This window comes from Camellia sinensis, chromosome 4, assembly GCF_055761805.1.
Source record: "Camellia sinensis isolate YWXY chromosome 4, ASM5576180v1, whole genome shotgun sequence".
Taxonomy (NCBI): domain Eukaryota; kingdom Viridiplantae; phylum Streptophyta; class Magnoliopsida; order Ericales; family Theaceae; genus Camellia; species Camellia sinensis.
The window spans coordinates 63,035,476-63,107,564 of NC_138964.1; the positions used below are offsets into that span (position 1 = coordinate 63,035,476).

A 72,089-nucleotide genomic window follows, 5' to 3' on the forward strand; every position below is an offset into this window, starting at 1 on the left:
AGCTTGGACGGCTCGGAAAAGCTGAATTTCTGGGGCTTTAACATAAATACACTATTCACTCTGAGTCGCACCCCGCTGCACTTTTCGTTTCTTCACGCCGCGGCGAAGTTTTGGAATCCAGTGACGCATGTCTTTAGCTTTAACAGGCAAGAGGTATGTCCTACCTTCGAAGATTTCCAAGCTTTAATGGAATCTGAGCGCAACGAGGAGATCTTACCCCAGATTCACTTTGGCCATGCTCAAACCTTAGGGCGAATGTGTGGACTCACTATGTACGACGCTCGGTCTCTGATTTGTGACGGAATGCTGGATATTCCGAGTTTGATTTGCCTGTTTTCCGACACCGATGACCGCGGCGACCATCATTGGCAAGGCTTCTGGCGGCATGCCCTCTGTTTGTGCATGCTATCTCATTTTTTGTTTGTCTCAGGCTCCAGAGCATCTAGCGTCCGGTTGATCGAGGTTGCCCAAGGCTTTAAAGAGGGCAAGAGCTGCGTTGCCATGACTCTGGCTGAGACATTGATGGGTTTAGACGCCTTTTATCGCTGAGAGACGGCTAGATTTGTGGGGAGTCCACTACTGCTGCAGGTAATGTTTTCCACCCGATTTCCCATGTGTATTGCTTACATCACTCGGCCCTTCGGCTCGATTTTTCTCACAAAACCCTTTTCTCACATTTCTCTCCTCGTACGTCTCTCTATTCTTTATTCTCTCATTTTTCATCCCTTCCCAGGTATGGTTGATGGTTAAGCTGCAGGTCGTGGACTCTTGCCCAGCATATTCAGCTTACGGTTACTTCTTCTGATAACGTCTAGTTGATGCCCTTGATGAGGGCTGGTGGTTTGATTGGATGTGTAGCTTGCTCGCAGACCACATTGCTTGGCAGTGCCCTTGGCTCAACCTACCGGCAATGGGTTATAGCATGTCCCGGCAGACTGGGATTCAGTTGATTGGCTTTACTCACTGTGTTCTATTTTCCATTCTAGTTCCAGTGCCAGTTCGGCCATGATCAGACTTGCCCGGCAAAAGGAACAGAGTATCCAGCTGCATTCCCAGCCTGAGGTGCGCAGCTTGCTCGGCAGGCCGCAACGTGGAGGACTAGAGAGCTCCTGGCCCCCGCTCCTACTTTCAGCTGCACTTTGTCTGACGAGTGCATAGATTGGCTCAATGCAGAGGTGCAGATTGGGCCCAGCTTGGCATCAGAGACTTCGACCAGCTCTGGGAGAGGGCGCAAAAACACCAGACCTATCTATGCCCCGGATTTATTGCTTTATTAGTACTTTCAAGTTTTCTTTATGAATGTAATAAAAAGCAATTTCAATTTGTATGCAAGAGCAGGAGAACTCTGTATTGAAATCAATGAAATTGAAGGTTGTGGGTACTGAAAATTTTCCACTTTGGTCCAAAAATGGTCTTAGTTGTAAAAAGATTAATTTGAACAAAGTCGACTTTTATTAAAACTTTTCAAAACCATTTTCGATATGGATTAGAACTGGACATGCCTGAAATCTGTCATTGGGATGCACAACCCCGGATTCTAGCAACTGGAAAGTTGCCCCTAGTCTGAGTAGCACTGTACCGGAGATTACAACCAAAGCTCTTGAATGCTGAATAGACAAAGATGACCAAGATGATCAAATGGACAAAGTTGATCGAGGAAAAAGTTTATGGCTGAACTTCAGGATGAAGTTGCCTACGTATCCCAAAGATGGGAATCAAGCCTTACGTAGTTCAGGCTTGGGTTCACTCGAGTATTTTCACCCTCCTTTTACGCTCTAACTTTTGCCAAGGCCACCCTTTGTGGGTTTTCAACCATGCGAGCTCAGTTTTTATATTTTCCAATTTTCTATGCTCTAACTTTTGCCTAGGTCGCCGTTTCGGGTTTTCGGCCTAGCGAGCCTCTCAGGGGTAATATTTCTTCAACTTGTCCATGTTGATCGGTTGTGAGAACTCTAGGCCATCTAGGTCCATCAGAACCACAGCTCCACCTGACCAGATAGACTTGATGATGTAGGGACCAGTCCAATTGGGTCTGAACTTGCCCCTATGGTCGTGGATGGGAGCTCGGTTATCCTTGAGCACCAAATCTCCTTCTTTTAGATTCCTGGACTTAACTTTCTTGTTGAAAGCCTAGCAATTCTGCGCTGATAACCTTGAACATGGTACAGTGCTTTCAGTCTTCTCTCATCAAAGAGCATGAGTTCTTCAAATCTGCTCTGCTGCCAATCTGCTTCGGCTATCTGACACTCGGCCAGTACTCACAATGACGAAACCTCAATTTTGATAGGTAGAACGGCCTCCATCCCATAGACTAATGAATACGGAGTCGCCCCAGTAGAAGTTCTAATTGAAGTCCTGTAGCCCCACAGAGCAAACTGCAGCTTATCTGCCCAGTCCCGGTAGGTTTCCACCATCTTCTACAGTATGTGTTTGATGTTCTTGTTGGCGGCCTCAACTGCTCCATTGGTTTGTGGCTGGTATGTGGACGACTTATGAAAAGCCACGTTGTATTTCTCCAACAAGTCAATCACTTCCTTGTTGAAGTGGGAACCATTATCTGAAATGATCTCGTTCGGGACCCCGTAACGGCAGATGATATTGTTTCGGATGAACTTTGCAACATGCGACGCCTTTAACACCGTATAACATTGGGCCTCAACCCACTTTGTGAAATAATCTATCGCGACCAAGATGAACTCATGTCCATTCGACCCCTTCGGAGTAACAGCCCCGATCACATTGATTCCCCAAATTGAAAATGGCCATGGCGAAGTCATGTTGTACAGCCTCGACGGCGGGATATTCATGCGGTTTGCATGGATTTGACACTTGTGGCATCGCCAAACAAAGCTGATACAATCCTCCTCCAAGGTGGACCAATAGTAACCTTGTCTGAGGATCTTCCTGGCTAGCATTACCCCGTTCATATGTGCTCCACATTCTCCTCCATGGATGGCCTCCATTAGGCGCTTCGATTCTTCGACTTCAACGCACAGCTTGTGCATCCCTAGATGACCTCTCTTATACAGCTTACCCCCACAGATGATGAACTGAACGGCCATTCTCCTGACTGCCCTCTTATCCTTGGCATTTGCCCCTGGTGGATACGCCTCTTTCTCAAAGAAATTCCAAATATCGTAATACCAGGGGTTTCCGTCCTGAACCTCATCTATGGCGACAATTGACTCATAGGCCAGTGCAAACTTCTGGTCAATGATGACTGGACGCATTCGGACTCCAAAAGGGATGTCTATCATGGAAGATAGAGTTGCTAGTGAATCTGCGAACCTGTTGTTCTCTCTTAGTAGATGAGCAAAGTTTAGCTTCTCAAATCGAGGAATTAACAAGTCCAAGGTCTGGTGATACATTACCATCTTTTCCTCTTTAACTTTCCAGTCTCCTTTTGCTTGAGACACAACAAGGTTTGAGTCCCCAATGACGTCCAATCGTTTTGCCCCTAGTTCCAGGGCTGCTTCTAGACCGGCAATGTATGCCTCATATTCTGCTTCGTTGTTCGAGACTTTGAACCAGAGTTTGAAGGCTAGGGGGATACGAAAATTGTCGGGTGCTATTAGCAACACCCCTATCCCAAGTTTGACGCTCCGTCAAAGTACATCGTCCAAGTTTCATCGTCGATTTGCAAAATGGCCTCATCTGGGAATAAGTACTCGACTGCTTCACCCCCTTTCACTGGATGATCGGCTAAGAATTCTGCTACTGCTCTTCCCTTGACGGACTTGCGCGTCACATATTTCAAATCAAATTTGGAAAGCAACAGAAACCAACGAGCTAGCCTACCCGTAAGTGCCGGTTTCTCGAAAAGATATTTGATGGGATCCAGTCATGAAACCAACATTACGGAGTGAGCTAACAGGTAGTGTCGCAACTTCCTGGTAGCCCATACCAAGGCTAAGCAAGCCTTCTCCAACGGTGTGTAGCGAGTCTCATATTCTAGCATCTTCTCGATCAGATAATAGATGGCTCTCTCCACCTTGTCTTCAGATTCTTGCGCGAGCATACAACCCATTGTAGTCTCAGTCACTGATAGGTACAATATCAATGGTTTCCCTGCTTCCGGCGGTAACAACACGGGCGGGTTCTGTAAATATCGTTTGATTTTTTCGAAAGCAGCTTGGCATTGGCCCTCCCATTGGAATTTCTTTCCTTTCTTCAGGAGACCAAAAAGTGGTTCATAAGTCAAGGTTAATTTTGAGATAAACCGTCTTATGAATTGCACTTTACCTAGAAAGCCTCGCACCTCCTTCTCAGTCATCGGTGGTGGCATTTCTAAGATGGCCTTAATTTTGGAAGGGTCAACTTCGATACCTCTCTGTGTAATTAGAAACCCTAGCATTTTTGCCGCTATAACGCCAAACGTACACTTCTGAGGATTCAGCCGCTACCAAAATTCTCTGATCCTTTAGAAGAACTTTTACAAGGCGGTGTAGTGGCCGTCTCTTTCTTTGGATTTGACAATCAGGTCGTCTATGTGCACCTCAACCTCTTTGTGGTTCATGTCGTGTAATATTGTGGTCGCGGCCCGTTGATATGTATCTCCAGCATTCTTCAACCCAAACGGCATTACTCTGTAGCAGTATGTCCCGCACGGGGTAGTGAAAGCAGTCTTCTCCAGATCTTCAGGTGCCATCACTATCTGATTGTAGCCTAAGAAGCCATCCATGAACGAAAGCAAAGCATGCCCCGCTGTGAAGTCTACCAACTCATCGATATGCGGTAAGGGAAAGTCGTCATTTGGACTGGCTCTGTTCAAATCCCGGAAATCCACGCACATCCTAATCTTGCCATCCTTCTTCGGCACTGGAACGATATTGGCCAACCAAGTCAGGTATTCGGATACTAGCAGGAAGCCTGCATCGATTTGCTTGGTGACCTCTTCCTTAATCTTGAGGGTCCAGTCTGGGCGGATTCTTCCGAGTTTCTACTTGATGGGTCGGGCCTCGGGGTCAAGAGGGATCTTATGCTATACAATCTCAGGATGGATCCCAGGCATGTCATCGTAGGACCACACGAAAACATCTTTGAAATCTTTTAATAAAGCGACTAAGCGCTCGCGTTCCTCTGAAGACCACGTGGACTCGATCTGGACCAACCGCGGGTCCTTCTCAGTACCAATATTTACAGTAATGATTTCATCAACTAAAGGTTTAACAAATCTTTCCTGCTCTTGATCAATTAATCGTTGCAAAGCCGGAGGAATTTCTTCCTCGTCGTTTTTGTCAAAATTTTGAAAGTCCTGATTCAAGCAATAAATCAAAGGCGCAGAAAAGTACTCAGAAACCACATCCACATCATTCTCATTAAGTACTTCCAAACCGTCCGATTCTTCTGTTACAACAGACTCGAAAGAGAAAGAAAAAGACGACCTAGACAAGACTGCAGCATCCGAGTTATCACCCCCAGGAATACCGGACTCAGACTCAGTTGAGCTGGAACCTGATTCCGACTCACAAGACTCGGTGGAATTAGATTCTGGCTCACTACCTGACCCGGTGCTGCTTGACAAAAATCCCTCCTCATATTGACAAATGAGAGAGGGTGCGATTGATGCATCCAAAATGTTTGTTGCTAGGCCCGCAGCCGTTTCATTCCCGATCATGGACAATGAGAAGTTATCCCCCAAGCACTTCTGTTCGATCGGAGGATCTGAAAGTAGACAAGTCAGCGCTACCCTCATTTCACTTTCGACGTCCTTAGACTCCACTTTCTTGCTCTGCTTAACCTCAACTGTTGGGTCAGTCTGCTCTTCAGCAACATCATCCCCGGATAATTGCAGGTCAAAGAAGATCTCAAAACCTGGCATGCGCTTCCTCTCCACATTCAGCCACGGCTCTGGGAAGCCACAGAATGGAAAGTCTTCCCCCTCCCGGACGAAGCGTCCGCTTAGGGTACCCTGGATGGGCCTGTGCATTAGATCGAAAGGCTTCCCCGCCTGCTTCGCTCTGGTTCTCCAAGCCATCTCCTTACCTTTCCTTACCCAATCCTCTTTGGTGGCCAGATAACCCAAGCCAAAGGTGTGTGGGTTGTGTGGCACTTCGGCCAATGCTGCAACGCCCTTCCGGTCGCTCTTTCCGAATCCCATCCTGGGGATGTGTCGAAGCTTGTTCTTGAGGTATACTGATTGAGCACTAACATACACCCCCTCATTAATAGCTATGATGTTCCGAACCACCCGAGCCTCGGCCAAGGTAAAACTCGACATGAACACATCCTCCATACCATGCCCAATTTCCAAAAACTGGCGTAGATACTTCTGGTGGCGGATGGATCAACGAATTTTCGAAAACAGTGGCTAATCCCTTCCCAAAAGGGTATTTCACCATCTGATGCAAAATAGACAAAACTGCCCTCACTTGATGCAGCCACGGTCACCCCAAAAGTAGATTGAAAGTGGCGGGAACTTCCAGGACGTGAAAGTCTATCTCATGCTGTCCCGGCCCAACCTTAGTCTGAATTTTCACTGTTCCCATTACTTCTCTGCTCGTGTTGTCATATGCCCGAATCACCTGGGCTGTAGGCACAAAGTTCGCGGTCTTTAAACCGATTGCATATGCAGTTCTTGCCGGACACACATTGATGGCAGATCCTGTGTCGACAAGTACCACAGGTATCCATTTGTTTCTACACTCCACAGAGATGTAGAGTGACTTGTTATGGTTCGTACCCTCAGGTGGCAGTTCTTTGGTGGAAAAAGTCAACATTGGGGTAGCTCCTCCCGGGAAAACTAGGCCCAATAGCTGCTCTGGCGTGGTTTCTATTGAGAGCTTGGCCTTGTCCATGCCGATAAGATAGCTTGCCTATGCACCTGCGATGCCATAAGCAGTCCCCAGATGGAGATGTCTGCTTGTATCTTTTTCAATTGTTTGAGCACAGCCTCATCTTCAAGTTGCTTCTCTTTTTGCTTTTCTGCCTCCCTAGCTTTCCCAAACGCCTCAGGTTGATCTAGGTGTGGAGGCTTGAAATACCGTCCACTTCAAGTCATATAATCGACTTCGCCAATGTACCAGGTATCGTCTGGTTGGTTATTCCCCCAATCCTCATCCGTGTGGGCAAGACATAAATCATCGTCCTCCCACCACATTCCATCGGCAGCCTTCAGACACCTGTCCGGCTCCAGCATGACTGTTCTCGTACTCGCAGTACCCTCCATCTGTATGCTCGCAACATTCTCTGTCCCTACGCACACAGCAGTTTCAGTCCCCACGTGGGCTTTAGCTTTCCTGATTCTCTCAGAATCCCCAAACCTTTCCTGTTCCAACTGCGTCAGTAAAGCTGTTTGTTCAACAATTCCTGTATTCAAAATGCTCCAATCCTGAGCGAAATTCTTGACACCGGCGCTCTCTGGCGATGTACTTTGATTTCCGGTCCTTCCGGCCATCACTGTTATTCTTGCCCCTACCCGACCCTGTTCTAACTGAGATTCTTCGACAACGTCTGGTAGGTCATCAAGCCACCCGATAACTTCTACTAATTCCTCAAAATCTGACCAGTTGACGGCCATGTCAGCTGGGCCTTGTTCGTTGAAAAATTGGAAGTCAGCAAACTCCCTTTCCACAGCCGCTAAGTCCTCTGATCTCTGATCAAATCTATCCCCCTATATCACACAAAGCTCTGCCTCTGTCAGCAATTCCACATTTGGTCCAACCTGGCCTACTGACAGAATGTAGTCGCTCGGACTGTATACCTCCTTAGTAAAATCCCCAGATTCCTCAGATTCTGACTCAGCAATACCATTCTCCACTGAAGTCTCCCCTGTTCTGTCTTCAGCAGTCACCACCGTTGGCTCAGGTTAGGTTCCAGAGATGTCCAACATACACGAGTCAGTGCAGTCAGGAAGGAGCACCTCTGGCTTAGGTAGGTGGGACGGAGTGATATAGATGCTGGGGTCATATGACGTGACCTCGGTTTGGATAAAGTTGATTCGTTTTGGAGGTGGAGCTTGGTTGTGTGGTGGGAGAGGGTTGTTTGTGACGTTGGGCTTTTCCGAAGGCACAATCACCCCATTATCAATGAGATCTTAAATCTCATGACGTAATAGGAAGCATTGGTCGGTGTCATGACCATGCTGTTGATGAAATGCGCAATACTTGGCTGGGTTGTGGGTAGGCGGAAGTTTTTCTGGTAATGCCCGCGGCTCTAGGGGCTTCAAATGCCCTTTTTTTTATTAAAACCCCCAGAGCTTTAGACAGGGGCATATATAGTGAGGTGAAGGTTCTTTTGTTTTTGGGTGGGTATCTAGCTGTTTGCGAACTACTACCGGGTGCACCGGTGAATGGCGTAGCCACAAGGTTTCTTGGGGTATTGGTGGTGACCATGCTTACTTCCTGAGATCTGGCGACTGCAGCACTGCTTGTGCTTGCATTCGTACTGCGGTTGTTGAAGGTTCTCCTGAGTTATTCTCTGTCATTATCAATCAAGCCCTGCTTCAAGGCATCCTCAATCTGTACTCCTATCTTATGCAGATTTGAAAAGGTAGGGAAGGGGAGCACGATCATTTTCTATATCAGCTTAGGCTGGAGATTGCGTACAATTCTCCGAATTTGATCTTTATCGGTGGGCCTTACGGTCATCATGGAGGCCTTGGCCCTCCATCTGGTTACGAACTCTGAAAAGCTCTCCTTAGGCTCCTGCCTTGTTGTCTCAAGATCACGAGTCGTAATCTCAATTTGCGTGTTATATGAGTATTGCGCAATGAAGGCCTCAGCCATCTCATCCCAGTTTCTCTTAACATCATCTTCTAATTTGGCGTACCAAATGGCCGCTACACCCGACAGGGTCTGGCCCCGTCGGAAGGTCTGTATCCATAACTTCAACGTTGTTGGGTCCATTTCGAACTCGAAGGGAGTGTCTGGCACATTGATAGGTGTGGGCGCCTTGGATAGTTGCGGTAGAATCGGGGGCGGAGCCGGCCCCGTCAGAAGGTCTGTATACTCTTGGATGTTCTGGACATTTGGTGTCTCCTCGGGTATCGGAAACCCTGGTAGGGGAGGAGTTTGATGCGAAGCAGATGCCCCGGCTTGCTGTTGTAGCCTTATGATTAACTCTGCTTGTTCAGTCATAACCGTGGCCTGTTGCTTGGCAAACTTCGCCTGTCGGACAACATCTTGCTACATAGTTTTCTTGCTTTCTTAGAGCTGGCGCACCGTCTCCTCTAAGCTTTCCATACTGCTCTGTTCTGGTTGAATTACCGGTATATATTCCCTCTTTGTGGTGAAAATTGAGGCCTCGGCCTGATTGTCCACCAGTAGGGTTGACCACTGCTCCGGCAACCTCTGCTCAGATATGCTGCGTCTTCTCGGCCTTCGTCTGATAACCGGGGGTAGAGAATAAAACAGTGGTTGTCCGTCAACTAGATCCTCAGATCGATTAAGTCGGCGACCTCTAGTCCAGAGTGCTTGGGGAATATCTACTGGGTCTGATGCAATCGTGCTAAACTACCTAGCAAAAAGATAAATAAAGCAATAAAGAAATAAACAACCAGACAAACGGACAACACAACAACTTAAATAAACATAACACACGGTTGCAACACCCTGTCAATAAGCTGAGTACACTGTTCTCAAACACTGATCATTTTTCCCCAAATCACTGTCCCCGAAGCCAAATTTGATACCTGCAGATAACTGATTTTCAAAATACTGGTGCCCGCTGGCCTGATGCCCAAACTTGCAAACTGATACGTGCAATCCTGTAGAGGCCAACTCTAAAGCACATAGCAGATAAGTGAGAGCCAAAACACCCCTATGTTGGGGTAGGGCTTCCCTGTCCTATTTTGTCAGGAGCTAGGGTTTCACTATGCACACAGTGGTTTCAAACAACCTATGATCGGGTAAGCAACCTGTCCTAGCTTGGAATTGTCACTATGGATTTCGGTATGCACTAGGTCGAATGGTCAAAAAGGGTGCCCCGGTAAAACCGGGGTTTGTGTTCCCATACAGTCAGAGCCCATAACCGGTCAGCCTTATGGTCATGCCTTGACAAGACAAGCCTCCGGCAAACCGTTCAGGAATGGCAGATGGCAAACACGGTGTCCTAGGCGCACTAAAGCACATGCAATGCAAAGAAACACATAAGTGAAATCAAAACAAGATATCACGAGTTCGAGTCAAGCTCACCAAATCCCCAGCAGAGTCGTCAGAAACTGTAGATGTCCCCGAACGTCCCGGGGGGGATCCCCGTTCTGTTCATTTTGGGCTCACTACAGTTCTGAACTCAATGTCACGGTCCTGTATCTAATCTCGCAGAGTACAATGCAAGACTGATGAATAATCAAAGAGTCCAAATCTGGAAAATCGTTTTTAAAAACAGATTTTTTTGAAAGAAGTGCCAAACATGGACTGCTTTGCCAGATACAGAGTCGCCACCTAAATATTTATTTTTGGGAGAATTTAGAAAACCCTGACTCGTTGCCTAAGGCCACGTGTCCGTCATCATCAAAGTTGCCTCAGCTCGAGAACTTGGGTACGATTGGGGAAGGTCAGCTATGAGCACCCCCGCTCGCCCGATCAAAGATCGGCCTCTACTAACCATGATATCAAGTATAGACTGGATCGCCTGAACTGGAACAAAACATTTCATGTTTGTTTTGAAAATGGTTTGTCACTCACAAGTAGGCTAAAATGCTGGTTTTCCCACCCTCGAGTGGGCTTAGAAAAGATAGTTTTGCCACTATCTAGTGGGCTTAAAACTCATAGTTAATGCGTTGTTCCAATTTAGATAATCCAACCTTCACCCACAGGCACTCAGGCAGATATATCACATAAGCACATAGCCTCATGGTAAGCATGCCATCATGGTAGTCACTCACACACATGCAAGGATGCTAAAACATAAATGCTTACCGAGTACTCCAAGCCAAAACCGAAACTAGTGAATTAATCAAATGCATGATCCTAGTTCATGTTAAGATGGCTAATGCAACACATGCTAGATGTAACTACAATAGGCTCAGCTATTTTAAGATGGCATATGATGATGCTACAACTAACATGTATTCAACTTGGAATTGAAATACAATGCAGTTAGTATGATGCGTCGAGCCTGGTGCATGCAAGACAAATGTATGGATGCACGCATGCATAGCATAAGGTATGCTAATTTAAATATGACCTAATACTAACCATTGAAAGAAGGTAAGTAAAAAGGAGAAAGAAGTGGGGGTTGGAAGACGTGCACACACTCACCCACACTTATTATAAATTCGCCCTTGCCCGGAGGGACAAAAAGAATAATACAGTTCAAATAATGAACCAACTATCCTAGCTAATTAATTATTACAGACCCTCTAATTGATTAACAAATTAATCACAAAAATGATTTAAATGTGAAGCTAAAGAGACTGCCGCAACTCTGCCTCGGAATGCGCGAATGATGCATGCTTGACTTGCCCCGCTCGGAAACTCGCTGCCATAGCACTGTTGCCTCTGTTTACACTGCCCTGCTCCTCTAAAAATTTGCGCAAGTCCCAATGATGCCTCTCTGAACATTGGGGAGCATCACCGACCAAGTGGCAACACCACTGACTAAAGAGAATGGTCATCGACCATCGGTTGAGCCATCGGCTAATTGTATTTGGTTGGTCGGCACTCCAAGTAGCCGGCCGGCTATTTCTTCCTGCAGAATCCTGCAGTTGACAGCAGCAGAGGACAAGCAATGTATGGCATGGAATTCTCAAGCAAATGTGAGCATGGCCACACTCCCAATCATGCAATGGACTTAAGGGAGCATGACCCTTGACCCTCGGGCCATCAATTATGCATTTTGATGCGTGTTTCGTCACTTTGAGTACGAACACACCACACCCCTCGTGCTTGGTTTGACACCCCAAACCAAGCAATGTAATGCATGTATACAAACATGGCTCAAGTTATGCAACATAAGGCTAAGATGCAAAACATGTCAAATGCAATGCAATCTATCATGCAAGCATGCAATGTCCAAACATGCAATGCAACTAGCTAAACAACATGCAAACATGCAAATGTAATGCAATGTAAGCATGGAACCAATACAATGTAACATGCCAAACATGCAAAGTATGCGAGGATGGACTTATACTAAAATGAGAAGGCCTCAGCCCTCTCCAAAACTGTGGCCAAGGATGGTGTAAATGGTGGACAAATGTTCATGCAAACATGCACAACAATGAGCCTAAGACTAAGGCACAAAAAAAAGGAGCATTCTACCACCACCGTCTTGACCACACATGGTATGAATTAAACAACCAAAAACAGAGTTTCAACATGCAAAATGAGCCCCCAAAACCCACTGATATGGCAGCCCCAAAGACTTAAACACTTAAGCATGCACAATGCTCATTTCAAGGCACAACAAAACAACTCTTCAAGGCATGAAAGGGATGATAAATGCAATCATACGAGCATGGGTTATGGACTGAAATAGCATGGGAAATGACTCCAAACCACTGAAACAACCCAACTCAAGCATGCTCATGGCTCACACCCTCAAGGCTCACAAGCCAAAATGCAAAGAGGCTATACCAAACATGGCAAATATGATCAAAACAACACCCAACAAGCCTCAAGCATGGTAAGATATGGCTAACAACTTCACAAAGTTAGGCCAAAACATGAGAGCATGGTAGGTTAAATGCATGATGCACTTCTAGGCCAAAGAGAGGAATGCAAAGCAAGTATATTAAACATGAAAGGGGCCATTAATCTGACCAAAAATAGAGGCATAATATGATCCAACAACACCCAAAAACCTCTGAAATGAAGCCAAGAACAACTAATCATGCATGCTACTCTTATGAGCCAAAAACAAGGACAAAAGAGAGACAAAGGGAGAGGGGTGTCCCTTCCCTATGCGAGACCTCAAAACCTCTTCTTTACCACTGAAAATCCATTGGATTTCAGTGGTAAGAAGGCCAATACACAAAGATAACCAAGGCTCAACAAAGAAAGCACAAAAAGGGCCAAACATAGCCTAAGAGGGAGAGGTCGACCCCCAATACAAAAACAGCCTTAATGAAGTATCTTAAGCATGCAAATACAAGACTTTTTTTAGCTATACACAAAGTCTAAGACAGTAAGCAAGATAGGCTAAAGACTAGTGCAAGATTGGAGAATATAAAGTAAACAATGTTACCCTTGAAGAACACTCCAAGAACAGCAAGCTCAACCTTCTTCTTCTAATTAAAACCGACCCAAAACTTTAAGAACAAACCCTCAAGCCCTCCCAAGTCGAAGTATGGTGTAATGCTATGTGTCTTAGTGCAAAACTAAGAAGAAAACACACCTTTAGGCTCTCAAACCCACACAAATGAAGAGAGAGAGAGAGAGGGAGATATAGAGAGAGAAAGTGTATATCAGAGATATATATATATATATGTATTTTGCTCTGGTTTTGCTGAACCAAAACAAAGGAAAAGGATGGGGCTCTTATATAGACCAACAAAAGTGTTAAGCTTCCAAGAGAAGCTAACAAAAGGGATCAAGGCTTCTTAAAGAAGCCAAGGCAAAGGGGCCAACGCTTCCTGAGGAAGCTGGGACAGGGTTCAAGCTTCTTAAGGAAGCTAAGACAAGGGTCCAAGCTTCCTCAAGAAGCTGGACCAAAAAGGTGCAAAAGGGGCAAAACAACCACACTCGTGCATGGGGAGAAGGGTCCGTGCATTCTAGCTTGCACAGCTAGCATGCATTATGCCTGTAAAAGGAAAAAAGGTGGTACCGGCCAGCAAAAGAGGCCATCGGCCAAACAGATGGTCGGCTGACCACACCAACGGCCGACCGTCCAATGGTGTATTTCACCAATGGCCGGTAGCAAGAATACACGGCCAGTGGCGTCAAGCCAAGGCTGATGGGGGTCAGGGGTAGCTAACAAGCTGCTCTCTACCCTCAGGTACAAAAACACACGAGTCCTTGGTGCAAAACCAAGCACAGAACAAGCAAGTCGAGAGATCCTGAGGCAAGGCGCGTAGCCGAGACCTCCAGGAACTCAAAACAAACACGTACAGGGATGATCACCGAGCGTTCAAACGGTGACGTCCAAGTCTTGAGGACGGTCAAAAATGGGGTGTCTACACCGACCACATTGAGTGCCGGCCAACTAAATATCTTTGGCCAAAAGCCATGCCAATGGTCGATGACCAATTTCCCCTGGCCAGTGGTGTTTTCTCTTGGTTAGTGACCTTCCACAGTGATCAAGAAGTGATTCTGGAGCATCATTGAGACTTGCAGAATTTTCAAGGGAGCAGAGCAGGGTAAACAGAGGCAGCTTGTGCATGGTGGTGGATTTCCAAGCGAAGCCAAGCACGCATGCATTGGACCCTCTTCCCGAGGCTGTTTTACTGCTTTATTAGCTTAGTTAATTTGCTGAACTAGCTAAGTGGTCTGTAACTATTTAATTAGCTTGTTAGTTAGTTAAATTAGTATTATTCTTTTGGTCCCTCCGAGAGAGGGCGAGTTGTGTAATAAGCGTTCGTGTGTGTGGTGCATGTCTTCCAACCCCACGTCTTTCTCCCTTTTACTTACCTGCTTTGATGGTTAGTATCAGGACATGTTTTGATTAGCATCCTTATGCTATGCATGTATGCATACATTCATCAGTATTGCATGTACCGGGCTCGGCACATCATACTAATTGCATAGTATTTCAAATCTAACATGAATACATGTTATCTGTTGCATTTCACATGTCATCCATAGATTAGTCGAGCCTATTCTAGTTGCATTTTGCCTGCGATGCATTAGCCATCTTAACATGGACTTGGATCATACATTTGATTACTAACATGCTCCTTGTTTTGGCTTGGAGTACTAGGTGAGTGTTTATGCTTTAGCATCTCGCATGAGTGTGAATGTTAACATGAAAACATGCTTACCATGAGGCTATTTGCTTATGTGATTTACTGCCTGAATGCCTGTGGGTGAAGGTTGGATTGTTTGAATTAGAATAATTCATTGAAATCCGTATTTTAGCCTACTTACGAGTAGCAAACCTCAAATCATTTCCAAACAATGGATATGCGATGCTCTGTTCCAAATTAGGCAATCTAGTCTATACTTTTGTGTTGTGCATGTCACATAGTAATTCTAGGCTAATAACCGGAATAAGAATGCATAATATTTTCAAAACTAGATATCATGGTTAGTAGAGGCTGATCTTTGATCGGGCGAGCGAGGGTGCTCATAGCTGACCTTCCCCAATCGTACCCAAGTTCCCGAGCCGAGGCAACTTTGGTGATGACGGACACGTGGCCTTAGGCACGAGTCCAGGTTTCCTAAATTCCCCCAAAATAAAATATTTAGGTGGCGACTCTGTATCTGGCAAAGCAGTCCATGTTTGGCACTTCTTTCAAAAAAATCTGTTTTCAAAAATGATTTGCCGGATTTGGACTCTTTGATGATTCATCGGCCTTGCATTGCATCCTGCGAGATTAGATACAGGACCGTGACTTTTGAGTCCTGAGCTATAGTGAGCCCGTACGAACAAAACGGGGGATTCCCTCCCGGGACGTTCGGGGACGTCTACAACAGCTAGCTCGTTATGCCACAGCATGGAGGACGAGAGAGCTTCTGGCCCCCGCTCCCACTTTCAGTTGCACCCTCTCTGACGAGTGCATAGCTTGGCTTGATAAGGAGGTGCAGGTTGGGCCTACTTTGGCATCAGAGGCTTCTAGCAGCTCTGGAAGGGGGCGCAGGAACACCTGATTATGCCCCGAATTTATTTGCTTTAATCCGTACTTTCAAGTTTTCTTTATGAATGTAATAAAAAGCAACTTCAAATTGTATTCAAGAGTAGGAGAACTCTGTACTGAAATCAATGTAATTGAAGGTTGTGGGTACTGAAAATTTTTCGTTTGGTCCAAAAATGGTCTAAGTCGTAAAAAGATTAATTCTCAACTTTTATTAAAACTTTTCAAAACCATTTTCGATATGGATCATAACTGGACATGCCCGAGATCTATCACTGAGATGTACAACCCCTGATTCCAGCAACTGGAAAGTTGCCCCTAGTCTGAATAGCACTGCACTGGAGATCGCAACCGAGCTCTTGAATGCAGAATAGACAAAGATGACCAACATGATCACACGGACAAAGTTGATCGGGGAAATGTTTATGGCTGGACTTTAGAAATGAAGTTGCCTACACATCCCGAAGATGGGAATCAAGCCTTACGTAGTTCGGCTCGGGTTCACTCTTGTATTAACACTCTCCTTTTGCGCTCTAACTTTTGCCAAGGCCGCCCTTTCTAGGTTTTCAACCTTGCGAGCTCAGTTTTTATCATTTCAAATTTTTCATGCTCTAACTTTTGCCTAGGCCGCCCTTTCAGGTTTTCGGCCTAGCGAGCCACTCAGGGAAAGTATTTCTTCAACTTGTCCATGTTGATTGGCTGGGAGAACTCTAGGCCATCTAGGTCTATCAGAACGACAGCTCCACCCGACCAGATTGATTTGATGATGTAAGGGCCAGTTCAATTAGGTCTGAACTTGCCTCTAGGGTCGTAGATGGGAGCTCAGTTGTCTTTGAGCACTAGATCCCTATCTCTCAAATTCCTAGACTTAACCTTCTATTTAAAAGCCCTGACAATTCTTCGTTGATAACCCCGGACATGATACAGTGCTTTCAGCTTTCTTTTATCAAAGAGCATGAGTTCTTCGAACCTGCTTTGCTACCAATCTGCCTCAGCTATCTGACACTCAGCCAATACCCGTAATGACGGAACCTTAACTTCGATAGGCAGAACAACCTCTATCCCAAAAACCAAGGAATACAGAGTTGCTGTAGTAGAAGTTCGAATTGAAGTCCGGTAGCCCCAAAGAGCAAAATGGCAGCTTATCTGGCCAGTCCCTGTAGGTTTCCACCATCTTCTGCAGAATGTGCTTGATGTTCTCGTTGGTGGCCTCAACTACTCCGTAGGTTTGTGGCCGATATGTAGATGACTTATGAAAAGCCACGTTGTACTTCTCCAACAAGTCGATCACCTCCTTCTTGAAGTGGGAATCATTATCCGAAATAATCTCATTCGGGACCCCGTAGCGACAGATGATGTTGTTTCTAATAAACTTAGCAACATGCAATGGCTTCAACACCACATAAGATTGGGCCTCAACCCACTTCGTAAAGTAGTCTATCGCTACCAAAATGTACTCATACCCGTTGGACCCCTTTGGAGTGACAGCCCCGATTACATCAATCCCCCAGACTGAAAACGGCCATGGCGAAGTCATATTGTACAGCTTCGACGGCGGAATGTTCATGCGGTTCGCATGGATCTGACATTCATGGCATCGCCGAACAAAGCCAATACAATCCTCCTCTATGGTTGAACAGTAATAACCCTGTCTAAGGATATTCTAGGCTAGCATCATCCTACTCATGTGCGCTCTGCACTCTCCTCCATGGATGGCCCTCATCAGGCGCTTGGACTCTTCAGCATCAACACACAACTTATGCATCCCGAGATGACCCCTCTTGTACAGTTTACCCCTGCAGACTATGACCTGAGCAACCATTCTTCGAATTGCCCTCTTATGTTTGGCATTTGCCCCTGGTGGATACGTCTCTTTTTCCAAGAAGTTCCAGATGTCGTAATACCAGGGATTCTCATCTTGTACCTCATCTATGGCAGTAATCAGCTCGTAGGCCGGCGTGAATTTTTGTTCAATGATGATCGGACGCATCCGGACTCCGAAAGGAATGTCTATTATAGAAGATAGAGTTGCTAATGAATCAGCGAACCTGTTGTTCTCTCTTAAAAGATGGGTGAAATTCAGTTTCTCAAATCGAGGAATCAGAACGTCCAGGGTTTGGTGATAAATTCTCGTATTTTCTTCTTTAACTTTCCAATCTCCTTTAGCTTGAGATACAACAAGGTTCGAGTCCCGGATGACATCCAATCATTTTGCCCCTAGTTCCAGGGCGGCTTCTAATCCAACAATACATGCCTCGTGTTCTGCCTCATTGTTCGACACTTTGAACCGAAGTTTGAATGCTAAGGGTATAAGGGAATTGTCGAGCGCTATCAGCAACACCCCTATCCCATACCCGTATTGGTTTGATGCTCCGTCAAAGTACATCGTCCAAGTCTCTTCTTCGACATGCAGAATGGCCTTGTCTGGGAATAGGTACTCAACTGCTTCATCCCCTTCAACTGGGTGATCGGCTAGGAACTCTGCTACTACTCTCCCTTTCACTGACTTACGCGTCACGTACTTTAGATCGAATTCGGAAAGAAAAAGCAACCAACGGGCTAGCCTACCCGTAAGTGTCAGTTTCTCGAAGAGATATTTGATAGGATCTAATCTCAAAACCAGTATCACAGAGTGAGCTAACAGGTAATGCCTCAGCTTCCTGGTAGCCTATACCAAGGCCAGACAAGCCTTCTCCAGCGGAGTGTAGCGGGTCTCATAATCTAATATTTTCTTGCTCAGGTAGTAGATAGCCTTCTCCACTTTGTCCTCAGACTCCTGTGCAAGCATGCAGCCTATTGTAGTTTCAGTCACTGAAAGATACAGAATCAACGGGTTTCCCCAACTCAGGCGGTGATAACACAGGTAGGTTCTGTAAATATTGCTTGATCTCCTCGAAAGCTACTTGGCATCGCCCGTCCCATTGGAACTTCTTTCCTTTCTTCAGGAGACCAAAGAGTGGTTCACAAGTCAAGGTTAATTTTGTAATAAACCGTCTTATGAATTGCACTTTACCTAGAAAGCCTCGCACATCCTTTTTGGTCCTTGGTGGTATCATTTCTAAGATGGCCTTGATTTTGGAAGGGTCGACTTCGATGCCCCTCTGTGTGATCAAGAACCCCAGCATTTTCCCTGATGTAACACCAAATGTACACTTTTGAGGATTCAGCCGCAACTAATGTTCTCTGATCCGTTGGAAGAATTTCTGCAAGGCGGTGTAATGGCCCTCTTTTTCCTTAGACTTGACAATCATGTCGTCCACATACACCTCAACCTCTTTACGGATCATGTCATGCAAAATTGTGGTCGCAGCCCGTTGATACGTAGCCCCAACATTCTTCAGCCCAAACGGCATCACCCTATAACAATAGGTTCCCCACGGGGTGGTAAAAGTAGTCTTCTCTCGGTCTTCGGGTGCCATCAAAATCTGATTGTAGCCTAAAAACCCATCCATGAATAAGAGCAACGCATGCCCAGCAGTGAAGTCCACTAATTTGTCGATATGCGGCAGAGAAAAGTTGTCCTTCGAACTGGCTTTATTCAAATCCCTGAAGTCCACACATACCCGAATTATGCCGTCTTTCTTCGATACCAGAACTATATTGGCTGACCAAGTAGGGTATTTGGATACCAACAGGAACCCTACATCAATTTGCTTGGTGACCTCTTCTTTAATCTTTAGAGCCCAGTCCGGGCAGATCCTTCGGAGCTTCTGCTTAATAGGTCGGGCCTCTGGATCAAGAGGGATTTGGTGCTGTACAATCTCAGGATCAATTCCAGGCATGTCTTCATAGGACCACGCGAAAACATCTTTGAAATCTTTTAACAAAGCGACTAAGCGCTCGCGCTCCTCCGAAGACAACGTGGACCCGATCTGGACCAGCCGCGGTGATTTCTCAGGATCAATCCAGTACCGACATTAATTGTGGTGATTTCATCAACCAAGGGTTTAACAAACCTCTCCTACTCTTGATCAAGCAAATATTGCAAAACCGGAGGAGTTTCTTCCCCGTCGTTTTCATCAAAATTTTGAAAATCCTTATTAATGCAATAAATTAATGGCACAAAAAAGTACTCGGAAGCCACAGTCGTACCATTCTCATTAATCACTTCCAAATCGCCTGATTCCTCTGTTACAACAGACTCAAAGGAAAAAGAAAAAGACGACCTGGACAGGACTATGGCATCCGAGTTGTCACCCCCAAGAATACCGGACTCAGACTCAGACGAGCTAGAACCTGATTCCGACTCCACAGACTCAGTGGAATCAAATTCCGGCTCACTACCTGACCCGATACTGCTCGATAAAAAGCCCTCCTCGTATTGCCAGACGATGGAGGGTGCGATGGATACATCTAGAATGCTCGAAAATGGGCTCACAGCCGCTTCATTCCCAATCATGGACACTGAGAGGTCATCCCCCAAGCACTCTTGTATGATCTGGAGATCTGAGAGTAAACAAGCCAGTGTTACCCCCATTTCAATCTCGGTGCTCTCGGAACCCTCTTCCTTGCACTGCTCAGCCTCAGTTGGTGGGTCTGTCTGCTCCTCGGCAACATCATCCCCAAACAACTGCAAGTCAAAGAAGATCTCAAATCTCGGTAAGCGCCGCCTATCTGCATTCATCCATGGCTCTAGGAAACCGCAGAACGGGAAGTCTTCCCCCTCCCGGACAAAGCGTCCATTCAGGGTACCCTGGATAGGTCGGTACATCAACTCATAATACTTCACAGCTTGTTTTTCTCTGGCTCTTCCGGCCATCTCTTTTCCTTTCCTCACCCAGTCCTCCTTGGTAGGCAGATAACCTAAACCAAAGGTATGTGGGTTATGCGGCACTTCGGCCGATACTTCAATGCCTTTCCGACCACTGCGCCGTAATCCCATCCCGGGGATATACTGAAGCTTGTTCATAAAGTAGACTGATTATGCGCTGACGTATAGCCTATCATCAATAGCTAGAATGTTCTGTACAACCCGGGCCTCGGCTTGGGTGAACCCTGACAAAAACACATCCTCCGTGCCATGCTCAACATCCAGAACTGGTGTAGAAACCTCTGGCGGCGGATGGATTGAAGAATTCCCAAAGACAATGGCCACCCCCTTCCCGTGGGGGTATTTGAGCATTTGGTGCAGGGTAGAAAAGACAGCCTTCACCTGGTGTAGCCACGGCCACCCCAGGAGTAGATTGAAGGTTGCGGGAACGTCCAAGACATGAAAGTCAATATCATGTTGTCTTGGACCAACCTTAGTCCAAATCTATACAATCCCCATCACCTCTCGGCTAGTATTATCATAGGCCTTTATCACCTGGGCTGTAGGAACAAAATCCACGGGCTTCAACCCGATAGCATATGCCGTCCTCGACAAGCACACATTGATAGTAGATCTTGTGTCAACAAGGACCACCTGTACCCATTTGTCCCTACACTCGACAGAGATATAGAGTGGTTTGTTATGGTTTGAGCCCTCAGGTGGCGGTTCTTTGTCAGTGAAGGTCAACGTCGGGGAAGCTCCTCCCGGAAAAACCAACCCTACCAACTGTTCAGGCGTGGTATCGATTGAAAGTTTGGCCTTGTCCATTGTAGAAAGGACAGCTTGTCTATGAACTCTTGAGGCCATAAGCAGTCCCCAGATGGAGATGTCTGCTTGGATTTTCTTAAGCTGTTTCAGTATAGCCTTCTCCTCAAGTAGTTTTTCTTTCTGCTTCTCTACCTCTTTGTCCCTTCCAGACGCCTCTAGTTGATCCAAGTGCGGGGGCTTGAAATACCGCCCACTCCTGGTCAAGTGGTCAACTTCTCCAACGTACCAGGTATCATTAGGTTGGTTCCGCCCCTAATCTTCATCGGTGTGGGCAAGACATAAGTCATCGTCTTCCCACCACATACCATCGACAACTGACAGACAGCTGTCCGGCTCAGTAGCAACTGTTCTTGTGCTCACAGTACATTTGGTGCGCACAACACGTTCCATTCCCTCAGGGGCTTTGGCCTTTCTAGCCCTTTCCAAATCTTCAATCTTTTCTTGCTCAAACTGCTTCAGTGCAGCCTGGTGTTTAGTATCTTCCGTACTCAAACTGCCCATATTCTAAGCAAAATTCTTTACACCAGTGCTCTCCGGCAGTTGCTCCTGATTCCCGGCCATTCCGGCCACTGATGATGTCCCAGTTCCTGATTGCCCCTGTTCTAGCTGAGGTTGTTCAACGACATCCGGTTGGTCACTAAGCCACTCTGTATTCTCTACTGACCCCTCCAAATCGAACCAGTTGACAGTCACGTCCCCCGGATCCTGTTCATTGAAGAATTACAGATTTGCGATATCCTCTTCTAGCCCTGCTAGGTCATCTAGCCCCTGATTAGGTCCATCCTCCCGGACCACACAGACCTCTGCCCCAACTGGCAACTCTATCCTTGGCTTAATCTGGCCCGTTGATGTGATGTAACCACTCGGGTTGTATATGAAGCTCGTAGACCCCTCAGGCTCTGACTGATCATTCCCATATGCCCCCACAGTCGACCCAATTCTATCTTCGATAGTCACCACCATCGGTTTGAGTTGGGTTAGGGAGATGCTCAACATGGTCAAATTCGTGCTTTTAGGAATGAACACCTCCGGCTTGGATAGGTGGGAAGGTGTGATGTATATGCTCAGGTCATATGGAATGACCGAGGTTCAGATCAGGTTGATACGTTTGGGAGGTGGAGCTTGGTTATGTGGTGGGAGTGGGTTGGTGGTGACGTTCGGCTTCTCTGGAGGCACGATCACCCTATTGTCAACGAGATCCTGGATCTCATGACGCAGTCTATAGCACTGGTCAGTGTCATGACCATGCTGTTGGTGAAAGGCGCAGTATTTGGCTGGGTTGTGGGAAGCAGGAAGTTTGTCTGGTAGTGGTCGCGGCTCTAGGGGCTTCAAATGCCCTTTCCTAATTAAAACCCCTAGAGCTTTGGACAAGAGCATGTATAGTGAAGTAAAGGTTCTTTGGCCTCAGGGTGGGTATCTAGCTATTTGTGAGCTACTTCTGGACACACCAGTGAAGGGGGTAGCTGTAAGTGTTCTTGGAGTGGTGGTGGTGGTGACCATGCCCACATCTGAAGTCCTGGCCGATACAGCACTACTCGTGCCTGCATCGCACCGCGATTGAATGCCCTCTTGGGCTGCTCTCTCTCATGGTCAATCAGACCTTGCTTCATGGCATCCTTGATCCGCACCCCAATCTCATGTAGATCCGCAAAGGTAGAAAGTGGGAGGACGATCATCTTTTGCATAAGCTTGGGCTGGAGGTTGCGCACAACCATCTGTATCTGATCTTTGTCAACTAGCCTGATGGTCATCATCGAGGCTTTGGCCCTCCAACGGGTTACGAAGTCAAAGAAGCTCTCCTTCAGCTCTTGCCTCGTCGTCTCGAGATCACGAGTTGTGATCTCGATCTGCGTGTTATAAGAGTATTGAGCTACAAAGGCCTCAGCCATCTCTTCCCAACTTCTCTTGACAGAGTCCTCCAGCTTTACATAGCAAATAGCCACAACACCCGACAGGGTCCGGCCGAAAAGGGAAAGCTTTTACAATCTGGAGAGGCACATCGGCCTTAGGATATCTGAGAACAACCGCAGGTGCACCATATGGTCCCTAGAACCGTCGAACCGGTCGATATATGGCATCTTAAACTGGTCCGACAAAGTCACCGCCGAATTGGTATATCCATCCTCTATATCCGAAATGGAATGAGCTCCTTGAGCCTTTGTGAATAGCTTTCTAACTTGCTCACTTTCAACGCTGTTGGATCCACCTCAAATTCAAATGGTGTATCCACTAGATTAGAGGGTGCTTTGGACAGCTGAGGTAGAATTGGGGGTGGAGCTGGCCCCGTTGGTATATCCATATTGTCCTGGACGTTCACCGTCTCCCTGAGTGTTGGAACTCTTAGTGGGGGTGGGGGTGGATGTGGATACGAAGCAGATGCTCCGACTTGCTGTGGTTGTGGTTGTGGTTGCTGTTGTTTTTGAAGTCTGGCGATTAACTCTGCTTGTTGAGCCACAATTTCTACTTGACGAGTGGCAACCTTTGCCTGGCGGGCAGCATCCCGCTGCATGGCCTGCATATTCTCTTGGAACTGACGCATCATCTCTTCCATTTCAACTGTAAAATGCGTATCTAACTGAATCGGTGTATGTTCTTTCAATGCGATAGAAACAGAAACCTCTGCCCACTGATCTGGTAACTGCTATACTGATGAACTGCGCCTAACTGACCTCCGTCTAGTAACTGGGGGTAAGGAATGGAACACTGGTTGTCCGTCTATCAGATCCACAAATCGATGAAGTCTCCGATCTCTAATCCAAAGTGCTTGGGAAATATCTGCCTAGTCAGAAGCAATTGTGCTAAACTACCTTGCAAAAAGATAAATAAAGCATAATAAGGAAACATACAACCAAAAAAATGAACAGCATAACAGCTTAAATAAACACAACACACAATTGATATTTGTTAGTTGAAACACACTTTTCTCAATACTGATCACTGTTCCCAAATCACTGCCCCAGATCTTATACCCTCAGGTAAAACTGATTCTTCAAATACTGATGCCCCCAAGCCTGATACCCAGACTTGTAAATTAATACATGCATTCCCTGTAGAGACACACTCTAAAAGCACATAACAAGCAAGTGAGAGCCAAAACACCCCTATGGAGGGGTAGGGTTTCCCTGTCCTAGTTTCGTTAAGAACTAGGGTTTCACTATGCACACAGCGGTTTCAAACAACCTACAATCAGGTAAGCAACCTGTCCTAGTTTGGAATGGTCACTACGGATTCTGATATGCACTAGGTCAAATGGTCAAAATAATGAGAAAAGAGAAAAGAGAATGACAAGAGACCATCCCAACGCATGCAACAAAATAATGAATGGAAGCTAAGAAAATGACAAGACAAAAATAAAGGAAGCTCCAGCGAGAATAGGGAGGGTCTCTCCCTCTTATACATCAAAATCAATATAAGCTACCCAAATCCATGAGAAATGGTGATAAAAGGGGAGATCCAACCCATTCTCATAGAGGAAGCCATATCTGGGCTTCCATCATTAAAGCTAGCAAAAATGATAAGACCGAGAAAAACTCTAATGAGAGAAAGGAGATTCTCATCTTAAATCCATGTAAGATACGTTCGGGAAGAAAGAAACTTTCCCTTCTCATAAAGGAAACCATGCTTGGGTCGGCTTGGCCACAGCCGCTATACAAGCCTCCACTAAGTACAGAAAGAGGGGAGAGAGAGAGAAATCAACTAAGCTAGCAACAATTCTAGCCAACAATCCCAACAAATCTCCAAAATAGAAGAAAAAGAGTAGAGATAGACTTGAAATTGAAATGGAAGTAGGGATTACCTCTTGAATAGCAGAGAAAGAGCTCAAGTTGATCATAAGCTCTAACCTAAGCTACCTCTGATCAATAGATGTCTTCTAACTCCAAACCATCCAAGCAAAGATAGGTAGAAAGTTGTCCAAAAATTCTCACCAGACTCTCTTTTTACGGTTTAAGTATTGATTAGAGAGGATTAGGAGTAATGATTAAATTTTTTTTACCTAACTCTAGAAAATCTAGAACCCCCTTCCCTTAAAATGAGAGGTGATTTTATAAGCATTTGGGACTTGGAATATGCCTCTAGATCCCATGGATCCGGATGGAATATTCTAGGATTCTTTGGACACCTCACAAGAAAACTATTTGGCAGACGCCAAAACAGCATGCGCCAAACAAAACTTATTCGATCGGTATAGAGTAGCCCAGTGTATCTCCTTAGAAATTTTCCCGATAGAGCTGAAAAATAGCCGAAGACGCGTCAACGTATCAAAATTGTTCAACGCGTTGCCTGAACAATGTTTGGTAGGGTAAAAAAGGATCCGAGCACACTTCCACAAGCCAAAAAATTTTGGCACGTCACAGAAAAGATGTCCGGCCAAGCAAAACTTATCCGATTGGTTTTCTTGAAAAGTTTTCCATATTTTCCCATTCATTCCAGCTTTCTAAGCTATCTATTTTGGGAAAGCGAATCAAAACATTTTCGAAAACACATTGCCTATATTTGCTAAAATGAATGAAAATGTACCAATTGTTTGACAACCCCATCACATATTATGTTTTTAATTCCTTAATTGTGCATGTGGTTATGTGCTAATAGGGATGGCAACGGGCCAGGGCAAGGTCGGGGATCACACTTCCTATCCCCCATCCCTGATGGTGAAAATTTCCCCGACGCCGATCCCGATCCTCGACGGGGAACCTATCCCCGCTCCCACCCCTACCCCCGCCCCTGCTCCCTAACAGGGATCGGGTTTCCCCGACCTCGAACATTCACTAGCCAAAAAAAAAGAAACCAAAAACAAAAAAAATAGCAACACCAACAATACCAGCTTGCCTCTTTTCTAAATGGTTTAATTGATATGCTTTTACAAACAATATGTAATTCAAGTCAAAGACCTCAGAATACAAATCCCAAAATGACAAGCTAATGGAATTTGATATAAATCATAATCACATGGATGCAATAAATCGACCAGATCACATGGTTGACATAAAAATTAAAAAGCCTTTCCCAACCCGATCTGGGTAATAAAAAAGATTCTTAAATTTTCTTTTACTTTCCCTCTATTTTGTCAACACCCAAACGGAAACTAAAGCTCACACAAACTTTTAACAAGAACTCTACATATGTTTATGGATTAACACACAAACACAAACACAACCTGAGGGCTGTTGTGGGTGTCCAAGTCGCAGTTGTGGCCGAGGAGGAGGTTGTTGGTGGCCTCTCTCCCTTCACCTTTGATATGAATCCGCCATTGACAACCACACACTTAAGCTCAGAGATTCAGAACTATCGATTTCACTATTGCACAAGAGGTATCAAGTTCGAACCCTAACAGAGTAAGTAAAGATCTATAGGAGGATGAAGGTTGCAGATCGTTGCAGATCTGAGTTCACTTTCGCCAAGATCGAAAACCCTAACCACAACTCTTGGTCACCGAAGACAGCGAAGGATGAGTGAGATCAACAGTGATGGGAGGAGGGAGAGGAAGACAGTAGAGGAGAAGAGAGAGGAGGACATCGGATGGAGGGAGATCGGCGGTGATGGGAGGGATTTAGAGAGAGAGAGAGAGAGAGATAAGAGGCGTTCAGTTGTGTTTGTGTGAGTGTGAACTCTATTTTACGATTTGGTTTATATATATAGGGGTATAATAATAATTTTACATCAGGGAAAACGTGGATGGGGACAGGGCCAAGGAACGTATCACCGTCGCAGCCCAAAATTTGTTGGGCATTCATTTTCGAATACCGTCCCCAGCCCATCGAGGGTATTTTTCAGGAAAAGAACATTCTAATCGGGGTCGAGGGGCCAGGTCCCTATCAGGCTGGGTTCAAATTGCCATCCTTATGTGCTAAGTGTGAACTTGAACGATAATTATGTCATTAATGTGGTTTTGACTACATATCTATTGATCATAGGAAAATTTGTTATGATTTCTGATATGATTTGAAAATTGAAAGCCTTAATTGCATCAGAAACAAAAATTGGTTAGTTTATTATGATCGACATAATTTTTAGAATCTACTAGAAATTTTGATTAAAATTTGATTTAGTTCAAAAAAACTAAGTTTTAATTAATTAAACTTAAACCTAATTATTTACATAATCCTTCATTACTGATAATTAAGCTAATTAGTATATCTCTGTTGGTGATGAGCTCAACTCATCTTTTGAGCTCAAACTTTGCTGAGATATATTCTAGAGAGAGAGGGAGAGTTCATTTAGAGAGAGATGAAGAGTTCATTTAGAGAGAGAGAGAGAGAGAGAGGCTCAAACTTGAAAAATTTTGCTTAAGGGTTAGAGAATTTGGTTGAACAACTCTAGTTCTTGCTAGAATTAGTGTTCTTGAAGATTATAGGTAAGTGTTTATACCTTAATTCATGAGTTAAATATGTGAATTCAAGAGGATTATCTATTCAAATGTAAGAATTGAGCTTAGAATGAAGAATTGAGGTAAATTCATACATGCATGCATAATTTGATAGAGTTTCATAAGTTTGAACATGATTCATATCATCTATGTTGAAATTAGAGGATGTATCATACATGGATTTATAATTCATAAGGTTCTGAAGTTGAATTTCATGTTTTTTGAAGCTTTGGAATAGAATGTGAAATTAAAATCAACAAGCATGGACATTTGGATTTCATTTTGAAGAATTCTTGAAGTTTTGAGCTTTAATTTTGCAAATTGGTTTTTGTATTCATGTTCTTGGAAGAATTTCTAAGTGTTTTTCAAGGTTTTGTCAAGCCATGAAAGAAGTTGATTTGAGGATACAAGCTTTGAAGCTCAACTCTATTATGGAATTTCCAGAATTCTGCCTCACCATTCGAATGAACAATCTATCACTCGAGTGCACATTCCTTGCATCCAGCATTTTTGCAAACATTTGCAGTTGGCTCGATCGACAAAGTCACCGCTCGAGCGACCGCCTTTTATTTTGCACCTTGGCTTGAGCGAACATTGAGCCTAGATTCGAACCATCCATTACTTTTTCAAACCTAGCGGACCGCTCGAGCAACCAATGTGAGCTCAAGCAAACTGTCCTATTTTAGCATGTTTTGAAAAGCCATGTTTTACTCATTTTTGCATTCTCATTTCCTTTTAGGCATTCTTAGGCATGAATTGAACATCCTAAATGAATTAAAGGGTTAGAATGAAGCCTAAGAGAATTGAATAAGTTAAAGAACAATCCAGTTAAGCAATATAATTCAACATGTGTATATTGATGAATTGTGTATGATCATTCGCGAGAACGAATCAACAACTGAGTCACTGTGAGTAATGTCTTACTAAAGATATTTTCATAATTACTCTATTTTTTGTATATCCAACTGTGATATGTTTTCTAAACTTATGATTTTGCAAATATGAATGAGTTTCTATCTGTCTGATCAATATGATATATATGAATGCGATTGATATGACACGAATGCATATAATGGACCCAAGGTCATTCTGTATATCTGAAATGGACCCAATGTCATTTTGTATAACCGAATTGGACCCAAGGTTGTTCCATATATCTGACAAGATAGACCGAATGGTCATTATATAGTTGTAAATGATTGGACCCGAGGTCATTCTGTTATGATATGATCAATTTCATTATGTACATCTGTTATACGTTGGACCCAAGGTCGTTTTGCTATCTATTGGACCCTAGGTCGTTTAGTTATGAATTGCTTATGATATAGAAATGCTTATGTCAATTATTAGAACTCAATCACATAACCCCTTTACTCTGATATTATTCACTGGGCTTTAGCTCACTCTGTTTATATATATATATATATATATATATGTGTGTGTGTGTGTGTGTGTGTGTAGGTGAGCAACAGAATGTCTAGCCCCAGCCTTAGTTAACCTATGAAGGAATACTGAGTTTTTGTGAAGTCTATCCTGACCGTCTCACAAGCGAGGCTTTTGTTTCTTTTGTCCTTTGATTTTTTGTTTCCTTCTATGGGTCATGCTCGACTGCTCCTGTATATAAGTTTGGTGTTTGTATGTTAATGACATAAGTATGATCTTGGACATATGGAATCTTTTTATGAATATATGAGTGTAAGTTATTAATTTATGAGAAGTTTTTGTTTATGCCATTTATGCACATGCTCATTGGACAAAAATTTGTTAATCTATTTTCTGCTTTTTGGCCCCCTTATTATTAAATATGATTGTATTCTGTCTGCGGTTGTAGGTAATCTCATGATTACTAACCAATCATGATCCAAACCACTAGGGACGGGTTCAGGTCATTAAAAATTGCCTTAAAAAAATTTTGAAAATAGGTTTGTGAGTCTAGAAAATGATTTGGCCAAAATGGGTATAGGGCGGGTTTGACTTTCTTCCCCATCAGTTACTTGTTGGTTGGAGTGACCTTTTGTATCTTCATCTGGAGCTTTGGGTGGAACGCCCAAGTCTTAAGGCCGATCAAAAATGAGGTGTCCACAACATGATACTCCGAATTAATGAGACCATATAAAAGATGGATGGGTCAATATTGTCTTCCTCCAAAGCTACTAAGATAGGTCAAATCAATTCTACTTATCACACTACTAATACTAACCTTATTACATCAGGAGCACTATATCAACATATTGAATTCATACTTTGACAATACTAAATAATTGTCAAGTTTATCTTTACATCATGAATGTAGGGCAAAAGTCATGTCGAGGGTCAAAACCCTATGCAACATATATGTAACAGTGTGAGATTTCTGCACTATGTGCTAGGCTTATTACTTTTCTCTTTTTTTTTTTCCCTCTAATGAATGGGAAGATTGGATAGGAGCTAGGGAAGAACATAATTTTTTTTTTGAGATACCAAATTAAATATAATAAATTTTGTAATATAAAAATTGATCGCAGAATCAAACCCAAAATAAATGGATAAGTGATTCCCGCGAACAAATTCAATAAAATCTTATCGATTCTTGTATCATTTGTATCTCATTTTATACTTGAATTCTATCTTGGTAGTAAAAACATGCATGTAAAAAGGCATTTATTAAACAACTAATGAAGTTTCCAAAAACATACAAGTACAACACTGTTTCTCTTTATTTATATAACTCACTTAGGTTATTATTGATACTCCTATAGTATCATATTGTAAAGCAAGATTCACTGCCACAATTATTCAATTAAGTTATTCCTCGTAAAGCATCTGTAGCATTTGGTTCTCAATTGACTGAAGTAGCCTAGAGTGGTGGCTTAACAATGCAAGTCACATGTGCTTTTGATATAGAAAATGAGTTAGAGAAAAGTATTATTTTATTAATGAGTTGACTGAGGTGGTGGAGGTGGTGGATATCGGGGTGGTCGCGGGAGGGGAGACTTGGGTGGTGGAGGAGGTAGCGAGCAAGGTGGTGGTGGAGGTGGAGACTTGGGTGGTGGAGGAGGTGGTGATCGAGGTGGTGGAGGTGGTGTTGACCGAGGTGGTGGAGGAGGTGGTGATCGAGGTGGTGGTGGTGGAGGCGGAGATCGAGTTGGTGGGGGTGGCGGAGAAGACCTAGGAGGTGGAGGAGGTGGAGACTTGGGTGGTGGAGAAGGTGGTGGAGGTGGTGGTGACCGAGGTGGTGGAGGAGGTGGTGGTTGAGGGAGAGACTTGGGTGGTGGAGGAGGTCGTGATCGAGGTAGAGGAGGCGAAGATCGAGTTGGTGGGGGTGGCGGAGAAGACCTAAGAGGTGGAGGAAGTGGAGAGTTGGGTGGTGGTGACCGAGGTGGTGGAGGAGGTGGCGAACGAGGTGGTGGTGGAGAAGGTGGTGATCGAGGTGGTGTTGAACGGGGTGGTGGAGGAGGTCGAGCTCGGGGTGGTGGCGGGGGGGGAGACTTGGGTAGTGGAGGAGGTGGTGAACGAGGTGGTGGTGGAGGAGGTGGTGGTCGGGGTGGTGGTGGGAGGGTAGACTTGGGTGGTGGAGGAGGTGGCGAATGAGGTGGTGGTGGAGGAGGAGACTTGGGTGGTGGAGGAGGTGGTGATCGAGGTGGTGGAGGTGGTGTTGACCGAGGTGGTGGAGGAGGTGGTGGTCGGGGTGATGGTGGAAGTGGAGATCGAGTTGGTGGAGGTGGCGGAGAAGACCTAGGAGGTGGAGGAGGTGGAGACTTGGGTGGTGGAGAAGGTGGTGGAGGTGGTGGTGACCGAGGTGGTGGAGGAGGTGGTGGTTGAGGGAGAGACTTGGGTGGTGGAGGAGGTCGTGATCGAGGTGGAGGAGGCGAAGATCGAGTTGGTGGGGGTGGCGGAGAAGACCTAAGAGGTGGAGGAGGTGGAGAGTTGGGTGGTGGTGACCGAGGTGGTGGAGGAGGTGGCGAACGAGGTGGTGGTGGAGAAGGTGGTGATCGAGGTGATGTTGACCGGGGTGGTGGAGGAGGTCGAGCTCGAGGTGGTGGCGGGGGAGGAGACTTGGGTAGTGGAGGAGGTGGTGAACGAGGTGGTGGTGGAGGTGGTGGTGATCGGGGTGGTGGTGGGAGGGTAGACTTGGGTGGTGGAGAAGGTGGCGAATGAGGTGGTGGTGGAGGAGGAGACTTGGGTGGTGGAGGAGGTGGTGATCGAGGTGGTGGAGGTGGTGTTGACCGAGGTGGTGGAGGAGGTGGTGGTCGGGGTGATGGTGGAAGCGGAGATCGAGTTGGTGGAGGTGGCGGAGAAGACCTAGGAGGTGGAGACTTGGGTGGTGAAGGAGGTGGTGGAGGTGGTGGTGACCAAGGTGATGGAGGAGGTGGTGGTGATCGGGGTGGTGGTGGAGGGGGAAACTTGGGTGGTGGAGGAGGTGGTGATCGAGGTGGAGGAGGCGGAGATCGAGTTAGTGGGGGTGACGGAGAAGACCTAGGAGGTGGAGGAGGTGGAGACTTGGGTGGTGGAGGAGGTGGTGGTGACCGAGGTGGTGGAGAAGGTGGTGGTGATCGAGGTGGTGGTGGAGGGGGAGACTTGGGTGGTAGAGGAGGTGGCGAATGCGGTGGTGGTGGAGGAGGGGACTTGGGTGGTGAAGGAGGTGGGGATCGAGTTGGTGGAGGAGGTGGAGATCGGGGTGGTGGTGGTAGGGGAGACTTGGGTGGTGGAGGAGGTGGCGAACGAGGTGGTGGTGGAGACTGAGACTTGGGTGGTGGAGGAGGTGGTGATCGAGGTGGTGGAGGTGGTGTTGATCGGGGTGGTGGTGGAGGCGGAGATCGAGTTGGTGGGGGTGGCGGAGAAGACCTGGGAGGTGGAGGAGGAGGTGGTGATCGAGGTGGTGGAGGTGGTGTTGAACGAGGTGGTGGAGGAGGTGGTGGTGGGGGGGAAGTCTTGGGTGGTGGAGGAGGTGGTGTTGACTGAGGTGGTGGAGGTGGTGGGGATCGGGGTGGTAGTGGGGGACGAGACTTGGGTGGTGGAGGTGGTGGCGAACGAGATGGTGGTGGAGGAGAAGACTTGGGTGGTGGAGGAGGTAGTGATCGGGGTGGTGGTGGGGGGGGATACTTGGGTGGTGAAGGAGGTGGCGAACGAGGTGGTGGTGGAGGAGGATACTTGGGTGGTGGAGGAGGTGGTGATCCGGGTGGTGGTGGAGGCAGAGATCGAGTTGGCGAGGGTGGCGGAGAAGACCTAGGAGGTGGAGGAGGTGGAGACTTGGGTGGGGGAGGTGGTGGTGATTGGGTTGGAGGAGGAGGCGGAGACTTAGGTGGGGGAGGTGGTGGTGATTGAGTTGGTGAAGGGGGAGACAGGGGAGGTGGAGGAGGCGGTGAACGGGGTGGTGGTGGAGGCGGAGATCGGGGTGGCGGAGGAGGCGGAGATTGCGGTGGTGGTGGTGGTGGGGGTGACCGGGGAGGTGGGGATGGTGGAGGAGGTGGTGACCGGGGTGGTGGAGGTGGTGGCGACGGGGGTGGTGGACGGGGCGACGGTGGAGGTGAGTTGTGGAATATCGGTGGCAAGGGGAATTTTGGAGGAAGTGGTGATTTAGGTGGAAGGATATGGGGAGGACGGTGAGGTAGTGGTCGAAGCGGATGCGGAAGCCATGGTGGGAATAAGTTGTCATCATCAGCAGTATATACAGTCGTTGTCATAGCAATGAAGATTGCTAGCACAACCCATAACTGTGTTTCTTTTTGTTGCCTTGCCATTGTAGCAAACCAACAGTGATAAAGTTTTGTTTTGATATCTTCAATATCTCATTGAAGTAAAATCAAACTTCGACAATATCAACTACTAATGTTTTTGGTTCACCTTATGGCAAGACTTTTTTATTTCTTTTAGTTTATTTGATGCCGAGATATATTTGCTTATGCCTCACTTATTTATAATGTGTCCTTGAGAGATCTTTTGAAAGTAGTTAATGTTGTGCCGAATTTCTTACCAAAATATGACTTTTTTTTTTTTAATACCATAAATGTCATTGGGGCAAATTTGTGCATGTAAAAATAGCCCCACTGTATAAGCGCCCCACCCAAAGTTTCTTCCCCCACCCTTAAACCCATTAAAATTTTAATTTTACGAAATTAAGATAAATATTGTTTTATAATAAAATTTCAACAATACCACAAAATACATAAAAATACATAATTTCATTTATGAACTATACATAGTCGTAATCCCTATCAAAAAAATACGTAATATTTATCATAAAAATACGTAATATACACTACAAAAACACATAACAAAATACATATGGTACACACTTTTCATAAAATTTCCCATAATCTTATATCTTTATCTTTCCCACCGAAGAAAGTAAAAGCAACATGTATTTTTTTCTTTGTCATACATATAAAAATCTTTAATAAAAGTTATAGGGTAAATTACACTCATTTCTATTGAGGTTTAAAAAAAATAATTAGTCTCATATATTTTTTTTATTATATAATTATACTAAATTTCTTCGAGATTTTAATTTATATAACACTTGTATCCTTTTTATTAGCAACTTGTGAGTCATACAAATGTAAAAATAATATTGTCGTGTCTATCCTACTAAAATGTATATTTATCTCTTTTATATATATATATATATATATGTATCTATTATTTACATTAATTTTGATCACTTTATCCTTATAAAAAAAAATATTGCTGTAATTATGTCAAATTTGTAAAACTAACTATATTTTTTTTCAAATTTTAAGAAAAGTGAGTATAATTTACACAAAATTATAATATAATTTATTAATATATATTTATATAAATTGACAAACGGTTCAATTAAAATTTTTGCGATAGAATCTAAATAGAGTCAAGTTGCCTCCGTGTAATTAGGATATCCTTATAAAAGTTTTTGCGGATTTGGTCAAAACCTTCTCATAATAAAATTTTAATACATTTAGAACACGCATAAAAAGTTTTCCTTGAAAAGTTCATGTTATTCTGTTTGACAGTAACATGTTACTCTGTTTAACAGTAACATGTTACTTTGGTTCACATAACATGTTACTCTAGCAATATTGTCCAAGAAAAAAAAAATGATATTTTACTTTGTCTTTACTCAATTATGTGTTTTTTCCTTAAAGAGTTTATGAAGAAAAATAAATGGGTTGTTCTTTTCACTAAATAAGGGTCTAATGGAGGGGTTTTGGCCAAATTTTCCAAAGTTTTTTGTAGCTCATTATTACGCTTATTTCAAAGTTCAATGAGAAAAATGGGTTAGAAGGATGTCATTGTCTATGTGAGCTATACTTTTTTGGTGATATGTAGCGTAGGTAGTAAACAAGTTGAGTCAAGCTGAATTTTAGTATGTGTGGATTTATTATTAAGATTTTAATAAATTCGAGTTTGAACTCGAGCGCAACAAAAATTTAACGAACTGAACTTGAGCCGAATTGACTTAGACTTGACCCGAGTTTAAACTTGTTCACGTGTTTTAACGAGATTAAAAAAAAATTAAATTCATGCGTATGAGACTAAAGTTACAATTGAAACTTTGATTATACAATTATATATACAAACATACTAAAAGAAAAGTTAATATTTTACTAAACTAATAATATCTACTACCACTATTATATAAATGTATTATCTATCATTAACTATTATTTACGTTTACATTTTTTAAATATATAAATAATATATTTATCTTATTTTTTATACATATTTTTACATTATTAATATATTAATAATAAATATTAAATAAGCCAGCTAATGAGCCAAGTTTTAATATATTTGGATTTGTTTACTAAGAAAGAACAAGTTCGAACACGAACACAAAATAATAATAATAATAATTTAACAAACCGAGTTCGAACGAGTACTTATTGAACTAAGTTCGAGTCTGTTCGCAAACGGTTCTATTCATTTGCAGTCCTAATAAACATAATTAGAAATTTGATTTAGTAGTGTGATTCAGTGTCTTAATTTGAATTAAGACACTAATTTATAATCGGTTGAGAAGAGAGAGTGAAAAAAAAAATATTTAATAAGCCTTCGTGTTAAAATATTAAAAGAAAAATTATAAACATTTAAAACTTCATATTTAAAAAAAAGATTAAAAAAAAAGTAACGATGTACAAGTAAAATTTTATATAGAATTACATGACTTATTATTATCTTTCATTTTCAATCAAAATAGTCACCATTACCCTTGTAATTCAAAATTATATTTCGGATAATTTTTTTTATATAAATTTTGTTCGCAAAACATTTTAACACCATCATATTTATTTTTAACAATTTTAATAGCGTCAATTATAAATGTTTCCTAAAAAATTTACATAATACAATTTATTTTTTTTAAAAAAAATTAATGAGTGGGTTGAATTGGACCCCCTAAACACCATTTAGCTCCGCCCATGTGGGACTACAAAGTTTAACTTATAGGCAATTGTGCATGGTACAAAAAATGTGTATAAGAGGAGTAGTTTTTATATAAGGATAGGATATATATATCATGTGATAAATTTTTTTTATTGTAATTAGTTTTGATGGTAGAATCTACTATATTTATATTAGATGTTTGAAAAGTAATAAAATATATACATTTGTGATTGAAAAAAAATAGTGTTACGTGATACTCTATTAACATACAAAAAAATTTCATATAAGAGAGAATAGGAGAAAAATCATAAATGGCTGACTTTTATGCTGTGTTTGATTAGGGGATTTGAGGAGGGATTTGGAAAGGGAGGAAATGGAAAAGGTAGGTGAAATATGAATAAAATATATATATATTTCACATAATTTCACACACCTTTTCCCTTTTCCTTTTCAAATCTCTCCCCAAATCCCTCAACCAAACACACTATTAATCTTTCATATATGAGAACTTTGGTTATAAGACCCTCCTTATAAGGTTTTATTATCAAAATGATAAGTTTATATAAGTTTTGTTTCTACAAGGACATAGATCTAAGGAGCACACAATCTGTAATTTATTTATGAAAATATTTTTAATTAATTTTTTAAGTTTAAAATTGTGTAATTTTTAGATAGATGTTTATTTTTGTAAATTTTGTATTTTTTAAATCCTCTTCGAAAGATAAATAACAAAAAAATCCATGTTAACTATAAAATTTTGAAGAAAAAAATACACTGGTGAAATTTAATTATCCAACTTAACACATTAAAATTTCAGAATGTTGTTTGTTTGGTTAGTGAAAGTCCATCACTCCCACTACAATGATCCCAACTTCTAATTTTCCATATCAAATTTATTATTTTTAAATATAAACATCAAATAAACAAGACTCAAAAGTAATTAAAAAAAACTTAACTTGTTCTAAAAATCAGTACAATAAATATCTATTGACATTCCTAAATATGTTTCTAAGGTGCATATGAAAAAAAATTCAAAAATTCAATTCTATATTGAGTAAATAAAAATATTCATATAATAAAATTTCACTAATTAAATATAAAAATATCTTCACTAACCTTCAACTTGCTTAAAAATGATTAAATTAATTTTGAAGTTCCTAAATATATGTCTAATATGTATATGAAATAGTTTTAGAAAATTGAATTCAGTTGATTAGATAATAAAAAAATAAAAATAAAAATAAAAAAATAGAATGGTGGAATTTTCACTTTGTTTTTTAACAAAACACAATTCGGGAAAAAATCTTTGCAAAAGGGAAATAGGATGGATATACACACATACTCTCCCTTCATTTGTTGCATAAATTGGTAATTTGCTAAATGTGTTATTTATAGGATATTGTCAATTATACTAATTACAATTGCCTCTCCAAAACAAATTTTTTTAAGCTGTGCTATGTCAGAATTTTTTTTGAATAACTTAATAAGGTTACACATCAAAAATTGACAAAATCTACCTCAATAGTTATGATTTATATCTATATCAATAACTATGATTATGTCAATTACAAAAGTCATATGAAATTGCTCAAAAAACACAATATTATAATTATTGTGAAAAATAAATTATAATCAAATTACTCACTAATATAATATATTCAAATTGGATTTATCACCTAATATTTTTAGTGATTTTCATGCATTGCACAAGTAAAAAAAAATTGTAATTTTAGTATTTATATATACAAATGAATTTTGTGGAGATATGAAAAAAAAAAAAAAACGACATATATATATTATTGGGTAAAATTCAATTGCGATATTTAGTCTCCATCCCTCTCTAACTTTTAGTAAAGGGAGAGATCCATAATATTTTTTTTTGTAGCCTAAAGTCCCTCACTCCCATACTCATATATCACACCCACACTCTCATTCTCTCTACTCTATCCTCTCTCTATTCTCTCTCTAGGGTTTAGATCTCTCCCCAACAATCATTTCTCTCTCCACAACAACCAACTACAAGACTGCTCGTTGCATAGCACTGTTTCGACGCATCCAACCGAATCAAAGCCATATCTAGTTTATGTCTCCAAATTAAACGCTGAATGTAGTTAATCTAAACAAATTTATGATCTTCCAGGTTCAGATTTGACGTTGCAAACAATATTAAGTATGAAATTGTAACGAACAGAGCTAATAAATGACTTCATTGCTACAATTGTTGTATGGATCTGATAAGTTTAAACCAAAAAGTTGCTAAATTTAGCAGAAGTGGACCAAAATAAGAATTTGGTATTTCTAGTTCAGTGTCACAATGTAACAACCCCAACCTGTGATTAACTGTTAAACCATGATGATGAATGCCTAATAATTAATTAAGAGAGAATTTTACATTAATTGCATGTGTATTGTGTTATATGTGCTTATATCTGTTTGACATAAAAATATCTGTTTGTATTTTTGATTCAATATACGAATTGAGGGTCTTATCGGCATCCGATCACGAAATTGACTTCGTTTACGTGTTATTTAGAATTTTTAGAAATTTATGGTAGGTTTAATTGAAATTCGATTTGGAACCAAATAATTAGAATAAAATAATTATCAATGCTTAGATTAACTTAATTAAGTTTCTCTAATTAAGCCTATATAAGGCCTATTTGATTTAAGACTTTCAACATTACACCTACATTCATTTTCTTTGACACAAAACGTGAGAAGAGATGGAGAGGAAGTGTTTGAGGCTAAAGGAAGAGAAAAGAAAGGGATTGCTAGGCAATTGAAGGAAATAGGAAGAATTGAGCAAGAAACTCCTAAAATTCAAAGAATTGAGAACTCTAGGTAAGAACTATATTCTTAAAGTTTGTATTCATGACATTAGTGTAAGAATTCTAGGGATTAAAGTGTTTAAACTTGAGAATTGAGCTAGAAATGAAGGAATTTAAGTCATACCTTGCATGCATGTATATTTTCTTACATTTTTAGTTTAATTTTCAAGAATTCTTACATGCGTGTGTTCATTCTAACATGGTTTAGGAAATTGGTCTCATTTCACATCATTTGACTTTAATTGATCATCTTTTCAAAGTGTAGAACATGAATTAATACATGCATATTATATATACACACAATTCAAGTATTACTTTGGAAGAATTCACTTGCTTTTGGGCTTGATTTTGCGAAATGCCTTTCAATTTATGAGGTTATACAAGTTTACAAGTGTTTTTTCAAGTTTTAGCCCAAGAGGATGTATTTTGATGCGTTGAAAATGGATTTTGAACTTGAATTAGCAATTTGAAAATTTCAGAATTTGCACTCTTCGCTCTAGCGGTGGAGTCTGCGCACGAGCAAAGAATTCGAGCTCCTAATACTTTTACAGAGTTTGAGGGTTGGCTCGAGCGGCAAAACCTGCGCTTGAGCGACCACCCTTATATTTTTTATCCTCCGCTCGAGTGTAGAAAGTTGCGCTCGAGTGTAAAATGAAAGCTCCCAGAAGTTTTACAAAGTTTTGCAGACCGCTCGAGCGACCGAAGTTGCGCTTGAGCGGATACCCTGTTTACTCAATCTTTGGCTCGAGCAGCTGTCGAGCGTCCGTCGAGCGTAAAAATCACGCAACCAGTACTTTTTCAAACTTTGCAGACCGCTCGGGCGACTAAAGTTGTGCTCAAGTGGACTATCCTGTTTTTGAAAATTTGACTAAGTGTTTCAACTCATATTTTGGCATCCTCATTGCATCCTAGGCATTCCTAAACCTTAATTAAGACATAATAATGAGCATAAGGATTAGAAACACACAAAGATAGAAAAAGATGAGTTAAGTGTTTTCCGAGCGTGCGTTTCAATGTGTATCCGCTATGTGTTTGTGTAGGTCACGCGTCTTAAACCGTTTGGTTGGTTTGATTCGTCTGATCTGCTATTGGAGCCATCTATGAGTAATAACTCTATAAAGTTATGTTTGACTTTAATTATTTTCTAATGATATAAAATGATTAGTTTTCTGAAATTCTATGTTTTGTATGAATGAATGATTATCCAAGTTTCTGAAATGTATTCATGGCATCCTTAGCATCATATGATATGCGTCCCTTTATGGGTCTTCAGAATGCCTTTATGGTTGTCCCTTTATGGGTCATCAGGAACATCTCTGTGCACATGAGTCATCAAAATGCCTTTATGGTCGTCACAATTATGGGGCATCAGATTCGTTAGCACTAATAGATGTACCACGTATGATCATATGGATATGTGAACTCTGAACACGAATATGAATATGAATATGAATCTACTTCTGATCTGAATTCTGATTTCTGAACTTGTTATGGACATCATTTATTAAAACCTTTACTCTATTAATATTCACTATGCTCCAACTCACTGTATTATTTATGTATTTAAATGAGCAAGCACGTGACTAGGCCTAAGCTGCTACTTGGAGAGTTGTCTTGGTCAACCAACCATAGTGCCTCCCAAGGAGGTTCTTGTTTTGTACTGGTCAAGTTTTTGTGAACCATGTTAAAGACCTTTTTGTATTTCTTCTGTTAAGTCTGAACATATGTTTTGTTTGTTTATTTGTATATATGGTGACGTGGGAATGACATCTTAAATATGTAAATTAAGTTTTAAATTTTATGTCATATGTATGTTTACACAGCTCTATGGACGTTATATGTTTGTATTTGCTTCCACTTGCCCATGTATTTTATCTATTCTTTTCAAGGGCCTTTGATAATCCTAGGATTACTGGCCAATTACGATGCTAAACCTATAGAAGCAATTTTGGGTCATGACACACAATATAGACAGATATCATTGAAACCCTAGTAAAACGCATAGAATCGAACTAAAACTTAGTGTTAAAATAGAGAAAAACAGCACTAAATCGAAAACCCAGGTGAAATTTGCATTATAGAACTAAAATTGACTTCTGGATCAGTGTCCAAAATAGATATGGCGAAACGCATCAACATCAACACAATAGAAACATAGAGAAAATTATGAGCAAATTAGAGAAAATTGATCGAAACACAGAGAAATTTGTGAGCAAACCAAAGAAAATTTAACCTAGAGAAATTTCAAAATACAAAGAAAACCATAGAAATTGAGCAAACCATAGAAATTTCAGAACACATTGAAATTTCTCTTGATCCAAATTTCTCTAGAAAAATGTTGAGGGACCCCAACTACTATAAAAATATTGTATGTCCTTTATCCTATAAAATCTTAATACTAGGGACTTTAAAAAAACTCCTTGGGTTCGGAGTAGTTTACCCTTCTATGATTTAAATATAAGCAAAAAAAACACCCTCTTGTATTTTAGACTAAAGTGTAAAAGTTACATTTTTCGTCCAAGGTAACAGAATGTGTACCACAAATGCCAAATTTGAGAGTCGGATTGTTTGTTTTAAAATAATTTGCAATTAAAATGAAAATAACATTTTTACCCTCATCTTCATCATCTTCATCTAAAACCTAAACCTAACTCAAACTGGTCACACCCACCTCCTCTCCAACACCTTCAGCACTCTATCTTCCCTCCTAACCATTGCCGACGTCTCCTTTCTATCTCCGACCACCGTCGCTACCTAATCTTCTCTGCCCAACCATTGCCGCCACACCTTCTTCGACTATAGTCGCCACCCCTCTTCCCTTGCCCAACGATCCCAAATCCCAAAAATTCAAGATGCCCATTATTCTAGAAATAGGACACCCATGATCCAAGAAATTCACAATTACCCAATTTTACACTAGAGTGCTAATTTTTCGAAAGATTGAAAGTTTTAAATTCATTCAGAAGTGTTGATGAGTTTTAGAAAAAAAACAACCTAAAAAAAAAAGAGAAAGAATTACATGTAGGTGGGAGAATGAAAATGTCTATGGTGTGACGTAAATGAAAGGCTATGGAAGTGTAAATATCACTCGTATTCCTTCATGTATTGGTAATTTTTTTCCTCTACTTCCATCTACACGTAATTTCCCAAAATCTATATATATATATATATTACAAAAAATCATGTTGTTGGATTCAGAAGTAAATTATTCTATAATAAATAGAATAAAGGAAGAAATCTCTATCAACCTAAATTCATCAAATCAACCTCTTCGATGTTTCTATCTGAAGTTGGCCTTTTCAACGGGTTATTTTATCTTCTTCACTCATATTATGGCAAATGAATTTTCAAAAAATCATAAAACTATATTTATATATGTTAAATCGAATGGAAAGTGAATTGAAATTTTCAAGTTGGTATTCAAAATTAGAAGTGCATCTTGAAGAAATTCATGTGAGTAGAGAGAAAAAATATGTTGCTAAGTTTGTATAGAATGATAGAGAAATAGCAAACGACAATTAAGTATCCCTCACCTTTCATAGGGGTATTGAGGTAATTTCACATTTTTCCATTAACAGTGTTAGGTTATAATTTAATCCAAAATTACAAGGGAGTTGTTTGCTATTTTTGAACTATAGAAGATAAACTATTCGGAGTCCAAACCACAAGAAGATAAATTGAATTTTGTCCTATTTTATTTTAAATATGTACAGAAGCCTCATTTTATAAATTCGCCTTCACTCAGAACCAACCTTGGGAGGGATGAGGATCTCATAGAAATTCATATCATTTCCCTACTCTTTTTATGTTTCCAAAATTGGTACAAATTAATGAAAGCCTATATAATGAGTGACAGATCAACTATCGGTTTTATGAAAAACTATTCAAGAATTTATATATTAAAAATTATTGAGTTGTCCTTTACTAATTAAAAATTATATTGATGAAATTTTAACCAAATTTCTCTTTAAATATTTACTTTGAGTCATTCATATGCTAGCATTGTGAAACCTATAATGTTTAATGAGGAAAAATTTGTGGATGAAAGATATTTTTTCGGTATTAGTTGACAGATGGGAGACCAACAATAATTAACGACGGCCCAAATGTAGAGTGAATTTGTGTAAAGTCCAACAAAAAACAATTCCGGCAGGACTTTAAAAAAAAATACTCAAAAAATTATCTAGAATTAACAATCAAAGTCTAGATTTACTTTTTGGTGTAATTCATAATAATAATTTTAAATTTTAAATGTATACTATAGATTTAACTGTCTAAGGCCTCGTTTAGCAAGTGATTATTTTAGTTAAAAAACTAAAAATTTACTAAAAAAAGTTAAAAAACTAACAATTTATATAAAAAAAGTCAAAGATTCTATTTTCTTTTTATTTTTTGCACATTTTTTCGTAAAAAAATCAAAAAATCATCATAAACATACTAATTTTTTTTACATAATATTTTAGTCAAAAAACTAAAAAAAATATTAAAAAAATTTATTTCCAAACGATACCTAAGTCATTTTTCTTTTATTTAAAATATATGTTAGTGGACATTTTGGGTACAAAATGCTCTTTTCGAAAAAGTTAACCAACAGAGGTACCCAACAGGGCAGACAGCTTCTCTCGAGGTGATTTTTGGCGTTTTTTCGGTGATTTTTTGACGTATTTTTGTGAGTTTTATAATATTTTAAAAATGTAGATTTAGATTTTTTTTTATACCTATAAAAAAGGGTTTGAGAGCTTTTTTTTTTAATTTTTGGCATAGATTTATGAATTTTCTACATCCACAATGATTTTTTCTTCTCTCAATCATTCTCCATCGCTATTGTGGATGTTCTTGTCCTTCAACTCCAATTTCCAACATTGAAATTCAATAGCAACAACAGTGGAGTTGGATAGCAGCAAAAGGGACGATGGTTACGGTGATGGTGATGGGGGAGGGGGAGAGGGAGCGGGAGGGGGAGGGGCAGGGGGATGGCGACGGTGAGTTTAGCTTTTATTTTGCCGCAAATCTTATTTTTTTTAAATCATAATTGTAAGAATTGTTATGATATTATAAAGAGAGAGTAATTGACAGAAATAGAAACAATATATTATATTGAGTAGTATAAACAATGAATATAAGACTCTTTCATATGGAAGGAGAGAAATCTGGATATGGTAACCCTAAGTATTGGAATGAGTACAATATGGACAGAATATATATATATATATATATATATATATATATATGAAAAATCTTAAAACCCTTGGTCAACTATTAATTTGTGATTATTATTCAATTTTAAACAATGCATAACAATCAAAATCAAACAATTTAACAACAAATCAGCACAATGATTTAACGTGAAAAAAAAAATCACAATTGGACTTTGCCAATTGTAATAAAAAATTACTAGCCAAACTCACAAAATAATCCACTAACAAGACAAAAAAGAATGGCACATGAGAACCCTCAATTAGCTAGCGAATCCACGCCTGAATTAAACCGAACCTGATGTGCCTCTTCCACTACAGTCTTCACCTCGAAACAACATTGAATCCACAACACCGATGTCAAATTTACGATGATGACCCACTCCCAAAGCATCAAGCCCAAGTTCCCTAGAATCCACCAATGAACACCTCTATCTTTTTTGTGAATGAAAGAACAAAACAACTCTTGATGATAATCAATACAAAACTCCTTGATCAATCGATCACTCTCAAATCATCAAGGAAAACAATACATAAACACCCTCTAATATAGAACACTTTGTTTTCTCTTCCTCTCTAAGAATCTGGATGGGTTCCACCCTAAAACGTGCAAACGACGCACTTTGTACTAAACAGAGCCATGAAGACCACTCGAGTGCTCACTTTACCGCTCGAGTGATGAGATTGAAGGTCGTGCTCACATATAGGCCAATCGGTCGAGCGCAACATCTACCACTCGAACGGTAAAACATGTTTCCTAGAAGTTCAGAATGCAAGCCGAGATACTGAATGAACTACTTCACCACTCAAGCGCACGAAAGACCACTCGAGTGGTTCATCAACTTTGACATCTTGGTCCCATGCTTAGTCAGCGAAGAGGCAAACAAGGATTGTTCAAGTCAATATATAGAATATCAATACAAACTTCTTTACTCAAGCACAACACAAGTTGGATTCGCACCTAAACTCTTATAAACTCATAAATAAATAAATGAAAGCAATTACAGTTGAATGGTGTTTTTGTCCAACGAGATTGCCAATTATTATAAATAAATAAACCCTAAGTATCTCCCACTTTGGCAATTCCATGAGAAAACACATATGACAAGGAAAATTCAAATCTCCCTAACCCATTACAACCAACACAAACAAAATTTCCAAAACAGCTATTAGTGTCACAAGTGTATATGATGGCATGAAACATATGACAATATAAAAATTTGAAAAGAACATCATGCTATCCAGCGACAGCATCACCTCAAAAATCTCCCCACTCCAAACATACTCCCCGTTTTGGTCATGAATTGTCAAAGGAAGCTCAATCAACAAAAGTAAGGACGAAAGCCAAACAAGCAAGGACAAGATGATGTAATAACCAATAGCATGTGATAAATAAGCAACATTCAAACCAACAAGTATCTGACCCCTTCTCAAAACAATCAAAGTAAGTCCATGCTCAACAAACTCCCCCTCAACAAATAGCATCCTCATCAAAGAACAACAAGCTTCAGAAAATAAAGAATAAAATAAAAAATAAATATATAAAAAAAAGCAATATGGTCGAGCAAGTAAAGAATTTCAGATCAGTACATCAATACATACACTGACATCCAAGAAACATAATTATTTGAAAACACAATACAATCTCTAGAAGATTTCCCATAAAAAAAAAAATTTTTGTGGTACACCATGTAAAAAGCATAGATCTCATAAGAAAAGTGTGTTTGTGTCTCTTGGAGTTCGACAAATACTAGAGTCAAATCCTGGTAGTGATCTAATGACTAGATCTTTGGCAAGAGAATTTACGAATGATTAAGAAAAAAGTCAAACCTTTAGTAATCAAGGGGAATTTGTTAAGTAAATGCGAATGCTTCCCCTCAAACAATATATACAATTTTCTTGTGCACTCACAAGTGACTTTCACTCTCAAGAGTATGGAAACTGAACCAAAAAATAATGGAAACAAAAAAAAAGAAAAAAAGAGAAGTCTGGTTGGTGACTCTAAGGTAGCCTTTTCATCATGCCTTGAGAGACATGCACAGAGGGGTAAGCAATGGAGATGCAAAAAGATGGTAGGGGGTTAAGAGACTCAACATCACCTAAGATATGCTAACACTAGTCAATTTCTCAAGAAAAACTCAAGAAACACAGCTATAAGTCCATAGAGAACTTTGATCACTTATGCGGAACAGGCCAGTATTTGCTAATCTAGGATTGTGTATAGAATGATATATACTAATCTGTAATAACCCGACCCTCGTACATGTTTTCTGGTATGCTTTAAGTCCCTTACTCTGCGTATTTATGTGCTTGCTGTGAAATTTCATGTGAAATTAAGTTTAATTGGGTGAATCTTATGATTATAGGTTCATATCTGTCTAGTAAGAGAAAAATCTGTTACAATTGTGATGTTCGGATCAGAAATTGAAAGCCTTAGGAGCTTAATAATCTGAAATTGACTTTGTATTTGAGATCAGCATGATTTTTAGATCATAATATGATTTTCTGTAAAAATTTGATTTGGAATGATTAAACTGATTGATTTTTGTCCTTATTCACCTTTTATATATACACTTGCTTCCTTAGACATTTGACTTGGTAATCTTAACTCAAATATCTCCTGAGAGAAGAAAAAGAAGAGTGAAGAGAGAAAGAACAAAGAGGGAAGATCTACAAGGAAGAGGATGGAGAAATTGAGAGGTTATCTAGAGATTAAAGCTCAATGTGAGTTTAACCCACCTAGTTCAACCCCTTTTCTTGATTTGGAGTGGGAATTCCTTGTTATTATGTAAGCTAGGGTTTGTAGTTGGGATGAAATGTGTATGTAATCACTTAATTGGATGAGTATTCATATTATTGAGTTGTGTTGGAAGTAAATTGGATTATATGAAGGAATTGTAGCTTACTCCTTAAATTCTTATGTTGAAACTACATATTTATACATCTTTATTGTTTATATACCAAGTGGAAGAGTTAGATCATGATCTTAGCAAGCTCACGATTTATGATTGTATGGTGTTATGGGTTGTAATCCATGTTTGTGGTAGTGTTATACCTTTATATTGAGTTGTTCTTCCCATTTCTTCCCTTTGTGATGTTGGGAATTTGATGAATTTGTGCTTAATTCGGACTGTCTGATTTTGCCCAAGCCGCACGAGTGGCCATGGGCACCGCACGAGCGGAACATGAGAAAAAATAGAGCATTGCATTCTGCTTAACCCACCGCTCGAGCGGCAAAGTCCACCGCTCGAGCGGCCCAACCACCGCACGAGCGGCCAAAGTGGGCGCACAAGCGGCCATCCCTGTTTCAGCATGTACTAGGTAACTTCAAATAGGCATATCTTTTGCATCCAGACTCCATTTTGAGTGATTATTGATCCTAAAATCAAGCCCCGGAAGTCTAGTTTCCAATGGTGGTGGTCTCACTCTCAAATTCCAAGTACAAAAATAGGTATATCCAAATTAGTGGAAGCTGTTCACTTTCTAGTTACCGGTTTTGTACTATTTCTTCGTTTGAACCATTTTCTATCGATTCCTCCTATTTTCTGAGACATAGATTATAACCTATGGAGGACTAATGAGTTTAGAGCCACCATGGCTATTGATTAAGGAATAAGAAAGAGATTAGTTTTATTCTCATAATCTGCTATATGCATTGTGTTTGTAGGTCCAGACGAGGACATCGTTCCACCGCTGTCAGAGACCTATCACTGTGAGTAATAGTACTGTGTAGTACGTTTGATTACTGTTAATAGCTAACATTAACCCTCTGTTATCCGTAAGTAAACTACATCATTTCGTAACGAACGAATGGAATTTACGTTCATCCTTGAACAATGATAGTTGTGTGATTCTAAGATTATTCTGTCATGTTATACATGGTCCTGAGGTCGTCCAGAATTTATGATATGAATACAAAGGTCTAATATCATTATATAACCCACGTTAGAATGTGAACTGTTTTGTCCCTATTAATCGTATTATAATGATGCATGTGCTTTCTGTTAATAGCTGTTATTATTATTATGTTATACGCAAGACAGTTATGTCAATCTATGATTAAACCATAGGAAAATCTTTATGCACTATGGAGTAATGGTACTATAATTGCACAATTACCTATCGTTAATAATTATTATTATTAACGTTCTGTTCTTCGCAAGTTAATTACGTTAATATTTATAAATGATTGGAAAATCTGTGGACGTTGATACGGCTCTGGAATCACTTTGGCCTAAGGCCAATCTGTAAAATACGTTTTACTTATTGCTAACTATTATTGTCAACACTCTGTTAAATGCAAACTAACTATGTTAATTCATGTGAATGATTGAAAGAATCTATGTGCCTCTGTATAACTCTGAGACTAGTTTGTTCTGATGATATCTGGGCCTATGGCCATTCTGTATAATCTGTAAGACCTATTGTTTTCTAGTATGGAACAAAGTGTTGTACGGAACTAAGTGCTATTTTGTGAGCCACCTCTAAAATCCATGTGAGACACCTCTTGAGTCCATACATATATGAACTATGCTTAAAGCCAATCTGGGCTTATGGCCATTCTGTGTGATCTATTAGGCCAGAGGCCATTCTATATTTCTGGTATGAAACAAAGTGTTGTACAGAACTAAGTGCTGCAATGCGAATCACCTCTAGAATCCGTACGAGACACCTCTTGAATCCATACATGCATGAAAGGGCTTAATGCCACTCTGCTTAAGGGCTTCATGCCATTCTGTTAAGGGCTTCATGCCACTTTGCTTCAGGGCTTCATACAATTCTGTTAAGGGCTTCATGCCATGCCACTCTACTTAAGGGCTTCATGCCATTCTGTTAAAGACTTCATGCCACTCTATTTAAGATTGGGCCCAAGGCCGTTCTGAAATTGGTATAGAAACAAATTAACCACATGATCTCTTTATTTATAAATGCATGAATATGTATTATAATTCAAGTTGAGCATTGAATTGTTTATGTGCTATTATTCACTGAGCTTGGCTCACTTTATGTTATGTATGTGTGGACGCGCCCCGCGTGAGGGCCTCACCCCACAGTTCGTACTCGATTTGTCATGGTTCTTAATCTGAACCAAAGAGTCCAAATCCGGCAAATCGTTTTGAAAAAAAAAAACAGATTTTTAGAAAAGAAGTGCCAAACATGGACTGCTTTGCCAGATACAGAGTCGCCACCTAAATATTTTTTATGGGAGAATTTAAGAAACCCTGACTCGGTGCCAAAGGCCACGTGTCCGTCATCACCAAAGTTGCCTCGGCTCGGGAGCTTGGGTACGATTGGGGAAGGTCAGCTATGAGCACCCCCTCTCGCTCGATCTGAAGATCGGCCTCTACTAACCGTGATATCCGTTTTTGAAAACGTTATGTGTTCTTATTCCAGTTATTAGCCTAGAATTACTATGTTATGCGCACTGTAAACAAGTATAGACCAAATCACCTAGATTGGAACAAAACATTTCATGCTTGTTTTGAAAATGGTTTGCTACTCGCAAGTAGGCTGAAAAATGTAGATTTCGCCACCCTCAAGTGGGCTTTAGAAAAGATGGTTTTGCCACTATCTAGTGGGCTTAAAACTCACAGTTTTAATGCATTATTCCAATTTAGGTAATTCGACCTCCACCCACAGGCACTCAAGCAGTTATATCACATAAGCAACTAGCCTCATGGTAATCATGTTATTATGGCAACACTCACACGCATGCGGTATGCTAAAGCATAAATGCTTACGTAGTACTCCGAGCCAAAACAAAAGCTAGTTAGTAATCAATGCATGATCCTAGCTCATGTTAAGATAGCTAATGCAACACATACAAGATGCAACTACAATAGGCTCGGCTATTCTAAGATGGCATGTGATGATGCTACAACTAACATGTATTCAACTTTGGAATTGAAATACAAATGCAGTTAGTATGATGCGCCGAGCCCGGTGCATGTAAGACAAATATATGGATGCACGCATGCTATTATACTGTATGCTAATTGAAACATGCCATAGGCTAACCATCGAAAGCTAGTAAATAAAAGGGAAGAAAGACATGGGGTTGGGAGACATACACATACTCATGCACGCTTATTATACAATTGCCCTCGCTCGGAGGGTCCGAATAAATATTACAAACCACCTAATTAATTAACTCTCAAGCTAAATAATTAATTACAAAAATTTCTAATTAATTAACAAATTAACTGCAGAAGAAAGGTGGTCGCAGCCCCGCCTCGAGGTGCGCGGATGATGCATGTTTGACTCGTCTAGCCCGGAAATTCGTTGCCATAGTACTGCTGCCTCTGGTTGCACTGCCCTGCTCCTCTGAAAATTCTCACAAGCCCCAAGGATGCTTATATAGACACTGGGGAGCATCACCGACCGAGTGGGGACATCATCGGCCAAAGGGGATGGTCACCGGCCACTGATCAAGCTTATCGGCCACAAATTATTGGTCGGTCGGCACTCCTCGTAGCCGACCGGCCAAAATTTCCTGCAGAACCTGCAGTTGACAGCAACAGAGAGCAAGCAGTGTATGGCATGGAATTTTTTTGAGCAAATGTGAGCATGTACACACTCCCTATCATGCAAGGGACTCAAGGGAGCATGACCCTCAACCCTCGGGCCATCAATTGCGCATTTCGACGCATGATGGCCTAAGAGGCCAAGTTTGCAATTCAATGTAAATGAATGCAACAAAAGAGATGAGTGCCAACACCCTATCATATTGAAGTCAAGGGCATTGGCTACCGAGGGTTGAGATGTGTTTCGTCACTTGGAGTACGAACACTCCTCACCCCTCAAGTTTGGTTTGACACCCCAAACCAAACAATGCAATGTATGTATACAAACTTGGCTCAAAGATGCAACATGAGGCTAAGATGCAAAACATGCCAAATGTGATGCAAGCTAAACATGCAAATGTACAATGCTAGGCATGTAAGATGCAATGCAATGCAATCAAACATGTAAGCTAAGACATGAAATGCAACTAGCCAATAATATGCAAGCATGCAAGTATGATACAATGCAAACATGAAACCAATGCAACATGATCATGCAATAGTGGACCTAAGACACAAAAGGCAGACCTCAACCCACTCCCAAAACAGTAACCAAAAATGCCAAAAAGGATGGATAAATGTTCACGCAAACATGCATACTAATAGGCCCAAGACAAGGAGCATTCTACTACAACTACCCTAAACACTCATGACATGCATCATGCAACCAAAAACAGAGTTTTAATGTACCAAAATAAGTCCTGAAACCCACTGTTATGGCAACTCAAAGCCTAAAACACATAGGCATGTACAATGCTCATTTCAAGGCACAACAAAACAACTCCCCTAAAGCATGAAAGAGATGATGAGTGTATGCATACAAGCATGATTTATGGACTGAAACATGGTCCCTAATGATTCCAAATCATGAGAATAAGCTAGGCTATGCATGCTAGAGACCCACATGCTCAAGGCTCACAAGCCAAAATGCAAAGAGGCTACCCTAAACATGGCAAATATGACTAAACCAGCCCCCAACAGTCCTTGAGCATGGAAAAATAATGCTAAGACCTTCATGGAGTTAAGCTAGAGCATGCAAGAATCATGGCCTAAATGCATGGCTTACTTCTAGGCAAAATGGAGGGATGCAAGGCAAGTATACTATGCATGTAAGGGACCACAAATCTGACCAAAAATAGAGGCAATAAGTGACCAAATAACATCCAAAAAACTTCTGAAATGGGGCCAAATACAACCAAGCATACATGCTACCCTTATGAGCCAAAAATGAGGGCAAAAGAGAGATAAAGGGAGAGGGGTGTCCCTCCCCTATAAAAGACCTCAAAACCTCTTCTTTACCACTGAAAATCCACTGGATTTCAGTGGTGAGAAGGCTAATACTCAAGGGTAACCAAAGCTTAGCAAATAGAGCACCAAAAGGGCCAAACAAGGCCTAAGAGGGGGAGATCGACCCCCAACACCAAAACAACCTTAATGAAGTATCTTAAGCATGAAAATACAAGACTTTTTTAAGTTATACACAAAGTCTAAAACAATGAGCAAGATGGGCAAAAGTCTAGTGCAAGATTGGGGAATCTAAAGTAAAAGAGTTACCCTTGAAGAACCCTTAATGAACAGCAAGTGAAGCCTTCTTCTTTTGATCAAAACCAGTCCAAAACCTCAAGAACAAACCCTCAAAGCCTCTCAAATTCGAAGTATGGTGTAGTAGTGTGTGTTTGTGTGCAAAACTAAGGATAAAATACACCTTAAGGCCCTCAAACACACACAAATGATGAGAGAGAGGGAGATATAGAGAGAGAAGGTATATCTCAGATGTATATATGTATATCCCTCTGGTTTTTTTTGCTCAACCTCCAACAATGGAGGAGGGGGGCTCTATATATAGACAAAACAAAGGTTTGAAGCTTCTCAAAGAAGCTAAACAAAAAGAGGGGTCAAAGGGGGCAAAGGGGGCAAGGCTTCCTGAGGAAGCTAGGACAGCTGGCAAGCTTCTTGAGGAAGCTTTGACAAAGGGTCAAGCTTCCTCAAGAAGCTTTGACCAAAAAGGGTGCAAAAAGGGCAAAACAGCCACATGTATGCCCCGGTTTGGTGCATTCCAGCTGGCACAGCTGGCATGCACCATGCCTGAAAAAGGTAAAAAGGTGCTACCGGCCAGAAAAGGAGGTCACTGGCCAAACAGATGGCCGGCCGGCCGGCCATACTGAATGCCGACCGGCCAATGGTATAATTCACCAATGGCCGGTAGCCTCAAAACATGGCCAGTGGCTTCAAACCAAGGCCGGTGGGCGTCAGGGGTAGCTAACAAGCTACTTTCTATCCTCAAAAGCAAAAACACAAGTGTTTGGTGCAAAACCAAACACAGAACAGTCGAGTTGAGAGATCCTGAGGCAAGGCGCGTAGCTGAGACCTCCGAGAACTCAAAACAAAACACAAACATGAGTAATCACCGAGTGTTCGAGCGGTGACGTCCAAGTCTTGAAGACAGTCAAAAATGGAGTGTCTACAGTATGTTTCTGTAGGCACTCAACCTGGAGGTCAATCTTAACCTATGGCATCCATTCCTCTTGTGTCAACCCCAGAGTGTCCAGGCACCTAAATGAAGGTAGCTCATTTTATGGAGTATGCTAAGCTTTTGGTTTTGTACCCTGATTGTCTGTCCAAGGTTGAAGTGTATATGATCCTTATTCCTTTCAATGTCTTTATTATATGCCCAATCTCGAGGGCTGGGTCTGTATATGTATATGAACATAGCTAGATTTTCAGATGCATGTCACTATATGTTTATTTGCCTTATGTTTTGTTTGTGATCCTGGCATAGTAGTGATAGCTCAATGGATGTTTTCTACGTTATTATATGATATTTTATATATATAATGCTTCCGTTCAGGCCCCATATCTTATGTACATCGAGTTAAGTGTCTGTTTCTGAAGTAGTTATGCCCAAACTTTTAGGGGCGGGTTTAGGGTATGACATAATCAAAGTACAAACTATCCGAAATGAGTAATGACCATAGATAGTGTACATATATTGCCTAGTAATACATATTCTCATCAATTCCAATATGCATCAAAGACTTCTCAAAAATTTCAAGCTTACAAAATCATACTTGGAAAATATTTTTAGATTTTTGATAACCAAAACAAGAAGGAAAGAAACAACTAAGCACAAAACAAAATAAATAAAATAAAATAATAAGACCAAAAATAGAAAACAAAACAAAACATATGAACAAACAACAAGTCAACCAGTAGACACCCCATTTTTGACCGCTCCTAAGACCTGGGCGCCTCAGGTTGATCACTCGATGATGAGAAGATATGTTATACAAAAGTTCAATTCCCTCAAGCAAGAAGCATCGATTTTGAGTTTCTAAATCCCAACCTTACGCCCCTTTTTTTGACCAAAACTATTTTAGACCTTAAAAATTTCTTTTCAAAATATTTTTTCAAATACTTCTACGATGTTCTGAGGCTCGCATTTAGATTAAAAAATTACACTTTTCAGTAAACTGAGTAAGGACAAAGTGGAAATTAATGGAAGGGAGGTGAACTCTTTGAAAAATATTTTAAAACATCTTATTTATAGGTTTGGAGTTAAAGGAAATAGGAGGGGATAAAAGAAAACTAATTTAAGAAAAGGTTGGGCATCAAACCGTTAAGAAAGAAATGAGCAGCCTTCACTAAATTAGGCATATCTCTTTTACACTTATAATTTAGATGTGAGGCCACCACCACTAGAAAGTAGACTTCCAGGGCTTCAATTTAGACTCAAGAATCACCTAAACCCGAGTCCGGATGAGGGATATATGCCCGTTTGAAGTCGGGTTTGAAAACAGATTCTTGTCGCTAATAGCTGGCCGGCCAATCAGAGTGGCTGGCTGGCCATTTGATGAGAAATTTTTCCATTTAGAGTGGATTGGTCGGCCAAGTGTCCCCATAGGCCATTTTTAGTGGTCGGCGGTCCCCCACATGGCCGATCGGCCAAGTTTCCTGGTAGAATAGATATTTGTTGCCAGCTGTCCCCCCAGCTGCATGCACTACACCAGCTGGCTCAATATAGATATTTTCGAGATAGCAACTAGTTCTTCAATGTATACTTCACCATACCTTATGTTTTTAGGTTAGAAAAAGTTAAAAAAAGCTTGAATTCTTGAAAAGCTCTCTCCCTCTCTGTCTTACAACACACATACACTACCCAAACACTTCCTAAACCAAATATTTGAGGCTCCTTCCTAAGGTTCTTAAGCTAAAATTTCACCTCTTGATGGTGATCACTTGTTGTTTTGTAAACAAAAGAGTAACCTCTCTTCAAGAGGTATAACTTCTACCTTCTTTACACAACTTCTTCCCTCTCTTTCCTTACTGTTTTTGGACTATTTTTATGGGCTGAAACTTGTGGCTTGAAGCTATCAAAGGTGGAGGGGTTAACCACCCTTGTTTGAACCTTGCTTTCTGAGCTTTTGCCCTTGTGTTTCCCACTTCTTTCTCAACTTTTTCTCAACGTTTTACCACTATTTTTCAGATTTTTTCAGAGGCTAAATATGTGGTTTTGAGGTCCAAAAAGTGGAGGGGTGGCTTGCTCACTTTCTTTTTCTCTTATTTTAGCTCACTTTTTCTAGCTTTTTCATACAAATTCCAAACTGTTTTTGTGAGTTCTGGGACTATTTTAGTGTGTTTACTTCATTCATGCTTTGTATAGTATGCTTGTAGTGTTGTAGTCCTCATAGGTTTGGTGGTTTCAGCCTTAGACACCAATCTATTTGAGTTGATAGCCATTATTTTCTTAGCTTTATACATGTGTTCACACTTGCATTAATCATCTCTTCAACCTCTCTCCTTTCTTGGTTTTCTCTTTCTTTGTTTAAGAGTTGGTTCAAACAATTGATGGTTGTTTGAAGTATGAGAAAGAAACCCTTCCATGCTTAATGGTTTAATCTCTTCGAAAGTTCATTACCAAGGCATTATATCTCTCTCATGCCAAAGGCAACCTATTGTTTGATACTTCTCTCCATTAGTGGACATAACTCTCATTTTTGGACTAAAATGATTAAAGGATGGAAAGGTAATTAAAAGAGGCTAATAAAATTGGACTAAAATGGTAACAAGAGTAATAAAATCGAATAGGGTTCAATCGGGCGTTAATTAAACCCATTGAGTCATGAATCATCTCATACTCTTTAGTGATGATAATGGTTTAAGAATCAAGGTCTGCCACTTCCCTTGAGATAACTCCATGATAGGGCGGAGGTTTTTGTTGGTCTTTTATTTTCATTTATTGAGACTTTGTCCCATCGATTCATAGATCATCACGTAATGAGTTTGCGCCAATTGATGGTTTGCGAATCAAGTCTACCCCTTCTTTAATCTGTTTCATGATTAGAAAAGGCAGAATAGGCAAACACCTCCTAGAAACACTCTGTTTTTCTCTATTTCATTTCTATTGTAGGAGGGCAGTGTCAAAAAACAGTGGTCGGCTGGCCATCTAACCATTCGGCTGACCACTTTTCAAGGCCAGCCACCACTTCACTTTGGGCAAATAGTGCCATTTTTATGGCAGAACAAAGTAGAGGCTAAGGGTGAAAACAGAGTAATTTTCTGACTTCGAACAGAACAATTCTGGCAGCAAAACAGAGGAGTTTTCGAGCATGAATTCATATTCATGTATGTGTGATTATTCGCTTCCCGTGGCCCATTAAATTAATGCTAATAGTAGTATGTTGTTCCTAGATTAGTAGATTTATTTGAATTTGTAATAGCTAGTTCCTTAGTTAATTAATTCCATGTTGTACTTAATTAGATTCATTCAATTTGGAATAATTAGTTAGTGTAGCTAATTTATTTGGTGTTGTTATAGCTAGTTGTAATTAGGGCATTTATTCAACCCTCTTGGATGAAGGCAAAATTGTAATATTGTGTATGTCTTCCAACCCCCATTTCTTTCTCCCTTTTATTTATTCGCTTATAATAGTAGCATCATGTTTTATATTTTCCATATCATTACCTTGCTTAAAATATCCATTTTTGCATACATTTGGTTCAGCGCATCATTATAACTTTGTGGTTATTTCTTACCTATTAGAATACGTGCTTAATTGCATGTTGTCAAATTGATTCACATGCCATGCTAATAGCCGAGCCTATTAATTGCATATTGTATGTATTGCATTAGTCATTTGCATATTAGGAACATGCATTTTTTCTAAATATTTCATTTTGGCTTGCCTCTGTTGAGTACTAGGTGAGAATTTCTTACTTTAGCATATTGCATGTGTGCTAATGTTTCCATATGAAGCATATCTACCATGAGGCTAAGTGCTTACTTGATATATCTCTTGAATGTCGGTGGATGAAGGTTTTTTTCCGAAATTGGGATGATTTGATTAAATGTACATACGAGCTCACTTTTTCAAGTAACATATATTCACACACTTTTCAAAGCAAACATGAAATCAAAGCATTCTACATTTTGCAAAACAGTATATACTTGTTTGACCTCACATGGTAGAGGTAGCATCATAATTGGAACAAGAGCATATAATGTACATAAGATTCACATCATGATTAGTAGAGGTCGATCGTTGATAGGGTGAGTGGGGTGCACAATTCATGACATTTTCCTCTCATACCTAAGCTTCCGAACCAAGACACTTTTGTGATGACGGATAATTGGCCTTTGGCACCAGTCACGGGTTTCCTAAATTTTTCAAAAATATTTAGGTAACGACTCTGAAATCTGGCAAAGCAATCAATTTTTGGAATTTTTTGATTGAAAATCAATATTTCAAAAGATTTGGCGGATTTGGACTCATTCCTGTTTTATCTATTTCACATTGCACTTGTGAAACCAGATACAAAACCATGGGAATCTGAACTATATGTAGACACCCCATTTTTGACCGGCCTCAAGACTTGGACGTCACCGTTTGAACACCCGGTGATCATCCATGTTTGTGTTCGTTTGGAGTTCCCGGAGGTCTCGGCTACGTGCCTTGCCTCAGGATCTCCGAACTCGACTGTTTAGTGTCTGGTTTTACACCGAACACTTGTGTTTTTCCTTGGAAGGGCAGGGAATGCCTTGTGAGGCATTCCCACACATCACCGGCCATGGCCATGGGCCACCGGCTGGTGTTTTGTTGCCATCGGCAATGTATATTGCCGGTCGGCAGTCAATTTTGTCAAAATGGCAATTTTGAGCAGCCGACTACTGTTCATCTACTTTATGTAGATATTTTGTGCCAGCTGTGATAGCTGGCACCAACTCTGTTTCCCTCCATACACGTGTATGGAGGGATTTCCCTCTAAGAAGCTTGTTTGGAAAGCTTTGCAAAGGAGGACTTCTATAAGAGGAGAGCTCTTCTCCTTGTTCTAGGGTTAGACATTTTAGAGACAAAAATATAGAGGAGAGCTCTGGTTTTTAGGGTTAGGGTTAGATACACATTCTATCTCTCTTTTTGGCCTTTGTGTGTGTCTAGGTGCATTTGTGTCTCACTATTGCACACAAACACATAGTGTTTCACCTTCCCTTAGCTACTGAGGTTCTAAGAGGTTGTTCTTGAGGTTCTTGGGTGGTTTTGAGCTTGGAGAACCAGCTGGTCCACCATTTTTGAAGAAAGTCTACAAGGGTAAGAAGTTAGTCCTTTTATTCCCCATTTTTGCATTGTATTTTTACCTATCTTAGAACTGTTTTCGTGCTTAGTGTATAATACAAAAAAGTTCTGTTTTTAGGCCCTCTAAATAGTTTGTTTAGAGTGTTTTATGGTTTGGAGGTGTTTGACCCCTCTTAGGCCTTGAAAGGCCCCATCTTGTGCTATTTTGAGTGAGCTCCGGGACCTTGGTGTTTGGGCCTCCTCACCACTGAAATTTTGAGGGATTTCAGAGGTGAGGATGGTGCCTTGAGGTCCTAGGAAGGAGAGGGCCACCCCCTCTCCTTGTTGTCCTTGAAAAGGACCATTTTTGGCCTCTTGAGGGAGCACCTAGCTAAGCTTCATGTTGACCATGCCTTGGCTGTTTTTTATGCTTAATATGTCATAATATACCTCTGTTTTTTTGTTGGTTTTGCTACACCACGCATGCTTAGCATACTTACCTTGTAATGCCACGTTTAGGCCTTAACATGCCTTAGGTTGTGAACCGTCGTTCGAGCATGTTTTAGGTCTAGTTTTGTGAAGCTTGTGTGCTTATTTTGCCATGCTAGAGGTCTGTCCATGGTTGTTTGGGTCGGCCATGGCATGCATTATAGGCCCCCTTGGAATTTTGGCTTGTTGGCCTCAAGTGTGTGAGTATGTAGCATGCACCACTTGCTTTATTCTAATGATTTGGCATCATTTATAGAATAATTTCAGTCCCTTTGACATGCTCGTATGCTTGTTTTGGACACCTCTTTGAAGCTTTGGAAGCTTGTCTTCCATGCTCCATGTTTTGGTCATTGCGCATGCTTTTGATTTTGAGTCACTTAGATGACATCTAGGCGTCCCTTGGGTATTGTTTAGGTTTGCACTAGACCTATTTTAAGTCCTCTTAGCCTTGTAAGGCTTGGTTGATTTAGCCTTGGTTTAAGCCTCTTGGCTTGTCTTGGGTTTTTGGCTTTGTTTGCATGCCTTGTTTGTCTTGTTTAATTGGCTTAACACCCTTTGTAACATGATTTTCAATGCTTACCTTGCATGCCATTAGTCCATGTTATGCCTCTTTCAAGTGTGCTTGAGAATTGCTTTTTTATGCTTAAGTGTTGGTCCTTGTGTGCATGCATGTTTGCATGTCATTTAGCCTTCATTTCATAGCACTTTGGCCACTGTCTTTGGGCCTAATTAGAGCTGCCCAAATCACGTATAAGTCCATCATTTGCTTGCTTGCATGCTTACCTTGCATGTTGTTTGCATGCTTGCATGTACATTTTGCATTCCCATGTTGCATCTTTAGCTTGCATGCCTAGGTTGCATTGCATCTAGCATGCATGTCTTGTTCCTTGATCTAGTGATAGGAATCGGGCTTTGGTTTGTTGGTTTGCATTGTATTTGACATCAAAGTGTGCACCCGTGGTCCCTTGGGCCATCACGTATGGAAATGCGCGATTGGTGGTCCGAGAACCAAGGAGCATGTCCCTTTGAGTCATTCACGTGATAAGGAACATGTTTGGTGCATATATGCCTTGAATTGTATTGCCATGCTCTGCCCTGTCCTCTGCTGCTGTGAGTTGCAGGTTCTGCAGGCATTCTTTGCCGACCGGCAGTAAATCACCAGCCGATGGATTCATTTTGTGCCGGTGACCACATGCCACTGCCGGTGGCAATCCCATTCAGCCGGTGGCATTCCCTAGTATCCAAGGAAGCAATCCTGAGGTTTTGGCAGCCTCCAGAGGAGTAAAGAAAGGAAAACAGAGGCAGCCTAGCCATGGCGTTGCACTTCCGAGCAAGACCCGAGCACGCATTGCATTGAGCCCTCTTCCCGAGGCGGTTTACTGTTTTTCCTAGCTTAGTTAGTTTGTTAACTAACTAGGCAATTTGTAATAATTAATTAGCTCGCGAGTTAGTTAATTTGTAATATTTATTCGGTCCCTCCAAGCGAGGGCAAACTTGTAATAAGTGTGGGTGCGTGTGTGTGCATGTCTTCCAATCCCCACTTCTTTCTTCCCTTTTATTTACCTACTTATGATGGTAGACTAGGGCATATTCAAAATTGGCATACCTTATGCTATGCATGCGTGCATCCATGCATTTGTATTGCATGCATCAGGCTCGGTACATCACGCTAACTGCATTTGTACTTCAATTCCAAATTGAATACGTGCATCAATTGACTGCATTTCACATGCCATGCTTAGGTTAGCCGAGCATACTCTAATTGCATCCCGTATGCGTTGCATTAGTCAAATTGACATGAACTAGGATCACGCATGTTTGCTAACTAGTTTATTGTTTTGGCACGGAGTACATTGTAAGTATTTATGCTTTAGCATACCGCATGCGTGTGAGTGTTGCCATGATAGCATGATTACCATGAGGCTAGCTGCTTATGTGATATAACTGCTTGAATGCCTGTGGATGGAGGTCGAATTGCTTAAATTGGGGTAACGCATTAAAACTTTGAATTTTAAGCCCACTAGATAGTGGTAAAATCACCTTTTTCTAAAAGCCCACTCGAGGGTGGCAAAACCTGCATTTTAGCCTACTTGCGAGTAGCAAACCATCTTCAAAACGAACATGCAATGTTTTGTTCCAATTTAGGCGATTTGGTCTATACTCGTTTGCTGCGCGCATAACATAGTAATTCTAGGCTAATAAATGGAATAAGAACACATAACGTTTTCAAAAACGGATATCACGGTTAGTAGAGGCCGATCTACGGATCGGGCGAGAGGGGGTGCTCATAGCTGGCCTTCCTCAATCGTACCCAAGCTCCCTAGCCGAGGCAACTTTGGCAATGACGGACACGTGGCCTTTGGCACCGAGTCAGGGTTTCCTAAATTCTTCCATTTTAAAATATTTAGGTGGCGACTCTGTATCTGGCGAAGCAGTCCATGTTTGGCACTTCTTTTCAAAAAATCTGTTTCTCAAAAACGATTTGCCGGATTTGGACTCTTTGGTTCAGATTAAGAACCGTGACACAAATCAAGTCCGAACTGTAGCATGAGGCCCACGCGGGCGCGTCTACACTATAGGACTATCGTATCCGAGGAGACTAAACCCCTCCGAGGAGCAACGAAAATGAAGCTACAGTTTCTTGCGACTCTATTGGGGAATTAGAGAACTTGACTTGAAATTCGTGATGTGAATTTTTATTTACACATATATGTTCTTTGCTTTGCATTTGTATTGTTACTCTAAGTCATTGTGTTTTCCATCTACTATTCCTGGACAGCTTGCCGGAGGCTTGCCTAAAAAGCTTGCCAAAAGGCGGTCGTGGGCTCTGCCATGTTGGAAACACAACCCTTGAATCTGGATTACCATTATACCGCTTGATCCTCCTTTCACTTCTCGATGTTAGGTGTGAGGGGTATATTAGGTGATCTTGCCAAGGTACCCCTTTTGACCAATTGGCCTAGCTACATATAGTAAAGCCATAGTAACTGTTCCAACATAGGACATGATGCTCACCCTTATGCAGGATTTTGTGAAACTGCTTGCTTGAAGTAGTAAAACCCTAGATTACTCAAAAGCTAAGACAAGGAAACCCTAACCTCTCATAGAGATGTTTTGAATGCTTTTGTACAAAATGTGAAATCTTTGGAAATATGTGATGCAATCCTGGGAGAGTCTTAATCTTGAGACGATTCTTTTCAAACTTGAGAGCATATCAGAATCATAATTTGGGTCAAAATCCAGGGGTTTGTGTTTGATATGGGTGAATTTTCAACAAGACCAGAACCAGGGCAAAAAATTGTATCTTGCTTTGTTTTGACCAGCATAGTCAGTATCCCGATCTGATTGGGCATTTGTTTTTAATGCTAGGTTTGTCTAAGCCAAAGAATGAGCAGTACCCAACTCAATAAAGGCCAAGCCCAATCCAACCCAGAAGAGCTTAACCTGTCATAGTCCATCCAATCCCACAAAACCCACCCAGCAAAGGTCCAGTCCATCTAATCCCCAAAGGCCAACTCAGAAAAGATCCATCCAAAGCCCAAAGACCATTCTAAAAAGCCCAATCTAGTCGAACCCATCTAGACTAATCCAGTTCAGATACACCAAGTATAACTGAGTAGAAATTCTTGTTAGTCAGCTTTCAGCTTACACCCATCCATCTCCCCGATTGCCAACTCAGCAGACCCGTGATGGCTCAGAGTTCAAAAGAAGTTATGGCCATGGTAACGGCCCTAAAACAAGGAATTGCCATGCAAGATGACCAGTGTTGAAATACAACGCCCATCTAAGGCATCTACCACACATCCAATCTTGGGCCCCTAGCCAAACTTTGACCCACCCCCGCCAGTTAAAGATTTGCAGGGTCCAGATCCTTGAGAAGGGTTGGCTCAAGCACGAGCTTTCAAACCCCTAGTGTAGCTTAACGAGGGGCTTTTTCCCCTTGATATTAATGATCTTGACCTGACCTTTTTAAAAATTTCTAACCTTGAGAAGCAATTCAAAAGGTCACATGGAATTAACTCCATTCCCGACATTGAGGATGGGTACACCGAGGATGCCGTAAGGCTCCCAGACAGATTCAAAATGTCACGCATTGACCGTTTCAACGAGTTTGGAGATCCTATGGTACATATCTGGCTTTTCTTGGACGTCCTGAAACCGATGGGTCTAACTAAGCCTCAGAAACTCTCTCTGTATGGAAGAGCCTATCAGGTATACCAGCCACTTGGTATGCCAAGTTAGAGGATAAACTGAATTAGAACTGGGAAGATTTGGCTGAGGCGTTTGTCGATTAGTATTCCTACAATACCCAAATTAAAATGACCACCCAAGAGCTTGAAACAACCCACCAGAATCCTAAAGAACCTTTTGTGGAATTTGTTACAAGGTGGAGAGCAAAGACAGCACAAATAACAGATCAACCTTTAGAGAGGGACCAAGTGCGGATAGTGGTGCAGAACCTTGAACCCGATATGTTATAAATGTTAATAGTCGCTTCACTGTTCACTTTTAAAAAATTTCATGAATTAGGGATTTAGATTGAGAGTACATTTAACAAAGGGATTATTCCTAGAACAAGCGAACCAACAACAAGCAAACCAACAAGGAGGTTGTTTTCTAGGAGTACCGATGCTAGAAGTAGCACTATTCCCAAACCCACTAAAATCAATACCATCGCCACTGATCCCAAAACTGCCAACCCGTTTGCCAATACCAATCCACAAACAGCCAGCCCAACCTGAGCTTAAGGTAGAACTTTCACCCCCCTCCATATGAGCCTAACCAGCGCACTAAAAGTCCTGATAGAAAGCGGATATCTCAAACCCTTTTATCCCTAGCCCCTTCTTGACCCATTCCTTGCTAGACATAACCCCACCAAATACTGTGTGTACCATCAGCAGCGTAGTCATGGCACCAATTGTTGCTACCACTTTCGTCATGAGGTTCAAAATCTCATCAACAACCAGACAATAGCTCCATCTCAAGAACCCAATGTTACCACCATCCCACTTTCCATCCGTGACCAAGTACCTCCTCCGTATCTTAACCTTATCCATATAGTACTTCCTACCTTCGACCCTAGTATATATATCACCCCGGCCCATTTACCCAAGCCTGAGGTGTTGATTCCAGAAAGCACGGACTTATGCATGATAGATACATCCAATCCGGTTCGGATGCACCAAGAGTGCGAAATGGCAAACCCACTTCTGCTGAGATGTTGGGAATGATCGAAGACCTTCAAGGAACGATGCAGATTTAAACTTTGGGGTTTCGACCCCGTCCTTTACCACACCTCATGTTGGGGATTTTGTACCAAAGAATTCTCCAATCTTGGGACAAGCTAAAAGTGGAATGGGCCAGTCAAAAGAAAATAGGACCGAAGCAAGTAGCAAGAATGAGTCTGGGGTGACTATTGATCCTTGTGCACATCTCTGATGGGTTGTCGAAGCTCTGAGGACTAAAGGCGTAAACAAATGGCAAGTCCTTGTAATTGTTTAAAGCGTTGTGGATGAAACTTACATCACTCAACACACCAATGCTCAAGTGGAGGTTACTATGGATGAATTCAATGAGAAAAGCCAGGTTGCAGGTACTTTGAATCATAGGCTGGCAAACAAGGGAATGTCAAACAACGAAAAGGGACGCTTTACCAGAAATACCCATCCTGAATCCAGTCTTAAGCCCATGAATATCCAGCCAACACCTGCCAACCCATTTGCCAACGTTTTTAACACTGATGCTTCTTCCTCCCAAAAAAGAACCTTTACCCATCTTTATCTAAGCCCGACCTGTGCATTGAAGGTATTGATGGAGAAAATGTAGCTCAAACCTCTCAGTCCTCGACCTCTTCTTAATCCTCTCTTGTCTAGACACGACCCTACCGAATATTGCACATTCCATCAGCAGTACGGTCACCACACTGACCGTTGCTTCCATCTTCGCCACGAAATTCAAGACTTAATTGACAATAAGGTCATCACCCCACCTGAAAATCCCAAAGATGTCAATAGACCTCTTCCTGACCACAATAGATTGCCACTCCAAAACATAAATCCCATCCATGGCTTGTCAACAATCAACCTTTACCCTAGCCAACACATCATACCCGCCAATGAGCCCAAACCCATTATGTTCATTCCTGAATCTTCTGATTTCGATCTAAGAAAAAGGAACAAAATCTTTGAAGAGATGGAACCTTTACTCGATCTTGGTGAGGTCAAGCTTGATGAAGTAGTGGGCTCTCTACAGATACCAGCACTGATGGTTAGAATGATGAACCTCAGTTTCAGCTAAGGGAGTTGTCGAAAGCACTTGGAAAGGACCTTCTGAACTAGGGGCACGGTGTGAAAAAGAAATTGATTTGATCAAGAAGATGTGTGGGGACAACGTAATTGTGAGGTTCAAGGGCACTCATCAGATACAAACCTACGATATTCCACATGTTCGCCAACAAGGTGGTCACTAGAGCTCACTGTGATGGCCCAAAATTTAAATATATATATATATATATATATAAATGGGAGATAGAGGATAGGATGATTATGTTTTTTTTTGGTGGAGACAGGATGAGTTATGAAGGGCCCTCCTTGAATTGTTTTTGGTAAAATCATGAATTAAAGCCTCAGGTCATTATGATAAAGGGGGGGTCGTGAAGAATATTTCTTTAAAACCAAGAGAGACTGATAGGAGGGAAGAGGCATGGTCAGAAAAGAGGAGGTGTTGGAGTGGGGTCAAAAGATTCAACCAAGGCAATTCATGCTTTCAAACCCAAGTTCCTCAATTCTTTGCCCTTTCCAATAAACATCAGAGAATTTACAAAACCCTAAATCAGTAATTAGGAATTCCAATTTGATTCAGTTTTTTCGAGGTATTTGCGTATTGATTGCTTTCTTTATTTGAAGTTGTGGTTATACAATCGTGTATATAGCATTGAAGAAGGATTGAATTTCTAGGTTTGTGTTTATTCTTTGTGAAATTGAGTTTGAAGATCCTACAAATGAGTAGGCATAGTGGTTGGTTGTTGAATTGGGAATAGAGTGTGTTGAATTATCTATTTGGATTAAAGTTTAGTTGATTGCTTTGTTCAATGAAATTTGTAAAAGAGGGGTTTTTGTTAGATTAAGGTGGTGATTTATATTTGTAAAGAGGGGTGGGGTTTTGCTGAATTTTTATAGGTAATTCATGGGTTGCGTTTATGTTAAGGCTTCTGCTATTGAAGATAACAGAGAGAGTCTGAGGGAGAGACAGTTGAATAAAGGGTCATCAGAGCCACATGTGTCTCAAGTTACTCCTTCGAAGAGAGAGGAGAGTTTTCAGGCGAAAGAGAGGCTAGATGGTGATCAGAATCAGATAAGAGTTTGGTTGATTGATAAGAAATTGAATGGTTCAAATCCAATTAGTGATGACCATTTTGAGAAGAAGAAAGAGAATTCTAAAGTTGTTCATCCTAATTATCCGGCTATAAGAAGTATCCCGAATGCTACAGAAGCGGAACAGGTCACTGCTGGTTGGCCTTCTTGGCTTGCTGCAGTAGCTGGTGAAGCTATCAATGGATGGGTGCCAAGGCAAGCAGACTCTTTTGAGAAGTTAGATAAAAAAATATTGTTAGTTCAACAAAGGAACTCTATTCAGTGTATTTGGGCATTAGAGCTAGAACCTCTCTAGTATATAATTTAATTTGTTTAACCTGTTCTTAAAGCCAAAGTGAAGAGTTGGGTGAGAGCAACATTTTGATCGGAAGAGATCAAAATCCGACAAAATCAAAAATTTGGATTTTTGCTTGTTTTCCTCTTCTGGCTTGAGGTAGGGATTTTTCCTACACTTATTTATGCACTTTTACTTGATTATATGAAGTTTAGAGTTGTATATAATTTAATTAGAATTTTTGGAAAATTCATGATTTATTTGCTTAAAAGGGAAATTTTGAGAAAAATAAAGAGTTGATGCCCAAATTGCGAAAGTGTAAACTTGGAATATGTTTGTAAGGTTATGAAAGAGCTATGTTTTAAATTTGAAAAAAAAAACGGACTTCGACTCGATTGGTTTTGAAATTTTTACCGATTTGTGACCAAAAGAGCATTTTTAAAGAAAACAAAGGAATTACATTAAATTTTGGGGGCTTTTGATCAATATAGGATGTCATAGTTGAATAATGCTTGAAGAATGAGTTTGGAAAGAAAATGATATTTTCTTGGGCATTAACGATAATATTTTGTTTAATGTATCTGTTGGAATAAAATCGGCACGGTTAGAAATGGACCTTGAGAGGTTACCGGACGTGATTGTGATATGAAAACTAGTGTAGTTGTTGATATTTGATGAGATGTGGAATAGATTGTATTTATCGAAATTTTTATGGAATTTAATTGTTTAAATATTCGTTTAGAAATATCTGTTTTGAGCTATCGGTGAAGGATAGCCATGATTGTTGTAGAAATGCATGGGACTTAGGTAAATTGAACCACATTCCTCATTTGTTGCATTGGGCATTGCATTACATTCATTTCATTGGAAATGTATTTGTTTTTGAGAAATGTTTGGAAATGTATCTATTTGCGAAAAGATGAATACTTGGTGAATCTAGGTAGGGGATGTGGAACCGCGCGGTTAGGTGTCGAGCCTTCCAGTTTACTGGTAAAAATGACAGTGGTTGTGCATTAGGGCCTACTTGCAAACACTCACCTAGAGATTCACAGGGCCCGTATTCATGTAACAGATATGGTTTAAAATGGAAATGGTTTTATATTTGTTGTTGCATCTCAGCATTGCATGCTTATAAAAAGAGAGATAAATTGTTTTATCATAAGCATGGCATGAGCATACTCCTCTTTAGTCTCGTCATTGTTCATATGTTGTGTAGTATATCTCTACTGGGCTATAGTTCACCCTATAAGGGAAATCATTTCAGGTACATATGTTATGCCTCCGCCAAGGCATTGACTTCGGAGGACTTGTAGTTGAGGTTTCATTTTTGTTTTATTGTTATTTGTTGAATGTAAGCTCAGGGATGTATTTGTGTTGAGTTGAAACTCCATTTTGTATAACTAAGAATGTTCTTGGATAAATTTGTAAGCCTGTAGGGCACTTATTATCTATTTGGTTTCCATTTCATATTTGTTGTAAAATGCATGTTTGGGATTGGAACTGGGGCATTGAGATGTGAACAACATGTATTTGACATTTGGGATTTAATGGAAATGGGTGTGTGAATTAGTTATATATCTATATATATATATATATATCTGTGTTTGTCTATCAGGCGGGTTTTGTTGCATAAATAGATATATCATGCGAAATTTTCGAGGCATTACACTCACTACATGCACCTAGGTTGATTGGTCAAAAAGGGGTACCTCAGCAAGATTACTTGATATACCACTCACACCTATCAACGAGAAGTGAAAGGAGGATAAGGAGGATCAAATGATATGACGGTAGTCCAGATCCAAGGATTGTGTTTCCAACATGGCAGAGCCCACGACCGGCCAACCTTTTCGCAAGCTTTTTAGGCAAGCCGTCTAGGAATAGCAAATAGAAAACACAGTGACTTATGAGTACCATGCAAATGCAATGCAAAGAATATATATATATATATATATATAAAATTTCACATCATGAACTTCAAGTCAAGTTCTCTAAATCCCCAATAGAGTCGTCAAAAACTGTAGCTGGCTTTTTGTTGCTCCTCGGAGAGGTTAGTCTCATCAGATATGATAGCCCTACAGTTCGGACTCCCGTGGTTCTGAATCTGATTTCATAAGTGCAATGTGAAACAGTGAAAACACAAAAGAGTCCAAATCCAACAAATCTTTTAGAACATCGATTTTCAATGAAAAATGCCAAAAATATACTGCATTGCCAGATTTTAGAGTCGCCACCTAAATATTTTTTAGAATTTTAAGAAACCCGTGACTCGTGCCAAAGGCCACTTCTCCGTCATCACCAAAGTGTCTCGGCTCGGGAACTTAAGTATGAGAGGGGAAGGTCATGAATTGAGCACTCCATTCACCCGATCAAAGATCGACCTTTATTAATCATGATACGATTCTTATGTACAGTATATGCTCTTGTTCCAATTATTATGCTATATTTTACTATATGATGCACACAAGTATAGACTAATTCGCCCACTTTGGAACGTTTTGATTTCATGTTTGCTTTGAAAAGAGTTTCGGATATGTGCTACTTGAAAAGGTGAACTCATATGTACATTAATCAAATCAACCCAATTTAAGCAAAAAGGCCTTCATCCACAGGCATTCGAGAGGTATATCAAGTAAGCACTTAGCCTCATGGTAATATGCTTAATATGACAACACAAACATATATGCAATTTGCTAAAGAGAAAAATTCTCACATATTACTCAACCGAGGCAAGACAAAATACAGGAAAATAGTTAGAAAAAATGCATGCTCTAATATGCAAATGACTAATGCAACACATACAAAATGCAACTACTAAGTTCGGTTTATTAACACGGCATATAGGTTAACTCAAAGCATGTGCACATATTCAATTAAATGGGAAATAATAACGAGGTTAGAATGATGAACCGAACCTAATGCATGCAAAAATGGATACAAGTCATGGTAATGACATGAAAATGTAAATATGCAGCCATCATAAGCCAGTAAATAAAATGGAGAAGGAAATGGAGGTTGGAAGACATACACAAATATTACAAGTGTGCCCTCATACAAGAGGGTCCGAATAAATGCCCTAATTAAAACTAGCTATTGCAAAACCAAATAAATTAGCTACACTAACTACTTATTACAAATTGAATGAATCTAATTAATTAAGTACAATACGGAATTAATTAACTAAGTAACTAGCTATTACAAATTAAAATAAATCTACTAATCTAGGTACAACATACTCCTATTAGCATTAATTTAACAGGCCATGGGGAACGAAGAATCGCACATGCATGAACACGAATTTTTGCCTAAAAAATCCACTATTTTGCTACTAGAACTATTCTGCTCGCAGTTAGAAAATTACTCTATTTTCACCCTTACCCTCTGCTCTATTCTGCCATAAAAATGGCATTGTCTGCCAAAAGTGAGGTGGCTGGCCGGCCTTGAATCACTGTTTTTTGACATTGCCCTATTGCAACAAAAATGAAACAGAGCAAAAACAGAGTGTTTTCAGGAGGTGTTTGTCCATTCTGCCTCTCCCAATCATGAAATAGATCAAATGAGGGGTAGACTCGATTCACAAACCATCAATTGACGCAAACTCATTGTGTGATAATCTATGAATTGATGGGAGAAAGTCTCAATAAATAAAAATAAAAGGCCAACAAAAACCTCCGCCTTGTCATGGAGTTACCTCAAGGGAAGTGGTCGACCTTGATTCTTGAACCATTATCATCACTAAAGAGTATGAGATGATTCAAGACTCAATGGGTTTAATTAACGTTCAATTGAACCCAACTCAATTTTATTACTCTTGTTACCATTTTAGTCCAATTTTATTAGCCTCTTTTAATTACCTTTCCATTCTTTAATCATTTTAGTCCAAAAATGAGAGTTATGTCCACTAACGGAGAGAAATGTCAAACAATAGGTTGTCTTTGGCATGAGAGAGATGTAATGCCTTGGTAATGAACCTTTGAAGAGATTAAACCATTAAGCGTGGAAGGGTTTCTTTCTCATACTTCAAACAACCATCAATTGTTTGGACCAACTCTTAAACAAAAAAAGAGAAAACCAAGAAAGGAGCCAGGTTGTAGAGATGATTAATGCAAGTGTGAACACATGTATGGAAACTAATAAAATAAAGGCTATAAACTCAAATAGGTTGGTGTCTAAGGCTTAAACTACCAAACATATGAGGTCTACAACACTACAAGCATATTATATAAAGCAGGAATAAAGTAAACACACTAAGAAAGACCTAAAACTCACAAAAACAGTGCTGGAATTAGTATGAAAAAGCTAGAAAAAGTGAGCTAAAATAAGAGAAAGAAAACTAGTAAGCAAGCCTAAGGAGGGGTGGCTAACCCCTCCACTTTTTGGACCTCAAAACCACATATTTAGCCCCTAAAAAACTCTGAAAAATATTGGTAACATGTTGAGTAAAAGTTGAGAAAGAAGTGGAACCACAAAGGCAAAAGCTTAGAGAACAAAGTTCAAACAAGGGTGGTTAACCCCTCTACCTTTGATAGCTTTAAGCCACAGGTTTCAACACATAAAAACAGTCCAAAAACAGTTAAAAAATAATAAGGAAAGAGAGGGAAGAAGTAGTTTAATGAAGGTAGAAGTTATACCACTTGAAGAGATGTTACTCTTTTGTTCACAAACCAACAAGTGATCACCCTCAAAACATGAAATTTTAGCTCAAGATCCTCAGCAAGGAGCCTCAAATATTTGGTTTAGAAAGTGTTTGGGTAGTGTATGTGTATTGCAAGATAGAGAGTGAGAGAGCTTTTCAAGAATTTGAGTTTTTGTAATTTTTTCTAACCTAAAAACATAAGGTATGGTCAAGTATATATAGACAAACACGTGCCTGTCTCAGAAATATCTATATTGAGCCTGCTGGTGCAATGCATGCACGTGTGGAAACAACTGACAACAAATATCTGTTTCGCTGGGAAACCTAGCCAACTAGCCCTGTGGGGGACGGCCCGTCACTAAAATTGGCCTATCGGGACACCTGGCCAGCCAATCCACTCTAAATGGCCGGATTTCTCATCAATTGGCCGGCTGACCACTCTAATTGGCTGGCCAGCAACTTGCGACAAAAATCTATTTTCAAACCCAACTTCAAGCGAGCATATCTCCTTCGTCCGAACTCGATTTTAAGTGATTCTTAAGTCTAAATTGAAGCCCCAAAAGTCTACTTTCCAATGGTGGTGGCCTCACTCTAAATTCTAAGTGTACAAAGCGATATGCCTAATTTAGTAAAGGCTGCTCATTTTTTTCTTAACGGTTTGATGCCCAAAATTTTCCTAAACTAGTTTTCTTCCATCCCTTCCTAGTCCAAACCTATAAATAAGATATTTTTAAATATTTTTTAAAGAGTTCACCTCCCTTCCATTGATTTCCACTTTGTCCTTACTCGGTTTACTAAAAAGTGCAATATTTTAATTGAAATGCGAGTCTCGGAACATCATAAAAGCATTTGAAAAAATATTTTGAAAAGAGAGTTTTAAGGTCTAAAATAGTTTTGGTCAAAAAAAGAGGTGTAAGGTTGGGATTTCGAAACTCAAAACTGAAGCTTGCTTGAGGGAATCGAATCCTTTGGTGTTTTTCGTGCTCGAACGACTTCAGGCGGTCTGGTATAGCCACCTGGCTGTGTTGGTAGTGAGTTCCTAGGAGACCAACTGAGACGGTGGAAACTAAAGTTCGAATGGTGATGCCTAAAACGCAAAGGTTCGGAATTTTCAAGACTAAAATCTAGTTTAAATACCTAGAGGTGTATCCTCAGCTTGAAATCTGTATGGAAGCCCTATAGGTTGAGGTAGCTTGTATGTGCCTCAATTCTGGATACTAAACCAACCT

The 72,089-nt window shown here is 40.8% G+C and overlaps 1 protein-coding gene across 1 annotated transcript; it reads right to left on the reverse strand.

The window, feature by feature from the left end:
• Positions 1 to 30,238: 30,238 nt before the first annotated feature.
• On the reverse strand, positions 30,239 to 33,492 carry LOC145824680 (uncharacterized). The gene has a single exon (XM_082925060.1). The coding sequence runs from the start codon at positions 33,333 to 33,335 to the stop codon at positions 30,528 to 30,530; it is 2,808 nt and encodes a 935-aa protein (XP_082781186.1). The 5' UTR covers positions 33,336 to 33,492; the 3' UTR covers positions 30,239 to 30,527.
• Positions 33,493 to 72,089: the final 38,597 nt, after the last annotated feature.

Bases quoted from the DNA above. Each gene is read 5' to 3' on its own strand.
- LOC145824680 (XM_082925060.1), bottom strand. From the start codon at position 33,335: ATGGCAAGGCAACAAAAAGAAACACAGTTATGGGTTGTGCTAGCAATC.